Source organism: Apium graveolens, chromosome 6 (assembly GCF_009905375.1).
Source record: "Apium graveolens cultivar Ventura chromosome 6, ASM990537v1, whole genome shotgun sequence".
In the NCBI taxonomy this organism is placed as follows: Eukaryota; Viridiplantae; Streptophyta; class Magnoliopsida; order Apiales; family Apiaceae; genus Apium; species Apium graveolens.
Window position 1 is genome coordinate 78727767 of NC_133652.1, and position 72089 is coordinate 78799855.

General features: G+C 36.0%; 1 long non-coding RNA gene across 1 annotated transcript; it reads left to right on the top strand.

Annotated features, from left to right (window-relative positions):
• The first annotated feature begins 39601 nt into the window (after nt 1-39601).
• LOC141663838 (uncharacterized) lies at nt 39602-41174 on the top strand. Its single transcript, XR_012551682.1, has 4 exons — nt 39602-39978; nt 40058-40109; nt 40320-40542; nt 40968-41174. It is a non-coding gene; the product is annotated as an uncharacterized LOC141663838 (long non-coding RNA).
• Nucleotides 41175-72089: the final 30915 nt, after the last annotated feature.

Here is a 72089-nt window from a genome sequence, read left to right on the forward strand (position 1 = left end):
TTATTTTTGATATTAATATGTGTGCCCAGTATCTATTCTGTGAGTTAATTGTTAAGTGTTATCTGTACTTGAATATTCAAAAATAATATTAATTGAGTATTTTAATTTTTATATGCCCAAAATAAAATATAGATAATTGTTATATCTTCCTAATTATTTTTATATTGATTTATGGATTTATAAGAATCATATGAAATTTCTAAAATCTTTTTCCGGGTAATTAAAATCTATTTTATAAAAACGGGAACCAACCGACGTCAACCGTTGTTACGTTTTTGGAACCCGAAACTCTTCCGAGAACTCCTTCCTAACCCGAATTGTAATATTCCGAGCATTTTCCATGTTTCGACTTTTTCGATCCGGCGTACGGTTTGTCCTGCGCGGGTCCCGGCGCAACATTTTCGATACAATATTCGTTTTGGTAAATCAATAAAACCCGTATTCTCGATAAACGGGAGCTTTTTATTAAACTATCACAATTATCACTTCGTAATACGTAACCAGGCGCTGAGACCAAGACCGCAGTACAAATTGTACTGATTTGGATAATTATCCCGAAAACCGATACCGTTTGGATCAGTTTTTACAAATAAAGTACCGTTTTATATCCGGAATGATCCAACGGGATACTAATTTTCCATAATTATAAATAGCCTTTTACCGTATTTTATTTCGTATCAAAATCATTTGCAGACAGATAATTATATAATTTTCAGAGAAAAACTCTAATTTCCTAAAACTGTTCTAAGAATCAAACAAGCATTTGGAGGTGTTATTGAATTCGGTTTGGAAAGCTCGAGTAACCAATCTGAAGGTCTTGAAGAGCTCTACCAGATTCTGTAATCCATACACCTGCAGAAATCAAGGTTATTTTTCTAAAAAATTATTTATTTTCGAATTTATTTTATTAAAAATATGAATTTTTGTTCAGATGATTGTTTGTATGATTTGATGATTGCATGTTGTAGAGCTTGTTTTCCTGATGATTTTCATATGTCATACGTCTGATTTGGAGTTCAATAACATGTTCAAATTTGAGTTTGATTTTCGAATTTTAAAATTAGGGTTTATAACCCGTATGAATGTTCTTAATTGAAATTTGGGGGTTTCTTATCCTGTGATAGATTGATGTTGTGTTATAGTGGGTTGTGTTCTCTGTGAAATTTGCAATCTAGTCGTATAAGTCTCATGAACCAACGAGGTCTGTAGAGAAGAGAGTTGTGTTTTGAAGTTTTCCGATGTTCGCCGGAAACTGGAAAATTTCACGGTCAAATTCCGGCCAACTCAGGGATTGTTAGGTTGTTTTGATTGCATGGTTGTGTTCCTGGTAACCTGTAGATGTGATCTGGAGGTGTTGGTGGGGTGAGGACGCCGGGAACGTGTTCTCCGGCCACCCCCGACTTTTTCCGGCGACTAGACTGCAAAATTACAGTTTGGTCCCTGCAGTTTTGAAAACGATGCAGTTTGGTCCCTGTAGTTTCCAGACTTTGCAAAAATTGGATTTCTATTTTAAAAATGTTTAAAAATCATATTTCCTATTTATTTTTATTATAAAAATTCATTTTTAATTTCTGAAAATTCTAAAAATTATTATTTTAATTTCGAAAATTATTTTTTATTCACAAATAAATCTGAATTAATTAGTTAATTAATTTCAGTTAATTTTTAATTGATTAATTAGTCAATTAATTCGAAAATTAATTGATTAATTGATTTAATTAATTATTAATTGATTTTTAATTAATTATTTAATTAGATTTAATTATTTAAAAATGATTTAAAAATTCCGAAAAATAGTTTCGAGCTTTAAAATATTATTCTAAATTATTTCCAAGGCTCGATAATTATTCTAAAATTGTTTCGAAGCCAGAATTGGCCAACCGAATCCTGTTTATTATTCCGAAATTGATCCAACGACCCGTTTTAATTCCGAAAAATGTTTTAAAAATCATTTTAAATACCCGAAAGCATATTTATGACCCGAGACTTCTTTATAAATGATATGTCATTGATTACGTGATGTATTATGTGTTATACGTGACCTGTTGTTTGACTATCGGTCTATATATTCGGTGTTTACTTGGTTATTGCATAGATTTCAATCCGCTAATCGAATTTGGGTAAAACGAAGGGTAGATAGAAGTATGTGTTAAATAGAATCCTGTGAGTTGATGATTGATAGATGCTTATGATATGTGAGCAGAAGAGGCAAGGCGTAGGAAAGGGAAACAGGTAGTTGAGGAGTAAGACGATTGTGATTGAAAGCAAGTGCAGGATAGTAAGCTAATATCAGGCAAGTGTTCTGAACTTTCTCGAGATATTGTAACTCTTGATAGTCTTGTTGACATTGCAAGTGCTTTGAAGCACGGAAACCTAAATCCTGATTTCAGTTATTGTTCTTGAGCTATGAACCATATTCTTTCTAATCCATTGATTATTGTATACCCAAACAAGAACCACAAATCTACGATACTACTCCACAAATACATACAAACTAAACACCAGACACTGAACTGAATTATTATATACTCAATCCATGATATCTTATGCTTTGAAAGACCAAATCCTTGAAACCATGAAACGTTGTTTCCTTTGTTATCCAATTCTTTCAATACCCAGCATTCAAGCTTTGAAAGTACCTTGATTTCGGTTTTTGTTTATTATTGCATATTCTGTTATTATGTTAGAATTGGATTGTTTTTATAAAATTATGGGCCAGATACGTGGTCTGACCATATAATGGTCAAGTTAGGCCAATGTGCCTTGGATCCAGTAGTTAGAGCAATGCTGTGTGCCTTGCTCGGGGTTAGTGCGTGACTGATCAGCAGCCTAACCTTGGTTTTTAAATTAAAAGTATAATATCCAATTCTAAATCATAATCCATTGTTCACTTGATATCATATATATATTCACCTGATGATCATTATTCTCAGTTTTGTCATTGTGACTTGCTGAGCTAGTTAGCTCATTTGTGCGATGTTGTTTATATTCTTTCCAGTTAAAAAGGAACCAGTTGGTAAAGAGGATCCCCAGTCCAGCGCGAGAGCTAGGGGTTCAGGTTGAGAAAGCTGAGCTAGTAGGCTTCTTTTGGAATAATTTAAGTTTGTAAAAGTTTGTAATAATGTTTAATACTCAGTTTGAATTTGAAATAGTTGGGATTTGAACGGTTTGTAATATATTAGTGTGTTTGGCTTGTGTGCATACTTTAACCTGTTGCGGTCCGTGGTGATTGGTAAGTAGGGTCATTGCATATATTATTATTATCTTTATTATTGTTATAAGCAGGTTATAATTAAGGTGTTTGTGTGGACCCCAAACTTCTGACCCGGGTTTGGAGGGCGCCACAACGAGCGCCTATAATTGTCCTCTTACACTTAAAGTGTCGGCCACCTCCTTGGCCTTTTCTGATAGTAAAATTTCCTTACAGTCAATGTTTTTTAAATGATCTTCAACTAAATTCTCTACCTCATTTCCAATCACTGCTTGTATGAAAATGCTCTTCCTTACGCTTTGGTAAAAAGAAAAAAAATATCACCATTTTTCCATAAGTTATTGCCTCGGTCTTTTAGAGTTTAACATTGTCACGACTGACTCTCGATCATACTTAGGACGTCTCTTATCTTGGGTCCTACTTGTTTTCACCAATCTCGACCTTCATTGGGTCGATCTATACTTTCTTATGGTTCAACACGTGTCCACCTGGCATTATTATAACTATGTCATATTTCCTTTATCAAAATTTCTATTCTTGAGAACTTTGAATATTACCTTTCTCCTTGTAAGACCTCTAAGGTTATCCTTGAATCGTTCCTCCTGTATTCCCTAGATACAGGGCATATCAAAATACCATTTACTAATACTAGAACCATTGTCTATATACTTCTGAAAAATTTCCCCACTGATCCTTAAAGGTTGTTGTTACCTTAATCCTTTCCAATTCATACTGTCAAAACTCGTACTGTCTCTATTAAGGGTGAAATGCTAACCTTCATGCATTCCCTATGGTTCATCTCAAGTTATCGAAGTTATATCCTTAATTCCACCTTTAAAAAGGTACTTGCACCCTTCCATGGATAAATCAAGTCATATGTCCTTGATAGATTATCTTATTCAATCATTCCCACCCAGATAGTCTATACCAATTTCACAATAGCATCCTTATTCAAACTGAGGTCAACCCATATGGCCTTCAAAAGATAACAATGGTTACCCGCTTTTCTTTTCTAATTTGGTAATGACAACAGGGATGTTCTGGAAGATATTGGTCGTGTTCAACGTGAACTTCTTCTTAATAATTCCTCATTTACTTTTGTTGTTTATCGCAACAGTCATCTCAATATTGGGATATCTTTCATACCTGGCATCTCCCTTTCTGGGTATCATGCCCCCGGTCTTACACTTCACATTCTTGAAGGTCACTTCCTTCATTCAATTTTCCTAATTTCTTACTTTCTTGTCTCCTCAGTCTATCCGCGTCTCATTATTTATCCTTCAAACTATCTCAAGGTTTCCTCGAATCCTCCCAACTTACTGGGGATAAACTATATGTATCTCTTATGCCTTCAACCATCAACTTTAACTCATGGTGAATCACCCTCATCCTGACGATAACATACTTTTCTATTTCTATTACTACGAGTCTTTAGGGTTTCCTCATACCCAACTCCCTTATCATTCCTCAAACTCTATTGTCTTTATTTTCCTTTCTACTTCAGTTTCTTTTTATTTTCTTTTCTATTATAATCATTTCACGCACCCACTAATCATTGACTTTAAATATCACGTCGTTCTGGGATTCTTGTCATCAGAACGAATCTTGACAACTTTTACAACTTAGCTTCATAATTCATCATACTCGTCCACCTTTGTTCTAGCTCTAAAGCTTTTACACTATCTCCATAACCTTGGGATTTACTTTCCCGAAAACAATTGACTGAACTTTAATCAGTTTATTCTAACCTCTGGCTCCGTGCCTTTCTTGGTCTTTCACCAGCGGGTGGCCTCTCTCTTAGGAAGGTAAGTGACAAAAACAGTCTTTTGCGCTTCATCAATCATTTAGAATATAAAATCAGTCCTCTATTTCCTTTGGCCAGGCTTTTGCCTCGGCTAGGTCAGCTTGTTCCTTGGAACTCTGAGAGCTTAGTGATTTAAAGGTCCTAAAAGAATTTCCCACCGCATTGTTTCCTCAGGGTGGTGTTTGGGAATAAAAGTATAATTTTTGTTTAGGCAGGTCCATGAATTGTCCCATAGGAGTACCATCCCGGTTCTCCCTATCTTGCTCGACTTCTGTTTTCTCAGTATGAAATGTTTCATCCTTCTCCCCTAATCAGGGTTATCTTATACGTTAAAATCCTTGTTTTCCATTATGTTATGGGTTCTTTCTTTCTTGATGGAAACCTCCCTGACTATCACATTCAGGGTTTTCCCTAAATCTTATTCCTCGAACTATGGCTTTCATCTAAGATCTCATCCTTAAGCTCTTGAATGTTTGGAACCAAAATTCTGTATGGATACCTCATTATTCCCTCATCATCTTTCTAGGTATTAATCTCTTCTCCGGTCATGGGTTCTCTGCCTCTATTCATCACTTTTTCTTGGCACAATATGATCTTCTCCAATAATTCGGGTTGTATTGCAATCTCAAACAGCTTTTCGGTACCGGCTCCGGTTACCTTCACTTCTATTTCCATTTTCTCAAAATCTCTTATCAACTCTCCCAAAGACATTTTCATCTTGAGTCTCTCTTTTATACTAAGGGCATTAGCCACCATTTTGGCTTTCCCTGAAAGATAAAGAATCTCATAATCATAATCCTTGATTAGCTATAACCACCTCCTCTGGCACATGTTGAGCTCTTTCTGCGAGAAAATGCACTAGAGCACTTATGGCTTGTGTAAATCTCACACTTCTCTCCATACAAGTAGTGCCTCCAATCTTTAGGGCAAAACTATTGCCACGAGCCCAAGCTCATGGGTGGGGACATCGAATTTTATATTCCCTTAATTTTCTTGATGCGTACGCGATTACCTTGCTGTGCTGTATAAGAAGCACCCTAATTCCTTATGCGAAGCGTCACTACACATCACAAAATCTCCTTTTCCATCCGGCAACGCCAAAATAGGGGTCGTCACCAACCTTTGCTTTAGTTCTTAAAAGTTGATCTCGTATTTTTCTGTCCATTCGAACTTCTCAGTCTTACGAGTAAGCCGCGTTAAAGGGGCTACTATATTTACAAACTTGAACGAACCTCCGGTAGTGACCGGTCAATCCTACCTCTGGTAGTCGCCCTAACCATGGTTATCAATTCCTCAGTGGTCCTTTATTCATTCTTGTCAGGATCCTCCACGGGATCCTTCTCAGCAATAATCCCTTCTAGGACAACATCTTTAACCGCTACATCCTCAATATGAACATCATCCGGTCCCGTGTTAGGACGCACTATCGAATCCACAATCTGATCTCCAATAATTAATAAAACATCATCGCGTTGTTGCTCCTCAACCTCAGGGTTCGGAGTCCCGCTACCATATACGATAATGAACTACGCTCCTATCACGATATTTATAAGGGTTCCCATAAGGGTTTTAACTGTCAGTACTACATTACGTAGTCCGACTATGAACTTGGCAAGAGTTCTTATTATCTTAGTAAACTTATTATTTTAACGTCATATCATCTCTGAGGTTTATAACGCTTGGCTCTGATACCATTTCTGTAACACCCCCAAATCCGGGGTCGGGGATCCGGGTTGTCACAGGTTCCAATTCCCTTAACAACTCTTTATCTTAATAAACAACCAACCACTGCGTACCGTGACCCCACAATATACACACACACACCACAAGTTATAGTCTCAGAGATGAATACCAAAAATAACACAAGTCATTTTATTCCACAATTATAAGTCATTACACCTGAAAAGGGTTTCTGAATAAATTTACATATTCTTTGCCATTATTACAATTCATAAATATACATAAGTCTGGTACAACAAAAGTTGAAAGCCTAGCCTATTGGTAGTTCTTACCTCAGCTACAACGAAATCAACGCCTACAGGAAACTGCGGAATGTTTTCTAACCGCTCACGAATTGGGAGTTTGATCTTGTTCATCTTGTCTATCTGTTGTTGTGTGATGAAAGAAGAAAGCAAGGGTGAGCAACAAGCCCACCGAAATAATATGTATTATAATTAACATTATATGAGCATTCTCATAGTACTCATGAAAGTCTTGGTCAAGAAGAAATGAACCAAGTTTGTTATTTTAATGCGACGAAGTCGCAAAATATTCAGTATATATATACATATATACTTCTCAAATCTTTGAAATCCTCTGACATGTATTATATACACAGAGTTCCAGTTTATAACTGTATAAAATATCGTTGCAAGGTGATCTCATATATCTAACCTTGTCTCAACGTTTTTCTGAAAATCTTTGTCATGCATAAGATAATCATTTACTAGATATAAGTTGAAAAGATGAAGTTACAAGATACTCCAATATACTTATATCTTTTCCAAATACTACTTGAACTACCATCGTTCAAGTTATAATTAGTTTCAAAAGTTCATCACACAGATGAGACTACAAGATAAGACTTGAATAGATTCAATCTTTGAAATATTATTGAATGAAATGAAGTTACGAGATACTTCATTAAGTCTATATATATATATATCCATATATATCTCTCATACATTTCCTGAAAACCACTGTCATGTAAAGTATGAACAGAGTTGCAATATCCAATGAATTTGGAAAGGAAAGAATTTTGGAATAAACCCGATATCTTGCTGATCAGGTAAAGATACCAATAAGTAACCTTTTCTACTAGTAGATGGATGAATCCCCCACCGGGCATCACCCTGGCCGCATTAGGACCTTGTGCTGGACCGCCACCCGGCCTCTTACGCGTTGATGGACTGCCACCCAGCCACTTACACTTTGATAGACCGTACCCCTGACTGTCGCTTATGCCGACTCAATTAGATGGACTTACTTCCCGAATGTTGGGCAAGTAATCAAATTCTTTTATCAAAACAACAAACTCGTTGCGAACATAAAATACACCACAGAGCCGGATCACTCAGATTTTTAAGAGAGTATTTAAATCCCCTTCGAAAGGAAGATCTTAAATTTGAAAACGAGTTTTGGGATCCGCTCTAACTTTTAAAATTATTTTGAAGACTCGAAATTTTTTTAAGAATGTTTGGAGTAATGCTGATTTAATGAAAGAAATCAGTCCCGATATATTAGAAAATATTTGAATATTATTATTTAAATAATATTCCCTTAAGGATAATCCTTATAAAAATAATTGAAGTAGAAGTTTTAAGACTCATACTTGAAATGAACAATAAATAACCAAAGATATACTTATACGAAAGTACGATCTTTATTTGAATAATTGAAAAAAATAAGTTTGATTATCGAAATATTATTCTTTAATAAAATAAAGAATATTATTTAATAAAAGAAGCGGACTCATAATTCCTCGAATGAATATTCAAAATAATATTCATTAAATAAAATAAAGTTATCGAATAAACCTTATTCGATTAATAGTTTTGAAAACTATATCAATATATATATATATATATATTATACTCGGGAACATCGACTCCCGATTTAGAAAATGTTCACCTCTGAGTCCCTTATACTAAGGGTATACGCAACTACTGCTTATCTCTAGCATAGGTATTATGCAGTTTATAAGCAATTGAATCAACAATTAGATATCAAGATTACAAAACAGACATGCATATATACCATATCACATGCTCCAATATATCGCAATATTTGCTAATAACAATCATGCACTTATCACAAGATAATGCATATACATATATACATCACAACAACAGTATAACGGGTAGAAAACTTGCCTGAGTGTTCCCGGTTAGACTTAAGCTTAGAGTGGGTCCGATAACCTATGAAAAACAACATAAGTCGGAATTAAACCACGGTCGCTTAAGAAACTAGACTTTAACCAATTGAACCCTAACGTTTGCTTATGGTCACTTCTACGCTTAACGAATCACATAAGTCGTTCGAGTACCCTTGGCTCCACCATTTTTAATAAATTAACCATTAAGAATTTTAAGGCGATTCTTTCACGAGTACTCTACCAACTGCCTAATCCACTTTACATAATTGTTTCATACTCCAATTAGTCATTTAAGGGCCTTAACCAAGGTTTCAAAGTATGGCGAGGGGTAATGGTTCGTTCACGAAATGCCGTTACTTAAAACGGTCGTTTCTCCTAAACCGTACATCGGATTCAAGCGAACCACATATCAAAACGAAGATTACGACATAATCTAACTAAAAACGGCAAAGTCACAGATTCAATAGTTAGCTATCTGTCCCGAACACTAAGAACAAGCAGTTGTATGAAATTGGGCATTACGACGACTATGCTTACGCGATTACCAAAGTTTAACTACTCCAATCATCCACAAATCAACCACAAATAAACCCATAACCACCAATACAACCAAATTTCATCCAAACCTTAATAAATCAGTCCATATCCTCAAGATTTTCAATTTATTCAACCATAAACATGAACTACTAACTATACTTAAGTTTCATTAACTATAAATAAGATTCAATCATCCAAATCACTACAAATCCAATCCAAACTCTAAACACACAAGCATCATGCTTCTCATTTACTATAACCATCAAAACCATCGTAATACTCAAAGTAAAGTTAGGGTTTGGAGGTGTTATACCTTCCTTGGAGTGATTAGAGTAGCTAGGAAGTCTTAGGGAGCCTCCTACAAGCTTGATCTTTCCAAAGAAATCAAGAACACAAAGTTAGGTTTTGAAGTTTCTAAAAGTCAGATTGAAAGAACTGTCAAAACGAGGGTCTTATCATGCTTATTTGGACGAGACTTGTGAACAAGAGTTGTAGGCCATATCAATACCTTTCCAAAGAGCTATAGAACATACTATTTGAGTGAGTATTGAAGGAGATATGGTAGTTTGAAGTTGCTGCTCTGGTTTTGGCCGAAAACTTTTGTTCTTAGAAAGCAAAAGTCAACTTCTAATTTGTGTTTTGTGATTTGTTTTGCCTTGGCTTGGTTGCTACCTTTTGTTTGTTAATTAAATTGTTACCATGGTAAAAATTGTGTGGCTCACAATCAACCAACCAATCCCTCCATTTGTCATGCTTATGTCACCATGCCTATGTTATCTTTCTCATGTCATCCTCTTACACTTTTCTTCTTCTTGTTGGTGTGATGACATCATCATCCACTAACCTCTTTGATTAACCCCTAATTACTTGTCTAATGGCCGCTTATCTGTTATACGGTTCGCTTAACTTTCGTTCTCGTTTATCGTTTGAGGGATCATATCCGGGATCTTATTACTTGGGTTCCCCTAAACCTTTCTCAATATTTTATATTCCTTTTATGATCCTCTCTTATAATCCTTGAATTTAAATCCTTTTAATCATGTTATCTTATACTCATTTCTTTCGGTATCTGGTGGATTTTCAGGAAAAATCAAAGTGTTCGAATTCGAATTCTACCGACCTTTACGTACACTCATTTACTTTATGGAATACTAATACGATCTTAGAATTTCCATAACAGTACTCCTATATATCGTGGGCTGATAATTTTTCTTAATCAGCATCATCAGCAAAAGTTACTATTCATCAGGGTTTTAAAAAGTCCAAAATTTTTGGGGTTATTACAATTATAAACAGAAATACTTTGTGTTGCTCAAACAAAAAGAAAGGGCTTTCATTACACAAGAAAATGACTGGGCAGCAGATGGTCTGGATGAGGATGAGGATGTCAGCTATGTCAATCTAGCCCTAATGGCCAAGTCTGATGAAACAGAGACAAGTTCTTCAAGTAATCAGGTAATCACCACTAACCTTGCACATTTATCTAAAGATGAGTGTAATGATGCAATAAATGACATGTCTACAGAATTATATCATTTGCGTGTTACACTTAAGTCTCTTACTAAGGAAAATGCTAAAATCAAAGAAAACAATTTGTTTTTAAGTGAGGGAAATAATGTGCTAGAGTCTCAGTTCATTGAATTTGAAATATTGAGAATTGAGTGTAAAATTGCTAAGGATGAATTAACTGAGTCCTTGAAGAAAGAAGAGATCTTGAAGAAGCAGCTTGAACGAGAACAGGAGGTGATTAAGGCATGGAAAATATCTAGAGATGTTTATGCTCAAATCACCAAAGTTCAAGGTATTGAGTCCTTTTGTGATGCACCCTGGAAGAAGAATAAGGAGAAGCTGGAATCCAATTTGGTTGAAGGATTGCTAACAGATGTAGACTTGACGGATGATGAGGGTCATCCGTCGGATAATAAAAAGAGTTATCCATCGAGTGATATAAATCCTCATCCGTCGACTGTGAGCAAACCTATGAGTAAAGCCAAACTTGCCAAGTTAAATGAGAAATATGGATCAGTTTCCAAGAATTTTGTTCTAGGAGAATCCAGTCAAGTGAAGAAGGTTAAAAAGGCTAATGTTGGTCATATGACTGTCAAGCAATTGAGTGACAGACTGGAAAAGATTGAGGTTAAAATAGAGGCTAAAAAGAAAAATAATAGAATTGGTAAAGTAGGAATTAACAAGCATAACAACTACACACATGATAAATATGCTCCTAGAAAAATATGTGTCAAGTGTGGTAGTGTAAATCATTTGTCTGTTAATTTCAAAACTGCCATGCCTACTTCCATATCTGTGCCACCTCATTTTCCCAACATAAATACCACGCCTTCTATACCTATGAATGTTATGTCTACACAGAATATGAATGCACAGTTTGCTAATATGCCATTTTCACCTAATCTTTATTATGCTGCATTTAGTATGCCACAAATGTCATTTAGCATGCCTTACTGGAATAACATGTTTAATAGTAGCATGCCATTTCCTGTTAATCAAAATATGCATGATGATTCTACTGTAATGAATGATTTCAAAGGTCCAACTCAAATGACTAAGGATGAATCTGATATCCCCAAGTCAAATGAGATCAAACCTAAGAAACAGAAAAAGAAAGCTAACAAGGAAGGACCCAAGGAAACTTGGGCACCAAAATTAACTTGATTTGATTTTGATGTGTGTAGGGAAACTGAAAGAATCTATGGTACTTGGATAGTGGTTGTTCAAGACACATGACTGGTGATTCTACCCTGCTCACAGAGTTCAAGGAGAGAGCTGTCACAAGTATTACTTTTGGAGATGACAGCAAGGGTTATACTGTGGGATATCGCTTAATTTCAAAAGTCAATGTCATCATTGAGGAGGTTGCCTTAGTGGATGGTCTCAAGCACAATTTGTTGAGTATCAGCCAGCTATGTGATAAAGGCAATTCAGTAAACTTCAACTATGAAGCCTGTGTTGTGACAAATAAAAGGAGCAACAAAGTGGTTCTCACTGGAGTGAGAAAAGGAAATGTGTACCTAGCTGACTTCAACTCATCAAATGCAGAATCTGTTACTTGTCTTCTCAACAAAGCAAGTCAGGATGAAAGTTGGTTATGGCACAAGAAGCTATCCTAATTAAACTTCAAGACCATGAATGAACTTGTAAAGAAAGAACTGGTTAGAGGTATTCCTCAAGTGGAGTTTTCTAAGAATGGATTGTGTGATGCCTGCCAAAAAGGAAAGCAGATCAAAGCATCATTCAGAAAGAAGCTTGATTCAACAATTGAAGAATCTTTGCAACTGCTACACATGGATTTATTTGGACTAGTCAATGTGTTGTCCATCTCAAGGAAAAGATTTTTCCTAGTAATTGTAGATGATTTCTCAAAGTTCTCTTGGACATATTTCCAAAAGTCTAAAGATGAGGCTAGTAAAATCATCATCAATCACATAAGGCAAGTCAATAATCATCCTGATTTTAAAGTTAGAAGAATCCGGAGTGACAATGGAACTGAGTTCAAGAATTCTGTCATGAGAGCATTTTGTGAAGAAAATGGGATTTTGCATGAATTTTTAGCAACAAGAACTCCACAATAAAATGGAGTAGTAGAAAGAAAGAACAGATCACTTATTGAAGCTACAAGGACAATGCTTTAAGAGTCTAAATTACCAACATATTTCTGGGCTGAAGCTGTAAATACTGCATGCTACACTCAGAATATTTCTCTGGTTAATCAAGCAAAATGCATGACTCCGTATCAATTGTTCAAGAACAAGAAGCCAACTCTAAATTTTCTTCATGTCTTTGGCTACAAATGTTATATCTTGAGAAATCAAACTGATCATAATGGGAAGTTTGATGCTAAAGCAGATGAAAGAATTTTTGTTGGATATGTTGTTGGTAAAGCATATAGAGTCTACAATCTAAGAACCAACATTGTTGTGGAATCAATATATGTTGTGTTTGATGATAAAAAGAATGAAGAACTGCAAGATGGAGATTACCATGAGAGTCTCAAATTTGACAATGTGGAGATGGTTAGTGATGACAGTGATGATGAAAGTGATCAAGAAACAGTATCAAAGGATAATACAGAAAAATCCACTACCAATGAAGCACAAAATTCAACATCTATCGAGTTGCATAATGCTTCATCCGTCGGGAGCCAATCTGCTTTATCCTTCGGAAGACAACCAACTTCATCCATCGGTACTCAAAATTCACCATCCGCCGGGTCATCAAAAGAAGCTGGAGGTCAGAATAGATCACTTACAGAAAGTTCCCCTTTCTCAAATCAAAGATCCATTAACTCAGGGGGAGTTTCTAACAATCAAAACTCAATCACAGATCAAGATAACAATGAGGCCTCTTCATCTAGAGCTAATCTACCTCAACAAAGGAAATGGACAAAGGATCATCCCTTTGAGCTCATCATTGGTGATGTATCTTCTAGAGTTCAAACAAGGAGAACAACTCAAGAAGAATGTCTATATAACAACTTTCTTTCTAAGGAAGAACCAAAGAAGGTAGAAGAAGCTTTGTTGGATCCTGATTGGATTTTAGCTATGCAGGAGGAGCTAAACCAATTTGAGATGAATAAAGTATGGAAGCTGGTGCCCAAGCCTAAAGGAAAGAATCCAATAGACACCAAATGGGTATTCAGAAACAAGATGGATGAAAATGGCGTAGTAGTAAGGAACAAAGCTAGATTGGTTGCTAAGGGCTATTGTCAACAAGAAGGAATAGATTTTGATGGAACATTTGCTCTTGTTGCAAGACTTGAAGCCATCAGAATCTTCTTAGCCTATGCAGCCCATGCCAATTTCAAAGTCTATCAAATGGATGTCAAAAATGCCTTTCTGAATGGAGATTTGAAAGAGGAAGTCTATGTCAGTCAGCCTCCTGGTTTTGAAGATCCAAATTTTCCAGAATATGTTTACTATCTTTTGAAAGCACTTTATGGACTGAAGCAAGCACCTAGAGCCTGGTATGACACTTTGTCAAAGTTTCTTTTAGAGAATCACTTCACTGGAGGTACTGTAGACAAAACTCTTTTCTTTAGAAATATTAATGGCTCTAGTATACTTGTTCAAATTTATGTAGATGATATTATTTTTGGCTCTACAGATGAATAACTTTGCAAAAAGTTTGCCAAAATTGATGCAAAGTAAGTATGAAATGAGTATGATGGGAGAACTAACTTACTTTCTTGGTTTGCAAGTTAAGCAAGTTAATGATGGAATATTCAAACTAAATACATTTATGATCTTTTAAAGAAGTTTGATCTAATGGATTGCACATCTGCAAAAACTCCCATGGCCACTGCAACTAAGCTTGAATTAAACACTACTGAAAAGTCTGTGGATATTTCAAGTTATAGGGGCATGGTTGGCTCACTTCTGTACTTAACAGCTAGTAGGCCAGATATAATGTTTGCTACATGTTTGTGTGCTAGATTTCAGGCTGATCCTAGAGAATCTCACTTAGTAGCTATTAAGAGAATTTTTAGATATCTCAAGGGAACACCAAAATTGGCATTTGGTACCCTAGAGATTCTGGTTTTGATCTAACTGGTTATTCAGATGCAGATTATGTAGGTTGTAGAATTGATAGAAAAAGTACAACAAAAACCTGTCAATTTCTAGGAAACAAGCTTGTGTCCTGGTTCAGTAAAAAGAAAAATTCAGATTTTGTGGATGAAAAACCAATTGCTAGACTATGGTTTGCAAGTTGAAAGGATTCTCATTTTCTGTGATAACACAAGTGCAATTGCCATCACTGAAAATCCAGTACAACATTCAAGAACAAAGCACATAGACATCAAGTACCACTTCATAAGGGAACATGTAATGAATGGTACTGTGGAACTATATTTTGTTCCAAGTGAAAAGCAGCTTGCAGATATATTTACCAAGCCACTGGATGAATCCACCTTTTCAAGGTTGGTAAGTGAGTTAGGTATGCTTAATTATTCTTAAATCTTTTCAGATAATATGCAAGTTGTAATCCAGTCAAAAATTTAATTGATTTTTCAGTCATGGATAAAATTTTGGATAAGTCAAAATTTATATCTCGACGGATGATCACTATCCATCGAGTTTGATCATCCGTCGGTATACTATTTGTTAATAAAATCAATTACTATTCTGGAATATTTTATGCTCGACGGATAACTGATTTATCCTCATCCGTCGAATTGTCTTATTCTTAGCCGTTGATTCTCTGAACATTATCCATCGAGTATACTTATAGTTTGTAAGCATAACACGACCGATAATTGATGGAATTTTTACAGTTTATTTTTAAATAGCTATTTTGGGCCATTCTTATTGGTTACTTTACTTTATTATTTTTGACAGTTATTTTTAAAATAGTAGCTTAATTCATTTTCATTACTTTTCTTTTATCATTCTCAAATCATCTGCTCTAATTTCTTTCTTTCTCAAAAGCACTTACACTTTCTCTCTGCAAGTTTTTACTCTCTAACAATGCCACCTGTCGTCAAGATAATATCTCAAACTGGATTTATTTATGAGAAGAACAACTTCACTGCTCTTGTGAACAAGGGGATTCAACAGTCTGGTGACTACCACAAAATGATGGATTTTGTGAAGAACTGCAAACTTAACTATGCCATGCTGGAATCACTCACCATATACTGTGAAGTTGTTGAAGAAATATGGATGACTGCAACATACAACTCAACTGATAAGACTATCACATTCACTATTAAAGGTTAGGAATTTTGTGTTAATAGTGATACTGTTAAAGCATGTTTCAAAATTCCTGATAATACTATAACTTTACCACACACAGACACTGACATTATTAACATGCTTAACTCCATGAACTATGCACTCACTACTTCTAAATTAAGTGAAATTAGGAGGTTGGGTCTTAGGAAGGAATGGAGTTATCTATGTGATATAGTTACTAAGGTATTCTCTGGTAAAATCAGTAATTTTGATTCTGTCAATATCTCTATGCTTAACATGCTTTACATGCTAGTTACTGATAAGTTCTTTAACTTTAGTGATCTTGTTTTGTTTGAGTTGGGGTTTAAGTTAGGGGAGTTAAATAAAAGAGGTAAAAATGTTTATTATACTAGATTTTTAATGATGATTGCTAACCACCTCTCTGAGGATATTGTGCTTGAGAACCCAACCAACAAATTAGATTGTTGGGTTCAAGAGAGAAGGATTATTGCATATTTGAACAGGGCAAACCATCACAAAGAGGTGCCACTCTTCTATTTCCCTATAATGGAAGCACCTCAGGTAAGTGAGGTAATTTCATCTGTCTCTACTCTTTTAACCTCACAAATTTCTTTGCATTCTAGTGCAGCTATGGCAACTGTGTCGATGACCCAACAGTTGCCTACCCAAGCTACCAAATCCAAAATTTCTAAATCCAAGTCAAAGAAAGCCCCCTCTGGTATCTCTCAAAAGATGTCAGTTGCAAAATCCACCAAATCTAAAGAGGGGAGTGTGAAGGTGGGTAAGGTAGGTGAGGGACAGGGTGAACATAAAAGAAACCCTAAGGATAAGGTTGGAGAGGTGAGTGTTTCCCAGCCTATCCATATTGCAGTTTCCCAACAGACTGCAGTGCTTAATAAGGACATAAGCTTATTACTAGTTGCATCCTCTCAAAAGGATGTGACTATTGAACAAAGCTCTCAGCCAAGAGCATAGGCCAAAAGGGTAAGGGACACAAGCTCACCCCAAACCTATACTAGAAAGAAGAAACCAAAAACCCTTGGGGATACACAGGGTTCACACACTGTACAAACTGGTGCTAAAGACACAGTCACTGCACCTTTTCAAAGTCAGGTTAATGCGACTCCAATAAATGTGGAGTCACAGCCAAAATCTTTAGTTATAGAAGCACCTCAAATACCAAATTCTCCCACAAACTCTCTGGATGTGGATATGATCAACACATCAATTTTTGATTCCCCTTCTTTAACTCTGTTGGGGAAGCCAAAATCTAGTGCAAGTGAGCATCATCTTTTGGATGATTTGTTGGCTCACTTGCCAATTCTTTCAGGAACTGTTGAGACATCTGTGCCAAAGTTTTCATCAATCTACACAGAGTGCACAATAGTTTCCACTCCAAATCATTTATTCCTACTCTCTCGATGGATATTGTTCATCCGTCGAGTAGTGATTGTATCCCGACGGATAAACTTAACAGCAGTTATCCATCAGATAGTCAAACTGCTAACCCGGCGTATATCCCTTATATGTCGAGTGTCTCTACACAGCTTCAAATTTCATCAATTATCTCAAGTGCAGAAGACTTAGTGGTAGTACAATCACTCCTAGGATTGAGGGAAGAGAGTGTTATGAGTGAGAGTCTGGGTTTCTCCCAGGAAAAAGGAGAGGAAAAGAGTGAAAATATGCAATCCAGTTCTTCAGGATTGGCAAAAGAGAGTGTGAGGAGTCCCACCTTAGATGGTGAAGGTGAGGGTGTGAGGGTGGTGAGCCAAGGTGAGACCTTGATGCAACATAAGAGAGATAATGAGAGAAATGCAGGTACAGGAGACATAAGGGTAGATGTCATTGCAAGTGAGTTAATGAATATCCAGGATGCAGACAGGGAGGGACTATCTCAGCAACCTCAAGCTGTCATAGATTCTACCTCCCTTAATGCTGAGACATTTACTCACCCTGTTCCAGCATATCAACTTCTAGCTAAACAGGGCAATGACAATGCAGAAAGGATGCTCAACTTGGTGCACACCACACAGTCAATGCTAAGAGCTAAGGATGCCATCACAACTTTGCCCTCTACAGCTGGTGATGTTGATTATGAGACTGGTAGTTCAGAAGATTTCTTTAAGGGTGAGGATGTAGAAAGTGGAGAAGAACTATTGAACTTAATGGGAGAAGCTGATCCTAGTTCAAGGTCAAGCATGCCATCATGGGCCTTCTCCAAGAAATGTGATGAACATCCCTTCAAATCTACTCTCATTCAGCTAATCAGTCAAACACAGTCTGCACTTCAGTCATCCATAAATGCTAGCACCAATAAGCTTCTGCAAGCACGTCTTGCTTCTCTCCAACTACATCAAATTCAAGACTACCAACAAACTCTCAATGTCTCCTCTCTCAAACAGGAAATTGGTGAACTCAAGAAAGACTTTTCTGAGAGATTGGAAGCTAGACTTCCAGGGACTACAATTACAGACATCAAGAGACAGCTCAAGAAAAACTCAGATCTTTCCACCAAAGTTGATGCCATGGAAAAAAGAATGTTTGCTATGGAAGCATCTCTTATAGCAATTCATTTACACCAAGCTCAACAAACAGACTTGCTTCAGAAACTGGTAGTTGCACAAACCTCCTCCTCTACTCAGTTTGATGATAACAAAAAGGGGGAGAAAGAGAGTTCTAGGAGTGAGGGGGAGCAAAAAGTGCTCAACATTCAAGTTAGCAAAGTAATTGTGCCTACAATTACTATCTCAAAGCCACCAGCTAAGGACAATATTGATCTGATAAAGGAAGTAGCAGCTACTTTGAGAGCAGCTGAAAAAGTGCAGTTGAATCCAATCAACTGGGAGAAAATTGATCAGGATATTCAAAAGAAGTTTGGGCTAGCAAAGAAGCCATTCATCACTCTCAAGTCAGGAAAATCTCTGTGAATGAAATGAGCATGAACTATCTGGAAAGAGGACATCCATCCTGCATCAAATCTCCAAAGGCTGAAGTACTTTTGAAGCCAAGGTTGAACTATCCAAAATCATCACTAAAGAACCCTTTGGATACAGTGTATGAGACACCAAATCCTGATGAGAAAAAACTGTTGTCAAGATCCATTGCCTTCTACAAGGATCCAGCTGATTCAGCTTTGAAAAGGAGAATTGCTAAAGTTTTCAGGAATGGTAAAGAAATTTGTGTGGTGGCTGGACATCCTGAATTTGCTGAAGTAAAGAGAGAAGAAAAGGCAAGATTGAAGTAAGAAAAGAAGCAAGCTGCTCTAGATGCTAAAAAGGCTAAACAAAAAAAGAGCAAGTTGCTATCTTGGCCAAGCTACAAGTTGATCAACACAACAAATTCCTACTCAGCCATCTGAAATCACTGAATCTCAAGATCCAAAGAAGCAAGTTGAATCACAATAGAAGAAATCTCACAGATACAAAGAATTGGCCAAAAGAACTAAAAGGAAATTGAACTTTGTTGGTAAGGAATTGGAGGATCAGTTTCCCAAGGAATCCATTCCAACTACAACTCAAGCATTAAAACCCTCAGTGGTATTTGAAGACATTAAGGTGGTGGATCCTTACAGGAACATTCATGGCGAACCTATTGTGCCTAAGGATGAACCAATAGACTGGGAAAGTCTACCAATTCCTGACTTCAATTTGCCAATCCTTAACAAGCCAAAGAGAACAAAGTCATGAGCGGTCAAGAAAGTGAAGCTGACACCTCTCAAATCCAAATCTCTAACCAAAGTTTAATCTAAAGTCAACAAGGGAGATTACATGTACTTATGTGACATCAAGGAATTCTCTGATCTAAACCTCTATCTAGATGAACTGGAAGAAGTTAGAGGGATTGATGCCTACAGGAATCTACTTGAAAGGTTAGTTTTCATGTATAAGGGAGGAAAGGAGATTCAATGGCCACTTCACAGGATCCTTCAAGAAAGCCAATATGTGCTGATAAAGGTTTATTCATCATTCAAGAAGAACTTTGGATTCAATGTAACTGCAAGGAGACTTGTTCTAAAGAAGATTGAAGAACTGAGGAGTATTAGAGCTAAAGATGCACTCCCAAAGACTCTAACTATTCCTTACACAGGGAGTAGAGTGCATCTAAGGCCCTACTGGCTGATGGAGTTCATGGATGACAAAGGAGTTAGAAGATTTTTCAAATTAGAAGACCAATTGAGTATCTCTAGCAATGAGACTCTTTTGGAAATGTAAGAAAAGCTAAATCTCTCAGAATCTGATGAACTGGAATTCCACAGACAGCTTCAAAATTAGATAGAAGAAAATAACAGAAAGCTTGGAAAGAGATCCAGACCTTCAAGGAATTAGATTAATCTGCTCAGGCTAGAGGAGCATCTTGAAAATGACTGTGAGCTAATCTTTGTGCATTTTGTTATTTGAAGCACTTTACAGTTTTATCTACTTACTTTTAAAGTTGTATTTTTAGGGTGTTTTGTTATCATCAAGTTTCTCTTAATTTATGGCTACAATTCCAGTAGACATAAATTGGGGGAGATTGTTGTGGATATGTTGTGAACTTGATGATTTTATTAACAAAACACCTTAGTAGATTTTCCTTAGTGAAAAATGTAGCACTCGACGGATAAGGAATATAGTCCCGACAGATGACTCAATATAATCCCAACGGATGATGATTTATTATCCATCGAGTGAGTAGCTTGTGTAATAATGAGTCTGTAGCACATTTCTGCATACACCTTGTTTAGATTCTGTAGTAGCACTCAAGTCATGTTGACTTTAATTACATATGCATAATAGGTTGATTAATTGTACATAGATGATGTCTTGTAATTCTGCATAAATGAAATAAAGTCAAGTGCCAGATAGGTACCCGACGGATAAACAACAATGCCACTCGACGGATGATCAACAAGGCAACCCAACGGATGTTCATGTACCCGATGGATAATCAATTCAAACATCTGTTGACAGTGACAACACAGTCACATGCGTCGAGTGTATGCAAAAGGAATGTGGAAGCCTATTCAACTGGGTTTTAGAGAACAAAGAAGCATTGCCATTTCCATGCTATTATGAAGATATTCAAAGATGCTGGAATAGAGTAATGAAGCAGCATAGTATTAGACTTGATAGGTTTTGTTTTATTATCTTGTCTTATTACTTTGTAATCTTGGTGATATATAAACCAAGAAGTAGCAAATAGAACAACAAGAACAAGACTAAGAACATTATCTCAGATAAACAATTGTAAGCTGCATCCTTAGCATTTCTCTGTAAACTTAGTTGTTCATATTTATAAGCAGCTGTGAGCTAATCTTGCTACACAGAGTTCTCTTGATATAATATATATCTCTGGTGGATACATTCAAATCCACCATAAAGTTTTCAAAAACTTGTGTTTTTAATTACTTGTGTTTTGATTTTACTAACTTCTTATTCTGCACTTTGCAAATCAAACACACACATATATATATATATATATATTTTAAGTTAGAATATTTTTAAACCAAGAAAAAGGTTCAAGAATTCCATTCAACCCCCCTTCTGTAATTCTTGTTGCATTGTTAGGGACTAACATAAACCTCTTTTTGTCAAGCTTGGTCTCCATATCTAGCTTTTCAGCTTTTTCAAGAAGCTTATCAACCTTTTCTTGAGTTTGTGAGTGTAGACCTTGAAGGTTCTTGGTAGATAGAGCAGTGATCTTGAGCTGTATCTTGATATCATAATATCACAAGCTCATCAGGTTTAGCAATATGCTCTGTCAGAACTTTAGAGCTTGGAATGAAACAGGTGCAGCTTGCTCAACAAACTTCTTGACCAATGCTTCCTTTCCAAGTGCAGGAGCTGGAGTATGTACTGAGACACTGTCTCCAGAGCTTGATGAAGACTCATTATCCTCTGATAACACAACAGTGTGTGAGGCTATAGGAGATTCTGATTCAATTTCATCTAAATTCTGATCTTCAGGTTCTTGATCCAGAATTGGTGTAGATGGTATCTCAGCATCAGCATTTAAGATTGGAGAATTAGTTGGAGATATCTGAGCTGCTGTTGGAGCTTCCAAATATAGAATAGTAGGAGTGTGCATCCAGTTGATGTCAATTTCAGGGCTTATGCCTGAATCTTTAACTATAATATCTTCATGAGGAGGAGAAACAGGAGGTGTAACCACTGTATCCTGTACAGTGTCTTTGTCTTTAGCTGGAGGTGGCAGAGATTCAATAATAATTGGCTCTTTTGAGATTAGAGATTCCTGATCTCCTTCCTCAGCTTCAGTTGTATCCTCAGATGTAGGCTTAGCATTATACCTCTGTGCCCTCATTTTCTTCAATCTCCTTTCCAATGAAGGAGTTTCTTTAGCAGCATCAGAACTTATAGTTCTCTTTCTTTTCAAGGAATCAGAATCTTGAGCTGCAGTTTCTTTCTGAGAAGTGACATTCTCAGCTTCAACTATCACAGGTTCTGATGAATGAACCTGTCCATCCTCTTGACTATCAGATTCATCCCTGAGAATCATTTTCCTTCTCTTTTGTGGAGGCTGAGGAACAGACTTTTTCCTTTTTGGCCTGGAAGGTGAAGGTCTGATGGTATGTGCTGATGGTTGAGGTTGTGATGATTGTGTTGGTTTGAAGTATGCCCTAATGGTAGGTTGTGGTTGTGGTTGAGAAGTGGTTGGTTGTGTAGTGGTTGGAGGTTCTGATGGACGTTGGGATGGTTGGACATCAGGATATAGAGCAGTGTATGTGGATGGGTCAGAGTTTACCAAAAATTGTTTAACAGATTGTGAGATTTGGAGGTGTCTCAAAAAAGTTTTCTTATTATCAGCAGATAATAAGTCAGTAAATGCTCTCTTTTCTAGCTTAAATGGTTCAATTTACTCACTAGCTAATTAGGGTGCATCAGAACAACAAGAACTATAAATAAGCTGACAGAATCTAGGAAAATATACAGTATTTCTATCTTCTGTCATCCTATCCCCAATAAAGCCTAAAACAGCATTAGCATAATCAAAATGAGTTTGATTTATGAAAGCATACCCGATTTGTTGGCTGAGAATTGGGATTGCATCAAAATGTGAACACTTATTTGCAAAAGTCCTCGTGATGCAGTCGAAGAGGAAACTCCATTCCCTCCTTATGTGGCGTCTCTTCAACAGTCCCAGCTTCGCCAGAGTCTTTTCATAGCCCAGATTGGCCATTAGCTGTTGAAGAATTGGATCTTCAACTGTTGAATATGTGCAGTTCTCTGGCAGATGGAGTGCTTGTCGAACGGTGGCCAAGGTCACCACATGGGAATCCTCCCTTGTTGTAAATACAATACTTGGGGACCCTTTGGCACCACCATCATCATACACGCCTGACCTCCAGAACTCCAGCACTTGAGTTCCTAAGAATGTGTCTGGTTGGGTCAGTGCATAACCTATCTCGGAGTTAGCGAGAAATTCCTGAATGAAATGAAGATCTGATGGGGCTTCACTCATGCGAAGAATAGCCAAGTAATTGTCGGGGACAAACTTCGCTCCATTGAAAATAATGTCTTTTGGTGCCATTTATGTAAGAAATAAGTGAAAAAAATATATTGTGCACAAGGTGTTTGATAAAAGTCCTGTATGAAAAATAGCTTCAGAGAATATTAGTGGGTGAGAGAAAATAAGAGAGATAAGAGAATTAGAAAAGTAGAAAAGTAGGTAAAAGATTAGAAAATCTTTTAACTCCCATATTTATACAACCCACGTGATAACAATTATTTTTGAAGCATGGCAGACAATTTACACCTGGAAACATATGAACAGTCAGTAAAAAATTTAAGCAGGATTTAGTGGGCACGGGAAATAAGTAATAATTATTGTGCATATGCAGTTATTCAAGACAAACACGTTTACCACTAAACCAAATGATTATGACTGTTTTATCTCACCTAATTATATTCTGATTAAATATGATCGTTACAGTATTTACCTCAAATAAGTCAAGTAAAGAATAATGCCACATAAGCATCAGAGTTTCCATCAGAATTTAATATCAGAACTTGACTATTATCAGATTTTAACAGTCATCAGAATATGGCTTATCAACTCAAAAAGTGAATGTTTGTATCTGTGATTCTTCATACAAATACTGACTTGTTTCTTCAGAGTTTAATCATCAGAACTTCCATCAGAACTTGTCCTCAGAATTTATGCAAATGACACTTAACTATTTATCTGAAATAATTTGATCACCACAGTAATTTTCATCATTCATATGGAGTGATAGTGTGTGCATTAGCAAAATATCAGATAAAGATTAAAGTCTGATATACGTCAGTACATCTTAGAAATAAGGCATAACTAAGAAAAGTGCTTAAAAGCTGTCATTAATAATGAAGTCTACTATAGGATAAATTTGTTCATGAGTCCACCTCAACTGTTTGTGCTCATTTTATGCATCTTTTAGAATTCTTTTTCACAGTGGCTTCTCAGTGTAAATGAGTCACAACTGCTATCAGAATTTATGCTTTTATCAGAGTATTTCTCCAATAATCAGAGAATGTGAAAAAGTCACCAAGAAAAATTTATTTGCTTTTCTAATGCATATAACTTAATACCAGCAATGTACTTGGGTCTTCCCTTCCACATTCTTACTCTAGATCTCAAAGGAGTTCCTGACTTTAATTTTCTTTTCTTTTGATAAGTGAGGCTTATCAGCATTTAGTTCATCCTTAAGATTTACTGACATCAGAATTTGACAGATAAGAAGCAAGAATCTAGTTTGTGACTTACTAATAAGATACACAAAGTAAATTTGACTAAGCTCAAAATTAGAATTTGCTTGTGTTAATGAATTTCCACATAAACAACTAATTCAACCATGGGATTTCTAGTATGTTAAAAACTACTAGGTCGGCATCTAGCACAGTAATCCTCATTGGATTGAATAGTCACAGAACATTCAAATCACTATAAGAGTATATAGATCCACATCAGATAACAATCAGCATTTAATATATTTCAATTTAAGTACAGATTACATGAAGATAATACAATCTATAAACACTGATCATAAAGTCTAATGCATGAGAACAAAAACTAAGCAGATTTAGAGAAAGAACCTGAAACCATTCCAAGTTCATTTACCAGTCTTGTAAAAGTAGCTTCACATAGTGGTTTTGTAAAGATATCTGCTAGTTGTTGATCTGTTGGAACAAAATGCAATTCCACTGTACCTTCCATCACATGTTCCCTTATGAAATGGTACCTTATGCTGATGTGCTTTGTCATTGAGTGTTGAACTGGATTACCTGTCATAGCAATATCACTTTGATTATCACAGTAAATAGGTATTTTAGAAAATTCTAACTCATAATCCAGTAACTGATTCTTCATCCAAAGAATCTGTGCACAACAGCTTCCTGCAGCAATATATTCTACTTCTGCAGTTGATGTGGAAATTGATTTATGTTTCTTGCTAAACCAAGAAACCAATCTGCCTCCAAGAAATTGGCAGCTTCCACTTGTGCTTTTCCTGTCTATTTTGCAACCTGCAAAATCTGCATCTGAGTAACCTATTAGCTTAAAATCTGATTCTCTAGGATACCACAATGCTAGTTCAGCTGTACCCTTGAGGTACTTGAAAATTCTTTTCACAGCTATTAGATGAGGTTCTCTTGGATCAGCCTGAAATCTTGCACAAAGACAAGTAGCATACATGATATCAGGTCTACTTGCAGTTAAATAGAGTAAAGAGCCAATCATACCTCTGTAGTTAGTAATATCTACTGATGAACCAGTATCTTTATCTAACTTGGTTGCAGTGGCTATGGGAGTGGATGTAGTTGAACTGTCTTGCATTCCAAATTTCTTGAGTAAATTTCTGGTGTACTTGGATTGACAGATAAAAGTACCTTCTTCATTTTGCTTGACTTGAAGTCCCAGAAAATAACTAAGTTCTCCCATCATACTCATTTGATATCTTGACTGCATTAGCTCTGCAAACCTTTCACAGAGTTTGACATTTTAGAATCAAATATGATATCATCAACATATATCTGTACCAAAAGTAAGTCTTTTCCATGGTTGAGGTAGAACAGTGTTTTATCAATTGTACCTCTGTGAAATCCACTTTCCAAAAGAAATTGAGCTAAAGTCTCATACCATGCTCTTGGAGCTTGCTTAAGGCCATAAAGTGCTTTATCAAGCCTATAGACATTATTTGGAAATTTTGAATCTACAAAGCCTAGAGGTTGTTCAACATATACCTCTTCTTCCTATCCTCCATTAAGAAAAGCACTTGTCACATCAATTTGAAAGACTTTGAACTTTTTGTGAGCAGCATAAGACAAAAAGATTCGTATGGCTTCCAATCTAGCAACTGGTGCAAATGTTTCATCATAATTAATACCCTCCTGTTGAGAGTAGCCTTTAGCAACCAGCCTTTCTTTGTTTCTTGTAATTATGCCATGACTGTTAGTTTTATTTCTGAACACTGTTAGGGCGAAAACACGCGCTAATATTCACGCAAGTATACGCGTTCGCAAGTAATATAGAATACTTTCTAGTTCGTTCCCACAGAGACTCAGACTAAATTATTGTCTAATTAAACTCACTCACCAATGTATGATTACTTCTCAATATTAAGACACTAACACTTAAGATTGTTGATTAAATATTAACTACAATTAACTGCTTAATTAATCACTTACTTAACACTTCAAATTATCAATAATAAAACACTCATGAGATCACAACTTCATTACTACTTCCTTCAATAGTCATTGTTATTACCTTTAGCATGTAACAGTGATGATATTAATCGAATAACATGAAACTGATAAAAGCCAACTTTCATTGTACTAATACCATTCTACCAAGCATCCACAATTAAGATAGAAGTTGAATAGTCATCAATTATGTTGAGTTCCTATATGCCTACAGAAATTGACAACATAAAGATTTAAGCACAAGTTATTCCTTTTGATTACATAGGGCAAATAAAACTGTTAGAGTTACCCACTAATCATGCACAATGTACATGAACATATGCTAGCATGGCAAGTTCTAAATCTCAAGATCCACCGTCGCTTCACAAGAGATTAACACCCTATCTTATATGTTCGCGACGCACATAAGACGAATACGCACAACCAATACTAGATATCATACAATCATCACACACTAAAGTATTAAACAATTGACTAAAGAATTCCATAGTAAATCCGTTGCAACCCCATGATCACGATTAGCCCATAATAGCACTTATCGTCATCATGGGTTCATATGAAATCATGATAAACAAACACAAGAAAATAATAACTAAACTAATTATATTAAAACAGAGTACGTCACAAGAGTAAATAAGTTCAAAGTAAGAAAACTAGCATCCAACGTTACAACGAAACAAGAATCACAAGAAAATATGCTTCCTCTTCGTTGCGGTGTGCTAAATCGGTCTTCTTCCTTATCTCCTTCCCTCCTTGCGTAAAACACGATCTTCTTCAATCCACACTTGTGAAAACGTCTCAAATCTACTTATATAATAGTCTAATAAAACTCAGATTACATAGAAGTGGAAACCAAACAGAAGTAGAAGTCCTGAACTAATATATTTTTTCCCCGACCCTGCGCGGCCGCTCAGCATAGCTGAGCGGGCGCTCAGCTTGCTGCGCGGCCACTCAGCAATGCTGAGCGGGCGCTCAGACCTCTACTGGAAAAAATCTGATTTTGCTCCATTTCTTCGCCGTAATCTGCCCGTTTCTTTCCTCTCACAATGGTGAACACATGCCAAGGCTTATTCTTGATGATTCCTCCCCCGAAATGCAACTATTACCCTGAAATGCATAAACACTAGAAAAACGCATCAAATACACAAAATACTTGATTTCAAGACACCAATTTAAGCCATTTTAAGAAGTTCTAAGTGGTATAAAATGCCACTACGCGGCCGCTCAGCAATGCTGAGCGGGCGCTCAGACCTCTACTGGAAAAAATCTGATTTTGCTCCGTTTCTTCGCCGTAATCTGCCCGTTTCTTTCCTCTCGCAATGGTGAACACATGCCAAGGCTTATTCTTGATGATTCCTCCCCCGAAATGCAACTATTACCCTGAAATGCATAAACACTAGAAAAACGCATCAAATACACAAAATACTTGATTTCAAGACACCAATTTAAGCCATTTTAAGACGTTCTAAGTGGTATAAAATGCCACTTATCAAACACCCACTTTGTACCAAAAATTGATATGTTCTTTGGTCTTGGCACTAGGGTCCAGACTTTATTTCTTTCAAATTTATTTAACTCTTCCTGCATTGCTTGCACCCAATCAACATCTTGAAGAGCTTCTTCCACTTTCTTTGATTCAGTCTGAGATAGAAAAGAATGATAGAGACATTTATTTGATGTTGTAGTTCTAGTTGTAACACCTGCTTCAGGATCTCCAATTATTAAGTCAGGTGTATATGATTTTGTCCACTTCCTTGCAGATGGAAGTTGTTCTCTAGAACTGGATCCTCCTCCATGCTCCATGCCGTCTCCATCAACATTTTCTGATGCTCCCCCTGTAATTATGCTCTCTGAGACTTCAGAATTTGAGTTAGATTCTTCAGGATTGGAAGAATCAGAGTTTCCAGAATTATCAGAATTTGGCTCATCAGAACTTGATGAATCAGAACTTGAAGAGCCAGTGACAGGTTTTGATGCTTCTTGAGAGTCTTGAGTTGTGGTAGGATCTTTAGCCTACTCCCCCTGGATAGTGCATTTTCCTTTGGAGTTGTTACCACAGTTTCAATGACATCAGAACTTAACCCGTCAGTACTTACATGATCAGAGTTTAAGTCATCAGAATTTACAGTATCAGAGTTTAAATCTTCATTTTCAAATCTCAGCTGATCATGATCATTGAAATCTTCAAGTCCAGTAATCTTCTTATCATCAAAAGATACATTGATAGATTCCATGACAACCCTTGTTCTTAAATTGTGGACTCTGAAGGCTTTTGTGGAAAGTGGATATCCAACAAAAATTCCTTCATCAGCTTTTAGATCAAATTTTGACAGCTGTTCAGGATGAGTCTTAAGAACAAAACACTTACAACCAAATACATGAAAGTATTTCAGATTTGGCTTCTATTTCTTCACCATCTCATATGGTGTCTTTCCATGCTTGTTTATGAGTGTAGCATTCTGTGTAAAACAAGCATTCTGCATAGCTTCAACCCAAAAGTAGGTTGGTAGCTTTGCTTCATCAAGTATAGTTCGTGCAGCTTCAATAAGAGTCATGTTCTTTCTTTCTACAACTCAATTTTGCTGTGGAGTTCCAGGTGCAGAAAATTCCTCTTTGATTCCATGATCTTTGCAAGACTCTTCCATAATTAAATTCTTGAACTCAGTGCCATTATCACTTCTTATAATTTTAACAGAATCTTTGACCAACTTATCCAGCTGTCTGACATGATCAGTTAGAGTAGATGCAGTTTCATTCTTCTTGTGCAAGAAATACACCCAAGTGTACCTTGTGAACTCATCCACTATAACCATAGCATATTTCTTCTTTGCAATAGACATGACATTGACTGGACCAAATAGATTAACATGCAGTAGGTGATGAGGCTCAAGAATTAAAGATTCAGATTTGCTCTTGAAAGAAGATTTTCTTTGTTTTGCCTTTTGACATGAATCACAAAGGCCATCAGGAGCACATACTGATTTTGGAAGTCCTCTCACAAGATCTTTCTTTACAAGCTCATTTATGTTGTTAAAATTTAAATGAGAGAGTCTTTTGTGCCAATTCCAGCTTTCTTCAATTGATGCTCTACTCAACAGACAGATTGCAGAACCATCAGAACTTGTTGAAAGTCTGGCTTCATAAATGTTACCATGTCTGTAACCTTTTAGAACCACTTTACCTGTAGAATTGCTTGCAACTTCACAGTGTTCTTCAAAGAAATCCACATGATAACCTCTGTCACAGATTTGACTCACACTTAACAAATTATGTTTAAGTCCTGAGACAAGAGCTACTATTTCAATGATGACATTCCCAAGATTGATATTGCCATATCCCAGAGTTTTTCCCATGTTGCCATCTCCATAAGAAACTCCTGGGTCAGCTTTCTCCACAAAGTCTGATAGCAGGGCTTTATTTCCAGTCATATGTCCTGAACATCCACTGTCTAGCACTAGGATGTTTTTCCTGTTGCCCTGCATTCACAAAGACCAATAATGGTTAGTTTTAAGGACCCAGACTTGCTTGGATCCTTTGTCCTTTTAAAGTTTGTTAGCATTTATAGTGGATTTAATTTCAGAGTTTATGCTAACATTCTGTTTATCAGAGTTTATATCAGACTTTGCATCAGACTTTACACTAGAAGGAATTAAAGTAACTTTCTTCAAAGAAGGTTTTATTTAATAATAATCATAGTAAAGACTATGATATTCCTTACAAGTATAAATGGAATGCCATAAACTACCACAATGAAAACAAGGATTTTGTGGTTTAAACCTAACAGACTGATTCTTAACTCCTGATCTAGGAGGTAAAGAGTTTATATCTTTATTCGACCTGCAAAAAGAAGCAAGATGGTTAGAGTTTCCACAATTATAGCATTTCTTTCTAGGAGCATTAGGAACAGGCATATAATTATTGCTTTTGTTCACACCTTCCTTTCCATTCCTATTTTTCTTAGCTTCCTTTACCTTGTTGACATTCCTAATCTCTTTCAGCTTATGCTTAAGATGCTTCTTTATCATTAAGCCTATGTTTACTTCAGCTGGTTTATCTTGTTCTAATTTGTCAGAAGTTGACTTTTCCTTAACTTCTGTCACAGACTCTTTCATCTTTTCAGAATTAGGCTTTACAGTTTTTGCTACAAGCTTAACATGATTAACCTTTGGCTTAACAGTCTGTTTAACAACAATTGGCTCAATTTGTTCAGTTCCTTTTTCACTTTAATCATCTCCATAACCTAAGCCCTCTTTCCAGTTTCCACTACTTAATAAATTCTGAGTTGTTCTGCCAGAGTTAGTCCAAGTTCTGATAATCTCTCTTTCCTTTTCTAAATCAGCTTTTAGAGATTCATTCAATTTTAACACTTCATCTCTAACATATAAGGCATCATCTTTTTCTTTCTTGGTTTGATGAAGTAAAACTAACTCCTTTTCTAAATAATCATTTCTCTTTTTATAAGCAAGATTTTCATATATTAATCTTTCACATGTTAAAGTCTGATCTCTATAACTAATAAACATGGTTTTAAGATATAATCTCAACTCAGTAAAATCATCAGTATGAAAGGCATAAGTTGTTTCAGGTACCATCAATTCAGCAGTTTCAGGACTGCTGTCAGCATTTGCCATCATGACATAGTTGACCTCATGTTCAGAATCTGAAGTGTATGTCCAGCTTTTCTTCTTTATGACAAGTGTCTTGCCTTTGTCACTTTTTCCTTTCTTGCAGTCAGGAGATATGTGGCCTCTTTCACCATAATTGTAGCATTTGACATTTGAGTTGTCTCCTCTGTCAGACTTTCCTTTACCTTCAGACTTTCTGAACCCCTTCTTATCAGTACTTCCACTTTTCCTGGAAAACTACTTGCCTTTTCTGAATTTCCTGTAGGCTATCTTTGTGATACCCTTTACCATAAGAGCACACAATTTCATCATCTCTTCATCAGTATCTATTTCAGGTAAACTTTTAGTTTCTGAATCATCATCAGTATATGATGACTCTGAATCAGACTTTATGATGAGAGCCTTTCCTTTGCCCCTTTTTGAGGCAGGCAATTTAGGAGATTCCTCTTCAACCTTAAGAGCAACTGTCCTTGACTTTCTTCCATGCCTCTTGCTCATTTGATCCATCTCAAGTTCATATGTCTTGAGCATTCCATAAATTTCATCAAGAGTAGTTTCAGTAAGGTCATAGTTGTCTCTTATCGTTGTAGACTTCAAATCCTAACTTTCAGGAAGAGCTAAAAGGAATTTTAGATTTGAATCTTCAAGATCATATTCCTTGTCCACCACTGAAAGATCATTCAAGAGTTTGACAAACCTGTCATATAAGTCAGTTAAAGACTCATCAGCTTCTGAGTCAAAGTGCTCATACTCTTGAGTGAGTATAGTCCTCATGTTCTTCTTGATTGCATCAGTTCCCTGGCATCTTGTCTCCAAAGCATCCCATATCTCCTTTGCAGTCTTGCAATAAATTACCCTGGTTGACATGACATTATCAATGACACTATACAGCAAATGCCTTACCCTTGCATTCTTGGCAATAAATGAGATGTCTTCAGTTGTATACTCACTTTTCTCCTCTGGTATGGTCTTTACTGGTTAATCAGCAACTACAATAGAGAGCTTGGTAGGCTTATGTGGTCCTTCATTAATTCTGTCAAGGTATTATGGATCTGTAGCTTCCAGAAACATAACCATATTCACTTTCTATATGGGATACTCAGAAGGTCTCAGTATGTGAACCCTAATAGTCTCATATCGACTGTGGGTTTGAGTCTTTTGAGTTTCTTCAGTTTTGGTGGGCTTGGTTGGAGTTTGTGCTTCTTCAGACATGATTGTTTGGATCTTTACTATATATGTGTTAACTGATAAGCTCTGATACCAATTGTTAGGTCACACAACAATGTAGAAGGGGGTCGAATACAATGTTAATACAATCAAATCGATTTAACACAAGTATGTAACAAAGATCAAGTATATTGAATAAACTTTGTTACAATAAGAACTGTTGTTCTCTCTCAGTGATGAACAATTATCACTAAGAGCTGCTAGGTTATAATGTATAATCTTCTCGATAATGATAACACATATAGTGTAAACCCTAAGTCTGTGTTTATATAGTACACAGTTACAAGATAACTTCTAATTGATATGGAATATAATTCTGTCTCCTAAAATATATCAATCAGATATCTTCTACAAGTCTTCCAGTCTTCTAACTCTTTCTATGCATATCTTCTTTTGTCTAAGTCTCGATCTTCTACTGTAAATCAGCTTTCTTTCTTATATAAAAGTCTTCCCGCACTTAAGTTCTAATATGACCTAAAGTTCTGATATTAAGTTCTGACTTCCAGTAAGTCCTGATATGTCCTGTTTGTTAAGATCTTAAAACTAAACATGAATTATATTAGACATGACATCTGAAATATATCTAACAGCCTATTCCTGTCATGTCTGTTCCTATGTCTGGGTTTCGATGAGGTCCTACTATCAAAGTTTATCACGTCATGTCATAGTAAAAATTGGAACACAACACAGATCATCGGGAAGAAGCCAAGCATTAGAATTAGAAAGAATTACTCTAGCAACAACCGCAATCCCAATCGACATTAACATTAAAGCAAGAACAGAAGATACCTAATGACTAAAATTACATTCCTAATTATTTCTGTTTTCTTCACATTAGCACAAGTAATTACTTTTTTCTCCAATCCCCTTACTGAACTTCGTATAAATTTTTTTGTCAAAACATTTCTCAGTTGCATCAGCATTCATCTCATTACAAAAAAGATTACCATGAACATAGAAGTTGATGCTGCTACAGATCTCGCTTCTTCATGGTCACTTCCTTTATTTGAAATCCAATCTAGACACTCATTGCACACTTCTAATAATGACAATTCATTCTCCTCCTTGGACAAAGCTAACAATGTTGCATGTTCTGTTCGTAAACAACGCATCAATTTCCTTGGTGATATGCTAATCTATTCAAATGTTGGTGATGATATGTTATATGTGCAGTCCCGAAATTTATGTTGTTCAAGCTCCTTGTATTTCTTGTTCAATTCTCCATTTTTTTCTTCTTTCCATGTTCTTATCATAAACTTTCTCATTCTTTTTCCCATAACAACTACTATATATTTCGACAATGTTTTAATTATTATGATTTAGAATGACGGTTCATATATGATGTTCAGATAAAATGTTAGTTATGATACGTGAGACTAAATCGGAAATTTTTATAATATTAACATATACATGAACACACTATTTGAAGTATAAGATAGAACCTTCTGGAGCTTTGACTTATTTTCTCAAAGATACATGTACTATTAAAATTATTCATGTAGCTGGTATGTAGGTAGTTACAAGACTTTCAAGTTCCAAGGATATTTAAAGCCATAATAATTTAAAGTATATGCTATTTTATAATCCTATAAATAAAAATTAAATTTGCAGAGATAATGCAATCATTTATTTAGAGAATAAGTTTCTTCTCTGCACTTTTATCTCATCAAATTGGTATCAGAGCCCATAACCCACGGGTCCCAGGTTATTAATCACCACAATATTCATACACAGTTCCTGATTGTTTCATACAAGAATGGCCACCAACAATAACTCAATACAACCCCAGCTTCCCCGTTTGAATGGAAAAAACTTATAGCCAGTGGAGTATTATGATGAAGACCTTCTTTGGTTATCAAGATCTCTGGGAAATTGTTGAGAATGGTTATAATGATCCAGCGGATCAAACAACGCTCAATCAACAACAACTGACAGCTTTAAAGGAAAGTCGCAAGAAGGACAAAAAGGCTTATATTTTATTTATCAATCAGTAGATGAAGTAATTTTTGAACAAAATTCTGTAGCAACTACATCAAAACAGGCCTGGGATATTTTCAGTACAACATACTAGGGAGAAGAAATGGTAAAATTGGTAAGGCTACAAGCTTTACGAGGAGAATTTGATTTGCTTCGAATGAAGAAGGGAGAATCTGTTAAAGACTATTTTAATCGAGTTAATTCAATCTCAAATCAACTGAAAGTTAATGGAAAATTTTTTACAGATCGGAGAATCGTGAAAAATTCTTCGAAGCATGACAAAGAACTATGAACATGTCTTCGTTGCGATTGAAGAGTCCAAGAATTTAGGCGAACTCTCTCAAGAATCATTACCAGGTTCCTTGCAATATCATGAATTGAGAATCAAACAATTTGATACACCTACTGAATAAGCATTTCAAATACAAGAATTTCATCATGGAGGTTTCTGAGGACGGGGACGCGGAGTTAATATTCGTGGACGAGGTATAAGTCAGTCAAATTTTTACTTAAGAGAAAAAACACAAACAGGACATCATCTGTCCCAATCAAATCAAAAAACAAATCCAGGCTATCATAATGAAAGAGGAAGAGGTCGTGGATGATATGGAGGCAGAGGACGAGGGAACCATCACTCTCAAATTCAATGCAATTATTGTCATAAATTTGGTCATCTAAGAAAGGATTGTTACTCAAGATTGAAAAATTAAAGAGAAGAGTCAAGTTTTTTACATGAGAATTCTGACACTAAAAATGAAGAATCTGTTCTTGTTATGTTCAGCGAGCAAGAGACCTCTGTCGATAACATATATTATGTAGACAGTGGATGTAGCCACCGCATGACTGGGAACAAAAACAATCTTATTAATCTCGATAAATCTGTCCAGCGTGAGATGAAAATAGGCGATGATAAGCGACACTTGGTAGGAGGATGTGGTGATGTCCTAATTCAAACCAAACAAGGCCTGAAGTATGTTCGTGATGTTTACTATGTTCCAGGTTTAAAACATAACTTTTTAAGTGTGGGACAGCTCCTGAAGAAGGGACATAATGTGTTTTTCAGAGGCGATCAGTGTGAAATAAGGGATAGTATAATAATCTTGTTGCAAGAATCAAAATGATGTCAAACAAGATGTTCCCTTTAAGCTAAAATATAGCGACACTCAACTGTTTTTCAAGTATTGTTAGTGATAAATCATGGTTGTGGTATCTTTGTTATAATCATCTAAGCTTCAGCGCATTGTCAAAAATCTGTGAGGAGCATATGGTACAAGGCATTCCATACATTAATTGACAAGATCAAGTTTGTGAAAGACGAACATTTGGTAAACACTATCGAGAATCTTTTTCTATAGGAATGGCTACAAGAGCGTCTCTACCATTGGAACTACTGCACTATGATCTATGTGGTCCTATGCGTATAAATTCTCTTGGAGGCAACAAATATTTTCTCACTTTTATTGTTCACTATAGTAGGAAGATATGGATTTATTTCCTTAAACAAAAGTCTGAAGTTTTTGGTGTCTTTAAGAATTTTAAAATATTTGTTGAAAAATAAAGTGGTTATCAATTGAAGGCTTTACATTCAGACCAAGGTAGCGAATATATGAATAGTGAATTAAAAAATTTCTTAAAAGAGAATGGCATTAAACATCAGTTGACTGTGAGGTTTACCCCTCAACAAAATGGGGTGGCCGAACGGAAAAATCGTATTATTACGGAACTTGTGCGCAGCATGCTTAAAACACAATGATTACCCCAATTTTTTTGGGCAGTAGCAGCAGCAGCGTGTTATGTTCTAAATCATGCTGCCACTAATGGAGTACAAGGAATGACCCTAGATGAGGCTTGGAGTCACCGTAAACCATGTGTCTCTCATATGAGAATGTTCGGTAGTATATGTTATTCTCATATACCATATAAAAAGCGAGGAAAACTTGACGACAAATCTGAAAAGTCTATTTTGATCGGCTATAGTGAGAATCCAAAATCATACAAGTTGTATAATCCTATCACTAAGAGGATTATCATTAGCCGAGATGTAATATTTGATGAGAAAGCGGCATGAGATTGGAATAACGATAAAGGAATTAACACCATAATTTTTGACAACACTCTCTTGGAGCCAATAGAAGAAGAAGCATTTCCTGGATAAAATGACGAGTTGCCACAATCATCACCAACTTCGTCAACAACACCAAGTTCCGACTCACCTCCTCCCAAAATAAGAAGCTTACAAGATATATATAGTCAAACAAGAAGGATTCTCGAGGAAGATTTTTCAAACTTTGCTTTACTTATGGACACTAATACAATTATTTTGAAGAAGCAGAACAAGAAGATAAATGGATAATGTCATTGAGACAAGAAATTGATGTTATTAACAAAAACCAAATATGGGATTTGGTGGAACTTCCTCCAGGAAGAAAAGCATCGGAGTGAAATGGATCTATAAAACCAATTGTAATGCTCAGGTAGAAATTAAAAAGCACAAAGCACGTTTGGTTGTGAAAGGCTACAAACAGAAGCAAGGTATAGATTATCAAGATATTTCTGCTCCTGTAGCTCGACTTGAAACTACTAGATTAATTCTTGCACTTGCTGCCCAGAAAAATTGGAATATTTTTCAAATGGACGTAAAATCAGCATTTTTAAATGGTCTTCTCCAAGAAGAGGTCTACATAAATCAACCACCTGGTTTTGTCTAAAAGGGAAAAGAAAATAAAGTGTGTCATCTAAAGAAAACACTCTACGGACTAAAATAGGCACCACGAGCGTGGTATAGCCGCATTGATAATTATTTTAAAAAGAATGGATTTAAAAAATGTCTATTTGAACACACTCTTTACATCAAAGAAAGTAAGAAATGTGATTTCTTGATTGTTTCCTTATATATTGGTAATTTAATCATCATAGGGAGCAGCATAACGGACATTGAAGGCTTCAAGAAAAGTATGATGCAGGAATTTGGAATGACAGATATGGGGTTTTTACATTTCTTTCTTGGGATAAAGCAAAATGACAAAGGTATATTTCTTTCTCAATAAAAATATGCCAGATATCTCATGAAAAAAATTAGAATGGAGAATGCCAAGCCATTCGTTACACCTGTTGCACTTGGAACAAAGTTGAGTAAAATGACAAATCTGAGAATGTTGATCCAAAGATATTTAGGAGCATGGTGGGGAATTTGATGTATTTAACAGCAACGAGACCTGACATAGCATATGGAGTAAGCTTAATCAGTAGGTTCATAGAGCGCCCGAAAAAATCTTAGTAGGATGCAGGTAAAATGATTCCGAGATATATACGTGGAACTCTAGGAGATGGGATTTACTATTAACGAGAAAGCAAAACTCAGATTGTGGGATTCTGCGATAGCTACTGGAGATTATGATGACAGTAAGAGCACTTTTGGGAGTGTGTTATTCATTGGATCATCTGTTGTATCATGGATGTCGAAGAAACAAGCCGATGTCTCTCTTTCAACCACTGACACAGAATATATTTCTTTGGCTTTAGCAGGATTCAAGCTCTTTGGATGGAATGGGTGCTACAAGAACTTAAACAATTCACTAAAGATTGCCCACAAATTTATTGTGACAATAATTATGTAATTGCCCTTAATAAAGATCCCACATTTCATGGCAAAATCAAACATATACGAATCAAATATCACTTCATTAGAGACTTGGTCAAGAATAAAGAAATCAATGTGAACTATTGTAAGACTGGAGAACAGGTTGCTGATATCTTTACTAAACCCCTGAAAAACAACATATTCAATGAATTCAAGACAAAACTTGGCGTTACAATGGTCTAGCTTAAGGGGGATTGTTGGAAGTATATGTTAGAACCTTTTGGAGCTTTAACTTATTTTCTCAGACATACACGTACTATTAATATTATTCATGTATCTGATATGTAAGTAGCAGGTCTTTCAAGTTCCCAGGATATTAAAAGCCACAATAATTCAATGTATTTGCTATTTTGTAATCCTATAAATAGGAACTAAATTTGCTGAGACAATGTAATCAATTATTCTGAGAATAAGTTTCTTCTCTGCACTTTTATCCCATCATATATAACTGCCCCTTAATTTTATTATAAATCAATAGATAAATCATAATCACTTTACCTTCCTCTTCAAATTTGATTTTTTATGGCGGTTACATTCTGCTCATGATCTCCTGTCATTACTATTATCTTTGGGTTAAAGGGCCATTCGCTCATCACTAATGTCACTCGAAGCCCCAACCCAATAATGGATCCATTTAGTCCCCTAGCCAATTCACACATTTGTCAATTTTTTGGTGTTGTGAAAGTAAGTCTTCAATTAAATTTAAACTAGTACTCTAATTTAGAAAAAATAACAAATTTTTTGTTTGAATATTTTTTCAGTGCTTAATATTTGACTTTAATATGAACTAAAACTATTTTGTGTATATAAACAAGTTAACAACATTTACATCAATCCATTCATCTATTATATCTTAATGAGCACTAGTGAAGATCCCCTCAAATTAGTACTAAGAATGACATTTTTATAAATATTTTGACCCATATTTTGACCCATATTCATAAATCAACTAATCCCTATATAAATACGCAAAGATCCATGGACTATCCACATCTTAAATGATATTTAAAATTATTAAAAAAATCAAATATCAATATTAAAAAGATCAAACATGTTATTAAAATAGATTTGTTTTTATACCCAATCAATTAGAGATCCACAATTCATGCCTTCAGTAAATCAAATTCAAAAATCATTACTACTTTCTTTGATAATCATTACTGTCAAATTTTAAATCTTTATTATCCATAATCTTACCAATCAAAGATCCATTCTCCACGCTAACAAGATTTCGAAATAACCTACTTTCTTCTCCGTTACTCTCCATTACTATCAAATTCAAAATCTTTATTATCTCCTCCGACTAACCCTAATTTTTAAATCATTCTCCATTCATACAATCATCTCTTTTTTTCTTTTTGTGTTTTCTTATGTTCTTCAATCTTAATGATTTTTTGTTATTTATATGTTCTTATATTTGTATGTTTATAATATACTTGTATTTGATTAATGTATGTTTGTTTGAAATTACATGATACAAAACAAGGATGATCCTAATATATCCATATATCATTCTCGGTTGTTTCATTCTTTTTTCCCATTCTTCCAATTTTTTCTTTGGGTTTTTATTTATGTGTTCATATATGTTTACGTGATTAATGTTTGATTGTTTGATTTATACAGGAGGATGATTTTACAAAGATATTGGGTGTATTGCGTTGACAATTTCCAATTGCCGATACATCAATGATAAAAAGGTTTAAGATATATATGTTTTATATTTATGTTATGGAAAAGTTGTGAAAAATTGGTTTGTTTATAGTTTGGTTTGAACAGGTCGGTAAAAATGGATAAATAATCACAAAAACTCTGCATCATGCACATCCAGGTATTTCTTCTGGTTATGTGTGTAATTCTGTTTGATTGTTATATAGGAGCTACTGATACATGTTTGATATATTGCCTTTGAGAAAATTCTTGCCATGTGTTATAAATTTTTTATGTGAAATGCTTCTATTATTTTTGTTGATAGCCCAGATAGATCAAAAGTACCATGTGTTATAATGTTTGTGATATATGTTCTTTTATATTTTTGCAGCAATTTCTTATGAACAAAGTAAAAAGTGTATTCCTTACAAGCAGGAAGCATTTTTTGAAATAAAACCAATTACTATCACATGCATTTTCCAAGGATGCAAATTGACTACATTTTAAGGTATTGTGGTTCTGTGACCGCATCGAGATTTTACAGGGATACACACAGACACTCCAGAACAACGACCACGATCATTTCTTATTGAACTTGACACTACTAATCTCAGGTTCATTTTAATTCTTTTTATTTTCAATATGCCATCCACTTTTCATGTAATGTTGCTTTAAAGAAAACAAGGTGTTCTTACTTGGGACTACTAATTAAATAGATTAGTAGTCAATTAAACTGATAATCTCTTACTTGGGCTTCACATTATTTTATATACTTAGATACTTATTAGCCTAATTTTTGTGAGTATAATATTTTATGGGTGTAGAATAACTTTATTTGTCAAAAGAGAACGCATACTTCTAAATCTAATCGATCTTGCACTTATCATATATTTTTCATTTACCCTGAATCAAAAATATCATGAATTTCCTACTTAGAGGTTTGATGTAACAACTACATATTTTTTGTAATTAAGTTATTTTTCATATACGACTAACAGATTTTACTAAATGATTAATAGTTGTGTGTTTATATACTCAGATATGTACGAGACTAGCAATCATATTTGTATGTATTTGGAGAATCTGATTCAGATGTTAAATAGGCTGAAAGGTTGTTGGATATATCATTTATCCTTCAATTTTTCATAAACATCGAAGAAGATGAAATGCCATTTAGCGGAGGATCCGTGCTACCTTTATTCCCACATTGCACTTTATGGTAGATACTGGTCAGATATGCAAATTGTGCAAGTTACTGAACTTCTGCCTTTTTCACTGTATAGTAATCCTACAAAATAGTGCAACCTGAACTTTCTTTAAAGAAAAATGATTTAAAAACTCCAATATTTTAATAACAACTCAAACCCTTTGATTCAAACAATGTTACCTCGGCCTTGCCTAGGAAAAAAATTTCAACACTCTACTTATTTTGGTGTGTAATTTACAGGCCTGGAGATTCGAATAAAGTCAAAAAATGAACTCCACGGATATGAAAGATCAAATCCAAAGCCTCATAAGAAGTTGATTAATTGTATTACTGTGGCAAAACCTAATACAGTATCTACTTTAACTATCAAGAAAAGTGAAAGTTAAAGAAATGTTCAGAATTCCTACAAGGCGACAAAGAATTCTGCAAGTTCTTCATTAACTCCAATTACGACATCAATTAGAAAAAGCCAAATCAGTTTTTGCAAGTGCTTAGATATGTTTTCATGTATTTAGGTATCTGAAAAAAGGCCTTGCTACACTTTGCATTTTGTATTAATTTAATCGAGATTATAATTTCGTAGCTCTGGCAATTTTATAGTCAAAATATGGTGTAGTATATGAATTAGTTATTGTTTGATATATGTTATAGATTGAGACCGGATTAATGTATTAGCTTTTTTTCTAATTACTTATAAGGAGGAATGAATTATTCTGGAATTAAGTTGTGAGGTGATAATTGATCTATTTTTCTTCTCAGTGTGTTCGGTTTTTTGTAATTGGCAGCTTAATTATTTATTTTCGAAGGGTGGTTATAATCATGTTGTACTTACGTTGCAGAAGTGATGAATGAGAACCCGATATGCAACTCAACGTATCACAGTTTTGAGCTTTTATATATCTATGTGGCAGCTACTGGCCTACTGCTATTGCTTTTGTATCACTGAGAGACTGTGCTACTTCTTCTTGGTAGAATTGATATATTCTTATTTGACTTTGTTTGTTATTGTTTGTTTAGTTTGTTACCAAAGATACTTGGTATCTAAAGTTAAAGATTGTGTAGATACCAAAAGTTTGTATACTTTAGTTCAGTTTGTTACCGAAGATAGTTAGTTTGTTACTAAGAGACTGAGAGATGTTTTATATACTTTGTATTAATTTTAAGATTGTGAAGATACTTTAGCAGGGGAAGCTAAAGATTGTGTAGATACCGAAAGTTCTTTAGTAAATGAATAAATTGCGAGTTCTGAATCTACCTATTTGGAAGAGTTTTCAGCCCTAGATACGTCAGAATCCAAGTTGAATATTTTTAGGATCTCTGGATTAATAAAAGATGGTTATCGATGATTCAGATTCGAAAAATCATTATTTTATTATGGTTTTATATTTACCCTATTACCCAGAGGTATCATTGCTACTAACAACAAATATATTTTGTTTAACCTTCATTTGTGGTTAAAGATGAGCTGAAATATGTTATATCTCTTAGATCTCTTGCAATGCTTCTAATAATATTAAGGATGGATATACAAAAATAGGCTTTGGAGGCCAACTACTGTGCAACTATCAATTACCGTGCATGTCTCCTTTGTTTAACTAGTATTGAGGGCATAGGTGGTTAACTTTTAGTATAATATATGAATTGTTGCAGTTATATCTAAGTAATAACGTTTGGTAGCTAAGTGCTTAGCCGATATGTATGCATAACATACATTTAGATATATTTATAAACACCGGACATTGTTTGTGCTAAAATCAAGATTTAATGAATTATTTTTATTCGTGAATCTTTAAAAAACCATTGATATTGTTTTTCTTTATAAAAGAATAACATGATATCCTTAGCAAAAAAAATGAATGACATGATATAATTTCGCGATGTAATATGTGATTTGCTATTGTAGTTTCACAAATAGTGTGTTCATTTCTACTATCTTACACTTGGATATTTTGAATTTTGAAAATAGAAATTATACCTCTATTCTAAATTTAGAACACAATTTCACAAAAAATTTAGCACTCTCAGTTTAACTCGCAAAAACATAGACATAATTTAACAAAAAAAACTGAAGTTTTAAATTATTTAATAAAAGATGTTGCATATACACTAAATTTCACTAATTCTATACTTATTTTAAAATTAAGGTTCCCGTGTGTGAATCACGTGCTATATTACTATACTTAAAAATTTTAATTAAGAACCGGTAAAATAATTAAAGGTAAGATATTTTTAAAATTAATTGTATGGTTATTTTATAATTTACACCGTATATGTAGTCTTTTCATTCTTTTAAATGGGATGAGTTTGCGTACATTATACCCACTCCTAAAATATAAACCAAATCAAATATATCCAATATATCCCGCTTAGAGAAGGGTCTGTGGAGGTAATATGTACGCAGATCATGCCTCCAATCCGAAGAGTAAGGATGGTGTTTTCGTGAATACTCCGGCTTAGTGCACCATAAAAATTGTGTGTGATTAAAATAAATAATAGTAACGAGGTTAAATATTAATATAAAAATAATATAATAAAAAAAGAATAGACGAGCGTGAACACATGATTGTATTCACATGGGACGTACCTAATAAGCATGATATAAAATTTTTTACCAAAAAGACGTGACTCAAACTTTCATGTTATGAATATGATGCGCTAGATAGTAATTTTGTACACATTTCTCTTCCGTAAGCAGAGCCGGTGATGGTTAGGATGGTCATTGTTCAAGAACTTTTGTTCTTTTTTTTCCGAAAAATTCTAAGTCGGTGATCAGCTTCAAAAATCTCTACATTTTTATAAACTTCATATGTGGGCTTTTTTTCCTCTGCAATCAGTTTTTTTCTTGATATATGTTTTCTAAATTAGTAGACTTGGTTAATTATAGGAATCATATTGCAGTGAATCTATAACCAGGAACATCCAAATTAGGTCCAGGAATTTAGAAACGAGGATGGACCAATTTACACTGTACTAGCAAAAGAGACAGAGACCAATGCTGGAGCTGGACGCCAATCCAGAAATTTTGGAATTGACTTGAACTAGGAAATGATGTACAACAATGAAAAAATATTACAGTATTGTTTCAATATGATTTGTTATGTACTTTCTACGTACGTGCAGAATTATTCAAAATATTTATAATTAATGTTAATAATCATTAGTCCTGATTACTTTTTTCAGTTTGGAAGGATGTTTTAAGCTAGTTTGTTCTTTCAATTTTTATATATTGGCCGAGTACAGCTGACATATTTGTTAGCTAAGTGAATCTAAGATAAAAGTAGAATAATAAAATGTAGGCAAATATAAAAAGAAAACAGAGTTGGTCTCCATACCATCTTATATACAAACTTAATGATTTCATGCCCCTCCTATCATTTTACTTTTATGGCCTTGGTTTTAGTTATCAAAGTTTTTAAGGATGTGTGGCTAATTCTACCTAATTTTTACTTTGCAGAAGTTCAGAAATGTAAGGAAATTGGAAAAGATTATATGTGCATTATTGGTGATATGGTCGAAGACGGTAGTCTATGTTCACTGAAGAGTGACATATCTAACTTAGAGCAGAATGTTAATAAGTTAGAAAGCAAGCTTGAGACGACAAGGTGAAGGCAACAAGGTTATTGAACTTGAAGTCTATCTAACTTCTAATATGTCAATACAAAAAGAAAACACAGAAAATCTCAGATTTGGAGCAAAGAAATTTGAGAGTATGGAGAAGGAACTTGAGGGCCTCTTTGAGCAGACGATTGAAGCTATGGTCGAGAACCATTAAAGACTTGAAATCAAAAGCACTGAATCAAATCATATTTTTGGAGGAACAAAAAACTGTAGCTACAGAGCAAGCACATATAATTAGCTTCTCTAAAAGTGTGAGAAACAAAGCGAGCATGCTTAAAAGATGAGCGGAAAAGTTAGAAACCGAACTAAAAACATGTTAATACGTGAAGCTGAAACATGTAAATTAGCTTCACTTTTCTTTAAACAGTTTGTGCTACTATTTGGAGCACTTTGTTTTTTTGTTTTGCAGTTGGTTCTTCAATACACTGAGGATATGCTTAATTAATTTTTTTAATAGTATGTCTTTATTATACTTGGCATCCTCCCTCGAGGATCTAATTTTAATTAATCTGTACATCATGTTGTATAATAGTAGATGATCGGAATGATTAAAAATCCAAGTTTGAAATAAAAATTAACATGTTCGTTCATAGGTGATTAATATGTTACGTAAATTATGTTATTGAGCATCTTTAGCAAATATTATGTTAGTCATTAAATTCATTTTAACTTTTGTTTGTATTGTATAGGTTTATAAATTCATTTTATTCGCTGCTGGATGGATCCTATAATATTACAAAATTTGAGGATGATTGGGGAGTTATGATCAGAGCCTAGTATTATATCCTTTTCACATTAGACAAACTGATCTATAAATGTTACACTGTCAGCGCATCAGCTGAATAATGTTGATGAAAGTATGGTTATTGACAATGAGGCACTACATGACATCTTCAAGACCTTGATTTGTCGGTACCTATTAATTTGTAAAATTATGTTATTTGTGTCATCAATTGTGTTATTTATGAAATTACGGTACTCTACATAGTAATTAGATTGTGACTATTTTTATAAGCAGTCTGGTATGGAAGAGCTGAGTAGGTGTGGATAAAAATAAAATTTGATGAAAAATAATGCAATCCCGGGACTTTTAAAAAATTTGTGGATTTTGAAAGTTAGTCGGGCTTCTAGAGTGATCGACATCAACAGACCTTTTCTACCAAATGTAAATCCACGAATACAGATTTCGTATAATGGGATATATGCAAATTTACAAATTATTATGACATGAGTTTAGGATTATGTACACAGCTCACTATACAAATCTTTGGAGATACAAACTTATATTAATTTCGAAAATGTAGGTTATTAAAGAAAGAATGGATATTGTGAATTTTTTCAGAGGCCGGAATGTTTCCAAGCATTCTTCATGGGTGTCAAAATCACAGAGCTCATCCACCTTACCCACCTGGTAGGATGATATGATAACCTCTTTCAGATAGTTTTTATGTAGAGCCATTTTGATATGGTCAAAATAATATTTAAATAATTTTCATCAGATCTTGATCTATATATTTGGTCGAGAAGAGTTTAAATTTGAAAGCAATTCAGACCAAGCCAAGAAGCCGAAACCTCTGGAAACTCGAGATGGCTTGGAATGAGGTTGAACGTGCCAGATACTTGGAAAGGTACATTCTTGGAACTTTCTGTATACTAATAGTTGGAAACAATCTAAGTTACTACCTAATAGATTTTTATAGCTTTCATTTCTGTTGTAAAATCATTTCTTAAAATTTAAGTGCTTACGCATGTGTTGCCCCCTTGAAATTGGTATGTATATGTAATAGTGTAATACATGTTAACATGATTATGCATGTAACAACCCAAATCCGGGGTCAAGATTTGGTGTCACGAAATAATCTTTACATAAAATAAAAGAATATTCGATTAACCCATGGAATCCGGATCGTTTACAGGTTATGGTATGAAACAAGAATCTAATCTTCTACAACTTACAACAACTATAATACAAATAAGAATACATTTGCCCTAATGCTCTTGTCATATTCTTCTAACTTCTTCAACCTCTCACAGCGAAGATTTCTCTAACTTCTGCTGTCTATCAAAGCTATTCACTTTTATCCTTATCTGTTTCTGGCAGAAATAAGAATTTACAAAGAAAGAGTGAGCCAAAAATGCCCAGCAAGTATATAAATTGAGTCTTAAACATTAATACCAAAGGAAAACTTCCGGACAAAATCTTAAAACAATTTTTTTTAAAAATTCTATTTATTTGAGTGAGTTGAGCGAATGAACGTTGGCTGTCACCAGCCTTTAACTATAAATCAAAAAGCAACAAGCAATTCCCAAAATTCTTCTCCAGAATCAGGGTTTTGTCCGGTTTTGGAATCATAAAACCTTTCTAGAGAGAATGCTGTTAAGGGCGATCAATAATAAATTAGACTGGACACTAGTTCGCATCTATATCCTGCTGATCAGTCAGGATACAGTGCAGATCTATACCTACCTGTATAGATCCAGTCGGGTCCCCAGGCACTACGGCCCATCTCAAGGCACCGATCATGTCCCGGTCCTTAGGATTAAGTAAAACTTAATCCCCAAAATATCATCATTATCCAGTCTATGGAGTATTTTGATGTCAAATCATTTTGAATTCAAAACATCCCAATTCAGGGTTCGCAAATAACCCGAAAGAATGGGTATTTGCTCAAGAGAGCAATCGAATTACAGGAACAATAATGAAAGGACATGCATAATCAGAGTAATTGCAGCGAAATGTAAAACATTTAACTATTTTGAACTTAGAATAGGAACGAAGAAATATTTGCAGTATTTTAAAAGAAAAATCAGGAATACTTGCCTCGAGAAGCTTTAACCACTATTACTAGTTGACTTTGGTTTGGCTTGAATGTTCAGCTTTATCATCAAAGTACTATCCCATTTTGGATACGATCCCAACACTCTGGCCCTTCGATTGGAACTTCGTTAAACTCGACGTCTAATCACTAGATTATTCCTAGTCCAATGTCAAATCTTGGGTCTTCCGACTAGGACCTACAGGGTTAAAATACCCTAATTCAGATAATCGCTTAAGCTCAACTTAAAACCACTATCACTTTTACCCACGCGATTTCATAATCCAACTTATATTTATATGTATTATTAAAATACACATAGCAATTAGGGTTCACATCTTCAAACTCGGTTCGGTATTTATTTTCGGAAAATACGTATACTCGTCGTTTTGAAAAAAAACAGGGCAATCAATTATTTATAAATTATTTTGTCTCAATCGCACTTAAGTTCATATAATATAATTATATATGGTTGTTCGACGTCTCCGATAATTGCGGGTTACACTCCCATATTTTCGGAATCAGTTTCCCGAAAATCGGGTAGCGTCTCCTTTGTTTATCGGCCTACCCGTCGAAATCAAATCGACGTCAATCACAATTAACCACAATCACCATCACAACAACCAACCGCAAATTTGTAATCCCAGTTACTGATAGAACTTCAATCATTAATTATTCTTATTCGTCTTTTAATTTTCGTTTCATTTTGAAATTAATTTCACAAACTAATTTTATTTATTTATAATTTAGGACTCAGATTAAAATCATCATTGTCCACCGTCGGCTCGCCGAAGCTCATCGCCGACGGCGGTAAAATTCCCAGGTACTGGATTAAATTCGGGTTTCCAACGCGAATCCCACTGATTTACTCGTAACCTTCAAAAATAAAAATCCGAATAATTAGGGGAATTTATTCGAAATATTTTACCAAATAATTCGAGTAAATATTTTAAATATTCACTTCGAATTTTTAAGTAGCTAATCGAATAACCCGCAACAATTACCCGGACTTCATCGTTTATTTTCATCAGAATTTCAGAAAATAACAAAATAAACCACCAATTTCAGGCAACACATGCACGCGCGTGTAACACATAAAAAGACAGCCGGAAAAAGGCAACCGGAAAGCGTCACACCTGGCCGGAAAATCGACCAGAGGAGAAATAAAGGGAAACGCACACAGACCATCATACATACACACAAGGACATGTATATACATGTATATATATACATAGGGACTGAAGCTACCATTCATGGAGGCAACTTACCGGATAAAACAGGGACGGCAACACAGGAAAACGGGAAGAAACGAAGGGGAGAAGCAAAACCGGGAGGAGTGATGGAAGAGAGATTAGAAGGGGAGATGAACCGAGAAAGAGAGGAATCGAGAGAGGGTGAGATCGAGAGAGACGAGAGGCGGCAGGAGAGAGGAGAGGTGAGGCGCGTGAGGAGGGAGGAGGGGGTTTCAGGGGGTAGTGAACGTGTGTGTTGTTTTGTACTTGTTTTTTTTCTTCTACTTTTATTATTTTCTTTCTGTTCTGCAACTACCGCGTACCGATTAATTTGCATTTTAACGAACAATTCGTGGGGGACAACAATCCGAAAAATACTAAATTAATTTTAAACGCTCTCAAAATAAATAAAAACAAATAAAATAAAACTTTCATAATTTTTAAATTATTTTTAAGTCGCACACTATACCCGCATTCTACGATTTAACGAACAAACATGTAGTTAAATACAAGCCAGAAAATTACAGAAATAATTTTAAAATTCTCGAGATATTCAAGAGTTAATAAAATTAATTTTTTATGATTTTTGAAGCATTCTGGAATTAAATAATGATTTTAAATTTAAATACAATCAAAAAATCATTTAAAGATAAATAATTAATAAAATATTGATTTCCAAATTTTATAAACCCCTAAAAATAATAAATAAAAATACAAAACAATAAAAATAATTTTAGAAATAATTTAACATTTTTAAGAATAACTATTCAATAAAATCACTTTAAAATGAATTAAATGCATAGAACTCAATAATTAATTATTAAAGTAATCTTCGCGTCCAACCAATCAAACACAATTAACAATACAGCAACACATCGCTAATAGAACCATTGCATATTTTATTTATTTAATATTTTGATAATTACATTTACAGACCGGATCCGAAAATAAGTTACTTAGCCGCTAAGTAACTAAAATAACGATACGATTTTAATACCAGAATTGGATAATTATCAAAATAGAGACTCTTATAAAATACTTTATACGAAAATGAGGTGATAATATCTCGCATTTTGGGAATACGGATTGTTATCGATCTATAAAATGATTTGCGTATCAGAAATTTCACGCTGGGACCCGTCAGGTCAACCGTACCCCAGATCGAAAAAGTCAAAACACGAAAAGTGTTCAGAATTTTCAGATTAGGTTAGGAAGGAGTTTTCAGAAGAGTTTCGGGTTGTTAAAACGCAAAAACAATTGAAGTGGGACGATTTCTGGTTCTAAAAAGTAATTTTATAATTATGTAAAAATAATCATTATTAATTCTATAAATCCTTATAAAATTATATAATATTCCAAAAATTACCAGAAAAATACCAAAATTATCTAGATTTAATTCTGGATAATTAAAAATTAAAATATTTAACTTTTTATCAGAAATACACATCCAAATATTAATATCAATCATCAAATAATTTACCAAAATTCATATAAAATCACATAATAATTATTTATTGATAAAAATAATTACATAATATTTCTCAGGCGTTACATCCTTCCCCCTTAAAAGGATTTTGTCCTCAGAATCATGCTAAGGAACAAATCATGATGTTTTCCAAGTGTCTTACTTAAAATTTCTCGGAACTCATCACTTTAATCACCATTCAACGGTCCCCAACCGTCATCAAATTTATCAGTTGCTCATGCAACCCCTAACTCAATCTTTACTTCATATATTTTGAGCTAAATTACTCTTCATAGTCATACACACATGAATGTCTTATAAACTCGTTATACCTGTGACAACAAGACCAACTCATTCACAATTGTTCTATCTATCTCATTGTCTCAAAGGACTAACTTAATTTATACTAATCTTCTTTTCTATCTAATTTCAATAATTCGTGTTCATGAACTTTCTATTTTCACTGACTGTTCTACTCTACTTTTCATGTCTCCTTTTGCTCGGTTAGCCTAACCTATGATCGTTTCCAGTCGCACTTAAGAATCTCTAATCGGTCTTTTACACTTTCTATCCGTCTGCACCCGATACGCTGAGCTCATGGCGTCTTATATTTAGAAACGTTCTAAATCTATTTCAAAAACTAAAAAGTAAAGGAAAATTTCGACAATTGCATTTAACTCACCACTTTGTGGTATACTTCAATTTCTTTTCATCACTATCAAGTATATTCATTGAGCGAGAATCTGTTACTATCTGAAAGGAAATATTAATTTGGAATGGAATGAATCATAACTTTATTCAAAATCCCGGTCTCTTGGTACTAATACTTATTTTGTTGTCATAACAAATTAGATATCAATACGAACTTTGATGCTCACAACGTTCCATACTGAAGTCAACATCAATCATCTGTGTTAATACCACCTTAAGTATCAGCATAACCCAGAAGACGGATCAAAACCTATTCTTCAATTTCTAACTTTTTCAATTCTTTTAACCATTTCCCCACAATCTTAATGGTATTTACTCTTTTCTTTCTATTTGAAACATATGTTCCTAAATGGACCTTTCCTCGTTGATAGTTAACCAAGCAATCATAGCTCATAATCAATTATAACCAGAATTCATACCTTTGAAGCTGAGAATGCAGTTGCTATATATATATATATATATATTTTTTAACTCTTCGCAGGCATATCTTTAGGCGTTCATCTTGGTCTTTCTTAGTCCTTGAATTAGCAAGGATGTTATCAATAAATACAATTACACTATCCAAATACTCCTGGTATATTATGTTCATTTAATCTTCAGACTTACAATTTCTGATAATCGATGTGTAACTTCATACCTCCATTCTTCTTTTTCTCATGATCACTTTTGTGCACAGCGTAAAACACTCTTTATTTCATTAGTCTTTCATTCCACATTTCTGAAGTTTTTCTTCACTGATTATTTCAACCCTATTGAGTTATACGATACGGGGCTTTTGACACCAGCTTGACTCTGTGCAGAATCCAACGAGAAATTCTTACCTCATTCCCTGAGGTAATCTTGGTAAAGCATCCGTTCAAACCTCCGGGACTTCACTTTAATTTTAGAGAATTTCGACATGAGATTCATTGTAACGTTCTTCTCTAGCAGTTCGTCATTAATACCTTTGTTTAATCACTCCTGTTTACACGCATTTTTGGAACAAATTCCTATCTCCAACTATCGGCGTTTCACCTCATTCTTCAACAGTTCTGGCACAACCGACGTTCCCAACTTGCATATTTCCTGGAATATTTTATAAAATTTCCTTATCATCCTTTGATTCCACTTTTTTTCTTAATTATTTCTCCATTTTCATTATTCATTATCTCTTTTAAACATAACGAAATTCTTTTTCTAAATAATATTAATCTGCTTATCATTGGATAGGTCATTTCTGGAGTTAATGCCAGAATGCAGGCTTTTATTTATAATATTCAAATTTTTATTAACAAAATTATTACAATTCATCGATAGCGATTTTCTTAACCTCGTTTAAATCATCACTGATCGCATATTTGGCTTTCTCCAACTGATCAACATTTCTTTTTCTCGAGTTCACATGTAGAATTCGTTAGTCTCGGTCTTATATCGGATACTTGTATTTGGGAGTTTCCCAGTACTTCACAGCAACTTCTATTCAATCGTAATTCGATAAAGATGTACATTTACGTCCTTCATGGAGTATTATTATAGAAGGTAATATTTATTTGCCCTATTTTGGATCTTCAGTTCTTGCAAATATTCTCTCCACTAATTTACAGTAACTTCCATTAACTCATCATTCAATATGGGTATACATCCAAGTCCTTCTTGGAACGCTATTACAGATAATATAATCTTTTTGCTCTATCTCGTACCTTCAGTTCTTGAAAATATTCTTCTCACTAGCATGAACCAATAACTTTCTGTTCCTTTTGTCTATTGAAAAGGCGTATTCATCTAGATAAAATCTCACACAGGCTTGCATCAACATCACACTACTTTTACTAAATTTCCACTTCTGCTGATGCCATTACTTTTTCCAAATTGCTAATTGCTTTAATTTCAGATCTGAAAATTATGTTCGAGCTTGACTCAATCTAATTGGAATCGATCTCCATTTAACTAACCATTACTTGGTATAGTTGATCAATTAACTCCTTTAACTGATCACTTAAACCAAGTACTGACTAGCTAACTAGAATCAAAGACCAATTATATGAAGTCGGTTTGGTCATAATAACTTTCTCAAGAACTGATATCGCAATCATTTGGAGTACTGATGAGAAAGACAATATACTTCTTTTTCCTTAAATGTAGGGTAATTTCTGAAAATTTGGGCAGCATTTCCCCTATATTATTGACTACCAGTCGGACCCAAGCCGACACCATCAATTAACCAGATCATCCACAATCATATCCACCCACTTTTATCAACCATATTCTTCAATTCAACATAATTCAAAATGCGTCACACTGATAATCATATGTACTACTGTCTTGACATAACATGCATTACTTTTAATCAGGCTAAAAATATACCTTTCCTTAGTTCTTTTAGAATATTACAGAATATTATTAATGAACTTAAGATTATCCTATTATTTTTCAAAAACTTTATTTCATTATTTCTTGAACTTATTTTTTTGTTATTACTAATTGTGTACAGTTGCTTTTAAAAATTATGCCGCATCCTTCAACAAACCACACCTATCCTCCTTCTTTGACGATACACACTAAATTTCATTAGTGAGCCTATTTATCTTTTAATAACCATGCAGGGTCTTGATTGTCACCATCATTTGGTGGAAACTCAATTGCCGGATCATTATTTCTTAAAAGATTTTACAGTCGAATAGCCATTCCTTCATCTCCACTTATGTATTGAATTTTCGTCATTAGTCCGGTTATGGGTATTAAATTCACCATAACTTATTTACTCAAGTTAGGGAACTTCACAATTCCTTAAAGAAGACGTCTGAAATACGGTTGCAATTAAAATTTCTCCTATCCTGAATCTTCACGATAGATATCTTCCCGCGACGAAGGGATGCTTCACGTCTTAATCGCCTGTCTGAGGCATCACTCAGAATTTCCTTGATCTTCAATTGTCGTCCCGATACGCACTTGCTTTATCTAACGCACACAACTTTACTTCCTTATTTTGTAATTAATCTATTTATTACGGTTCACTAAAGATTCATTTTTCATCGAAATTTTCCGATTTAAAGTGCACCACCGTATTGATGAGATCCCCGTAGCAAGAACAACTGTCTGTCTTGATGTCTTCTCCATGTCCACATTGTCAGTGTATCCATTCTTTCTTGCTCACAGGTGTCCACCATTTATTAGTTTGCAATCATATCCTCCTTCGACACGTAATTCTACCTGTCACACGGGACTATCCATTTCTTCTGTAATCGTCAAAGAACAGACTCTACGCAAGAGGAGAGTTTGTGAATATGATTTTGATTGAAAAGCTGGATAAGGAATAACAATGTAACAAGCACTTGGAAGAATTTGTAAATCAATAAAATTGAAGAAAAAGAATGAGTGAAGATTTAGATATAAATGAGACAACCATACTCGTACTCAAGATGGCCAGCCTTTCATACTATATGGCATACAGTACATGATTAGGTGGTGTCCCACCTAACTCTTCGTCATTTTGACAAAGCGTCATACCATAACACTGTTTGTCTCAATCAGGAATCAATAATTTGAGAAAGGAAACAATTCAGAAGGAATACAGGAATTTTTCTTTCATTTTTGCCTCATATAATTTATCAACAGAAGAAGCTCATACGTATTCAAGAATCAAGAAGAATATATGCTATCATATTCGAGGAAGGAATATCAATGTTGATTGCCATCCACGCTTTACTTACATATGCCTTCAGGAATCATTGGAACTAAAGATTCACCATTAATTCATATTACAACCTCGGAATATTGTCTGGAAATGCCTCTATGCTAAATGCTTTAACAATTCGATCATAATTATGCTCCCATGAAATTTATAATAATTTCTTTTGTGTTTATCTATGCCGCGTAAAATAACCATCGATTACACAATGCCTCAATTTCGTTGATAAGAATATAATTCTTCTCCAATCATCTGGAAGATTCTTTCATTTCCTTCAATCATCCTCCGTCCGTTTGAATCACGAATCTCGTTAAATTTTAATAATTTTATAAATTGGGTAATTAATATGTTGCTTCAATTATTGATTGTATTAAACAAGTTTACTTTCGTTTTTCACGGAAAACTTTAAACTTTCTTCCTGCCAATGGGTCTACTTGGTCCTCCGAAATAACAACACTGAGTCTAAATCCATTATCTTTTTAGGTCATTTTATGCTCATATAACAAGAACATAAATAGTAATTCGACAACCAATTTGTAAAACTCATTTTATGCCAAAAATCTTCTGAAAGTTGATTAAGGAAATCTTTTCCCGAAATCTCATTTTAAAGTTTTGGGAATCAAATATTTGGTCGTCATTACTATATAAGTTACTTGCTATTTTCCTGATTTACCAATGAAATGTCTAATTAAAAGAATGCCCATATAAGGGTCTTTCCACTTCGGTACCTCTTCCACTATTCCTTGGATTCTGCTCACACTTATTAGTTAACGAGACTTCATTGACCGTCGTATATCATTTTATTCACAATTCCACCGTATCGCTGACATTTAGTACTGTCTTTAACATTCTTATCGTCATCCTTGATGTTATGCTTGCAACCACGTATGCGATTCGACGTTCGGTCTATCAATAGGGTCACATTTTCTTGCTAGTCTTACCTATACCTAGTAAGGTAGATATCATTCCTCGCGCAACTCCCGATAAGTGATAAGAATCTTCTCGCAACGGGGGTGCCTTCGAAACATGCAACGTTGGTTCTTCATTAGCTTCCATCAAATGGTTGCCTCCGACATGGAACTCGTCCTAATACCTAAGTTGACTCGTACTAAAGCTCACCTAGCATCTCTTTCACAAGTGCTCACAAAATCAATCGCATTTTCTTCAAAACCACATGAAAAGTAGGGTAACATACCCAGTCTCCGTCAATCCATCGATTCCTCATTATTGTATGATCTGAGAAATCAATTTACCTATAATGTTGTGATATTCGCCTTACACTTTCTCAACGATCCTATCTTAGCAACTCCATCTCGGATCTACTAACCCTAATTCACACTCAACTCAATTTATCCTGAGTATGCCTAGGGTCTTTCCTATCTTGTACGACCTATCATTCCTATCTTACTCTCACCTATTCTTATTTCAGTGACCAATAACCTGCAGCTCCGATGCGAACTTGTAACAACCCAAATCCGGGGTCAAGATTTGGTGTCACGAAATAATCTTTACATAAAATAAAATAATATTCGATTAACCCCTGGAATCCGGATCGTTTACAGGTTATGGTATGAAACAAGAATCTAATCTTCTACAACTTACAACAACTAAAATACAAATAAGAATACCTTTGCCCTAATGCTCTTGTCATATTCTTCTAACTTCTTCAACCTCTCGCAGCGGAGATTTCTCTAACTTCTAATGTCTATCAAAGCTATTCACTTTTATCCTTATCTGTTTCTGGCAGAAATAAGAATTTACAAAGCAAGAGTGAGCTAAAAATGCCCAGCAAGTATATAAATTGAGTCTCAAAAATTAATACCAAACGAAAACTTCCGGACAAAATCTTAAAACAATGTTTTTTAAACAATTCTATTTATTTGAGTGATTTGAGCGAATGAACATTGGTTGTCACCAGCCTTTAACTATAAATCCAAAAGTAACAAGCAATTCCCAAAATTCTTCTCCAGAATCAGGGTTTTGTCCGGTTTTGGAATCATAAAACCTTTCTAGAGAGAATGCCGTTAAGGGTGATCAACAATAAATTAGACTGGACACTATTTTGCATCTATATCCTGCTGATCTGTCAGGATACAGTGCAGATCTATACCTACCTGTATAGATCCAGTCGGGTCCCCAGACACTACGGCCCATCTCAAGGCACCGGCCATGTCCCGGTCTTTAGGATTAAGTAAAACTTAATCCCCAAAATATCATCATTATCCAGCCCATGGAGTATTTTGATGTCAAATCATTTTGAATTCAAAACATCCCAATTCAGGGTTCGCAAATAACCCGAAAGAATGGGTATTTGCTCAAGAGAGCAATCGAATTACAGGAACAATAATGAAAGGACATGCATAATCAGAGTAATTGTAGGGAAATGTAAAACATTTAACTATTCTGAACTTAGAATATGAACGAATAAATATTTGCAGTATTTTAAAAGAAAAATCAAGAATACTTGCCTCGAGAAGCTTTAACCACTATTACTAGTTGACTTTGGTTTGGATTGAACGTTCAGCTTTATCGTCAAACTACTATCCCATTTTGGATACGATCCCAACACTCAGGCCCTTCGATTGGAACTTCGTTAATCTCGACGTCTAATCACTAGATTATTCCCAGTCCAATGTCAAATCTCGGGTCTTCCGACTAGGACCTACAGGGTTAAAATACCCTAATTCAGATAATCGCTTAAGCTCAACTTAAAACCACTATCACTTTTACCCACGTGATTTCATAATCCAACTTATATTTATATGTATTATTAAAATACACATAGCAATTAGGGTTCACATCTTCAAACTCGGTTCGGTATTTATTTTCGGAAAATACGTATAGTCGTCGTTTTGAAAAAAAAACAGGGCAATCGATTATTTATAAATTATTTTGTCTCAATCGCACTTAACTTCATATAATATAATTATATATGATTGTTCGATGTCTCCGATAATTGCGGGTTACACTCCCGTATTTTCGGAATAAGTTTCCCGAAAATCGGGCAGTGTCTCCTTTGTTTATCGGCCTCCCGTCGAAATCAAATCGACGTCAATCACAATTAACCACAATCACCATCACAACAACCAACCGCAAATTTGTAATCCCAATTACCGATAGAACTTCAATCATTAATTATTGTTATTCGTCTTTTAATTTTCGTTTCGTTTTGAAATTAATTTAACAAACTAATTTTATTTATTTATAATTTAGGACTCAGATTAAAATCATCATTGTCCACCGTCGGCTCGCCGAAGCTCATCGCCGACGGTGGTAAAATTCGCAGGTACCCGATTAAATTCGGGTTTCCAACGTGAATCCCACCGATTTACTCGTAACCTTCAAAAATAAAAATCCGAATAATTAGGGGAATTTATTCAAAATATTTTACCAAATAATTCGAGTAAATATTTTAAATATTCACTTCGAATTTTTAAGTATCTAATCGAATAACCCGCAACAATTACTCGAAATTCATCTTTTATTTTCATCAGAATTTCAGAAAATAACAAAATAAACCACCAATTTCAGGCAACACACGCACGCGCGTGTAATACATAAAAAGGCAACCGGAAAAAGGCAACCGAAAAGCGTCACACCTGGCCGGAAAATCGAGCAGAGGAGAAATAAAGGGAAACGCACACAGACCATCATACATCCACACAAGGACGTGTATATACATGTATATATATACATAGGGACTGAAGCTACCATCCATGGAGGCAACTTACCGGATAAAACAGGGACGGCAACACAGGGAAACGGGAAGAAACGAAGGGGAGAAGCAAAACAGGGAGGAGTGATGGAAGAGAGATTAGAAGGGGAGATGAACCGAGAAAGAGAGGAATCGAGAGAGGGTGAGATCGAGAGAGACGAGAGGCGGCGGGAGAGAGGAGAGGTGAGGCGCGTGAGGAGGGAGGATAATTATCCAAAATTGGATAATTATCAAAACAGAGACTCTTATAAAATACTTTATACAAAAATGAGGTAATAATATCTCGCCTTTTGGGAATACGGATTGTTATCGATCTATAAAATGATTTGCGTATCGGAAATTTCAGGCCGGGACCCGAACAGGTCAAACCGTACTCCGGATCGAAAAAGTCAAAACACGGAAAGTGTTTAGAATTATCAGATTAGGTTAGGAAGGAGTTTTCGAAAGAGTTTCGGGTTGTAAAAACGCAAAAACAATTGAAGTGGGACGATTTCTGGTTCTAAAAAGTAATTTTATAATTATGTAAAAATAATCATTATTAATTCTATAAATCCTTTTAAAATCATATAATATTCCAAAAATTACCAGAAAAATACCAAAATTATCTAGATTTAATTCTGGATAATTAAAAATTAAAATATTTAACTTTTTGTCAAAAATACACATCCAAATATTAATATCAATCATCAAATAATTTACCAAAATTCACATAAAATCACATAATAATTATTTATTGATAAAAATAATTACATAATATTTCTCAGGCGTTACAATGAAGGTACAAATGAGAAGAGGTTATGAAACAAGCTTGGAAAAATCATGAGAATGGGAAAGTTGAAATGGAAATGAAAATGATGGAGGTATTACAGTTTATAATATTGATAGGAATAAATAAATTATGATTAAATACTGCAAGGTGTGGGCTGCTAGGCCCAATAAAAAGATATATGATACTCAGACCGGAAAAGTTAAGCCTGATAGACCAGATCAGGTCTGATGGAATAAAGAAGGCCCAAAAGCCCTGATTATTAATTAATTTCGTAATTAATTAATAAGGTAAAAATCAGCTATTGAGAAGAGTCCCGATAAGGATATAAATCCTTATAGATTATCCTCAAGGGGATCTAAAAGGATAAGGAATCAGTTTCCTACTATTTAGGACTCCTAAGTCCATTCTAATTATGAGACTTGCCCACCAAGTCTCCTATACCAAGTCCAATTCAAGGACTCCCAACATCTATATAAGGGGCCTCACCCCACATATCAGAACTACGTTTTTTGGCTTGATTCTCTAATTCACAGAGATACGTAGGCATCTCGTAAAGGCAGATCGAGCCACGAAACACAAGAGCAGCCATTAAAGGCCTTGAGCTCCCGAATCTTAGTAATAAATACAGCAAATAATAACCTTAGTTTTTTATCCATAACATTTGGCGCCCACCGTGGGGCAAGGAACAACAACCATGGCGAGAACACGGAGGACAACCAGCACTCTGGAGGAGGGAACACCATCAGGGACAACTCAGGTGATTTCGTCAACCGTGGAGATTCCTCCCCACTCAACTTATGCATCTACTCAAGCGGAGACCCAGATAAGGGCAACTCAATCTCAGCCACAAGGAACGACTCCCCCGACTATTTAAGGTACGAATCCTCGAGTTCAACAAGTACATATACCTGTGAATTCTCGACCCGTCGGGTATGAATATTCAACTGTTGTTACCACTAACCCCCCTTATGGGATGCCCCTTCACCCTGAGGTTGGAGGAAGCGGATATGCTGGGCGAAGCGAAGCACGAGGGCAGTCGCCCCCCTATATACGAGGTCTGGGTCCTATCCCTGAGGATCGGGAATTTTCTGGTCCTTACACTGAGAGAGACTCTGAATCTTCGGATGATGAAGTGGCCCCAAGAAGGAGGCGTCCTGGAAAAGAGCCAATGGCCGATGGAGGGCAACGCCCCCAAAGCACCCCAGGGGCGAATCCCCAAGAAGTGCAAGAAAGGATCAGGGCTCATGAGGCTGAAATCTAAAGGCTGAGGCGTGATTTGGAGGCTCACCAGACCCCAGATACCTCCTAGGGGGAGAAATCCTCCTCCTATCATAGACCTGGATGGTCCGGTAAGAAGAAGGGCTGCTGTCCCAAGAACTGATCCAAGCAATCTCCTTCCCCTTGGAGATCCTGATGATCCAACTCCACCCTTCATAGAAGAGATAATGAATGCCCATATCTCAAGGAAATTCAAGATGCCCACTATCAAAGCCTATGATGGCACGGGAGACCCCGCTAATCATGTTAGGACATTCTCTAATGCACTGCTGCTGCAACCCGTGAATGATGCTATAAAGTGTCAGGCCTTCCCTCAAACTCTGTCGGGTATGGCTCAAAGATGGTACAGTCGCCTGCCCCCAAATTCTATTGGATCGTTCAGAGAATTAAGCCAGGCTTTTATTAAGCAATTCATCAGTGGAAGAGTCCATGAGAAAAGTTCAGCATCTCTTATGAGTCTTGTGCAGGGAGCTAAGGAATCCTTAAGAGATTACCTGAATCGTTTTACAAAGGAGGCTTTAAAAGTCCCAGACCTTGATGATAAGGTAGCCATGATAGCACTGCAACAAGGAACCAGGGATGAGTTTTTCAAGATGTCCTTGGCCAAACGTCCCCCTGAAAACATGTTGCAACTCCAAGAGAGGGCAGGGAAGTATATCAAGGTTGAAGAAAGCATGAGGAAGACCGTAGTAAGTAATGAGCCCACTGGAGGCAAGAAGCGAAAAACTGATCTGGAGTATATCGCTAAGGACAAATATCCTAGAACCGAACAAAACCCTGATTCAACCCCCAAGAAGGGAGGACCTGGGCAAAAGTTCACTGAATACGCTAAGCTGAGTGCTCCTAGAAGTCAGATTTTGATGGAGATTGAGAAAGATAGAGATATTCGCTGGCCTAAGCCCTTGAAGGCTGATCCCGCCAAGCTAGATAAGAGCAAATATTGCAGGTTTCACAAGGATGTTGGCCATGACACCGATGAGTGTAGGCAATTGAAGGATGAAATTGAGTTTTTGATTCGAAAAGGAAGATTGAACAAGTATACTGGAGATGGAGGGGACAGAAACAATAATGGAAGGAAGAACTTTGAAGATCGTAGGAGGGACCAAGACGATCAGGGGCGGAATCCCCAACCTAGAGGGCCGGTTATAAATGCAATTTTTGGAGGACCGCGACGCCCTCGAGAGCCTGTGATAAACACAATCTTTGGAGGTCCAACTGCTGCTGGATTGTTCAAAAATTCCAGAAAGGCATATACGAGGGAGGTTATGCATATTGTTGGAGAAGCCCCGAAGAGGGCCAGGACAGAAGTAACATTGGCTTTTGATGATTCTGACCTAGAGGGCGTGAAGTTTCCCCATGACGACCCGCTGGTCATAACACCGATAATAGGAAATAGCCCGGTTAAGAGGGTCCTTGTGGATAATGGTGCTTCTGTGGATATCTTGCTCCATGACACCTTTCTAAGGATGGGGTATAACGACTCCCAGTTGACACCCACCGACATGCCGATATATGGATTTGCTGGAGTAGAATGTCCTGTGGAAGGGATAATCAAATTGCCAACCACCATAGGTACGGAGCCAAGGCAAGCAACGCAGATGCTGGATTTCATGGTGGTAAAGGCTAGTTCAACTTATAATGCTATCATGGGGAGAACAGGGATACATGCCTTCAAGGCAGTCCCCTCTTCCTACCATTCAGTCATGAAGTTTCCCACCCGAAATGGGATTGGAGAAGAAAGAGGAGATCAAAAAATGGCTAGAAGCTGTTATGTGGCCTCTTTGAGGGCAGATGGAGTCGGGGGGCAGGTTCTTCCTATTGAAGATATGGATGTTCGAGAAAATGATGAGAATAGAGGAAGGCCAGCAGAAGAATTGGTTTCGGTTCCTTTAGACCCCAAGAATCCTGAGAGGATGACTTTCATTGGAGCCATATTAGAGGAGCCCCTTAAAGGGAAGTTAGTGAAATTTTTGCAAGAAAATAGTGATGTGTTTGAATAATCAGCAGCTGATATGCCAGGCATAGACCCGGAGTTAATTACTCACAAGCTAAACGTGGATCCAAGCCGGAAGACAGTGAAACAAAAGAAAAGAAATTTTGCCCCGGAAAGACAAGAGGCTATAAAATAGGAAGTAGAAAAGCTCTTAGAGGCTGGTTTTATTGAGGAGATTCAATTTCCGGAGTGGTTAGCAAACCCTGTAATGGTGAAGAAGGCTAATGGAAAGTGGAGGATGTGTATAGATTTCACTGATCTGAATGATGCATGCCCCAAAGACTGTTTCCCGCTGCCTAGAATTGATACTTTGATTGACGCCACTGCTGGACATGAGATGCTGAGTTTCATGGATGGATTTAGCGGATACAATTAGATCAAAATGCATAAGGATGACATTCCAAAGGTATCATTTATCACTGACTTTGGTGTTTATTGTTATCTTGTTATGGCGTTTGGTCTCAAGAATGCAGGAGCCACCTATCAGAGGTTGGTGAATAAAATTTTTAAGGATCTTATTGGGAAGACTATGGAAGTCTATGTTGATGACATGCTAGTCAAGAGTCTAGTAAAGACTGATCATATAACCCATTTGAGGGAAGCTTTTGAGGTCCTAAGGTACCACAAGATGATGTTGAATCCAACGAAGTGTGCTTTCGGAGTAGGATCTGGAAAATTCTTGGGGTTGATGGTCTCAAAGAGGGGAATTGAGGCCAACCCCGATAAAATAAAGGCAATCCTGGATATGGAACCACCAAAAACTGTCAAGGATGTACAGAAGCTCACAGGAAGGGTTGCGGCGCTAGGACGATTCAGCTCCAAGTCAGGAGATAAGTGCTTGTCATTCTTCAAATCATTAAAGAACATTAAAGACTTTGTATGGAGTGAGGAAAATCAGAAGGCATTTGAAGAGTTAAAGAAGTATATGGGCCAGGCCCCGTTGTTGGCCAAGCCAGTTCTGAGTGAAGTTTTATCCTTGTACTTGGCTGTTTCAGAGAGCGCCTTGAGCGCGGTGTTGGTTAAGGAGGAACTGAAAGTCCAGAAACCCGTATACTATGTCAGCAAAATCTTGCATGGTGCAGAGTTGAATTATTCAACTATTGAGAAATTCGCTTTAGCCTTGGTAATGGCTTCAAGAAAACTGCGTCCTTATTTTCAAGTTCACCAGATTGAAGTGCTAACAAATCAGCCACTGAGAAACATCATTCACAGTCCCAAGGCAAGTGGGAGACTGATTAAGTGGGCAATAGAGTTGGGAGAGTTCGATCTCAAGTATAAGCCACGTACGGCCATAAAAGCCCAGGCACTAGCTGACTTCGTGGTGGAATGTACCATACCCAACCAAGAAGTCGGGGGGCAGGAAGATACCATACCTCAAGACAAGGGAGTCGACAATGGGGACAAGGAGAAAGAATATTGGGTTCTCTATTTTGATGGAGCATCAAAAACAAATTCCAGTGGAGCAGGGTTGGTTTTGCAAAGCCCTGATGGATTCTTAATTGAGTATGCTATGAAGATAGACTTCCCAACCACAAACAATGAGGCAGAGTATGAAGCCCTGATTGCTGGCCTTGGTCTAGCTGGGACACTTAGGGTCAAAAACTTAAAGGTCTGTGGAGACTCGAAGCTGATTATATCCCAGGTAAAGGGAAAATTTGAGGCAAGAGATGATACGATGGCTAAGTATGTTCGCCTAGTAAGGGCTGTGATGACCCAATTTAATGAATGCCATGTTGAACACATTCCAAGGGAAGAAAATGCTAAAGCAGATGCGCTATCAAAGTGTGTTTCATCTGAGATTAAAGAAAGTTCAGGAAGTGTGTACTTCCGTATTTTGAAGACACGAAGCATAGATGTTAAGCTTGTGGCTCCCATAGGCTTGGGGACGTCATGGATTGATTCCATCAAGGCTCACATTCAGACCGGTTGGTTGCCAAGTGATGCAACTGAGGCACGGAAGTTAACTATTCGAGCACTAAGGTACTCCTTGATAGATGGAATTCTATATAAGAGATCTTTCGTGGTTCCTTACTTGAGGTGTCTCAGGCCCGACGAGGCACGCTTGGCTCTTGAGGAAGTGCATGAAGGTATTTGTGGGCAACACTTGGGGGGCAGGGCCTTGGCTCATAAGATAACCCGTTTAGGCTTCTATTGGCCAGAAATGATGGCTGATGCCAAAGAATATGTGAAGAAGTGTGATCGCTGTCAGAAGCATGCACCAGTTGTTAGACAACCCCCCGAGATGCTAACCTCTATCAACTCACCTATTCCCTTTGCCATGTGGGGGATGGATATTCTAGGGCCTTTTCCTATGGCCACGGCACAAAGGAAATTTTTGATTGTAGCCATTGATTATTTCACCAAGTGGATCGAAGCCAAACCCTTAGCCAAAATCACAACTAAGCAGGTTGCACAATTCCTGTGGGAAAACATTATGTGCCGATATGGAATTTCCCGTATCCTCGTCACTGACAATGGAGCACAATTCAACAATGAGGAATTCAAGAAGTATTGTGAAGAAAATGAAATTGAGTTACGATTCACCTCTGTGGCTCACCCGCAAGCCAATGGGCAAGCAGAGGTAGCAAATCGAATAATCCTGGATGGACTAAAGAAGAGGATCGAGAAGTCAAGAAATAATTGGGTGGATGAAATACTTCCAATATTATGGGCCTACAGGACTACCTGTAGAGTCACGACAGGAGCAACCCCCTTCATGTTGGCATATGGGGCAGAAGCAGTAGTTCCAGTAGAGATATCACATTCCTCTCCAAGGATTCAAGCTTTCAATTCAGAAGAAAATGAGGAAGGGCAGAGGTTAGCCCTGGATTTAATCGATGAAGTGCGAGATAAAGCACATGCAAAGATAGTAGAATATCAGAAAAAAGGCTTCATTCTACTACAACCTAAGGGTTAAAGAGAGGTTTTTCAAACAAGGTGACCTAGTCTTGAGAAAAATAGAGGCTTCTGGTGTCGGACAGAAAGGAAAGCTTGCCCCAAATTGGGAAGGGTCGTATAGAGTCAAGAGCGTTCAGGGTAGAGGAACCTACAAGCTGGAGACTATGGATGGTTTTGAAGTCCCGAGAACCTGGCACGCACAAAACCTGAAGGTTTACTACGTGTAAGATGGTCGAAGTACGATTCTCACTTGTCATTATGACAAGTAGGTTTAAAAGCACCTTGAAGCTTTGTTTGTATAGGATTTTAATTTTTTAGCTATTATAGATCAGGGTCGAACCCACATTATGTAAGGTTTTGGAAAACCAGACTTGAAATTGAAGAGTTCGAAATTATTTCAACCTATGGATGTTTGAGTTGTGATAATACTTGTGTGGCCCATTAAGCCAAGTTTGAATATTAAAGTATCGGAAAAATGAAGGAGAGAATGCAAATAAGGAAAGTAGCATATAAAATAGCCCCGGAGGGTAATAAGTTTTAATACAAACAAAATTCCAGACATAAGTTAAGGATAAAATTACAGAATAGAAAAACTTTTCCTCCATGCGGGAGCCTTCATTCTCTTTCTCCTTATCAGCGCCTTTAGCGTCCTTCGCAGGAGAAGCGGGAGGAGAAGCAATGTTAGGATCCAAGATGCGATCATCTGGCTGAGAGGAGTTGAAGAGGGCGTCTATGCTGTCCTCTGACTCAGCCTGCTCAGGACTTATAAAGTCCTTAGGGTCGACTAAGCCCGAATACTTCTCAGAAACCGCCTTCACGGCCGCATCCCATCCCTGAGTGAACTGTGGGGAATAAAGACCCTCATCATGAATCTCCATGAGGTTCTTAAACTTGTCAGAACCCATGTAGTCATCAATGAGCGTTTCCTTATCGCTCCTAAGTTTCACCAGCTCGGAATGAGCCTTATCCAGCTCCTCCTTCTTCGTGTCCAACTTCTTCTCCAGGACCTTGGCTCTCTCCTCCCACTTCTTCATCTCCTTCTCAAAATCATCAGAGTTACCCTTCCAGGATCTAGCCTGATGTAGGGCCGCCTGGAAATAGGTATTACTCTGCAAAGAAATATGTATGAGTTAGCACAAATTCATTGGGATACAAGAAAAGTTGAAATTCACAAAAGGAAGAGAAGAAAAAAGAAAATTACCGCAGCTTGGGCTTGAGAACCCAGAAGCTAAATAGTCTCGATATCACTCCCCGTAACAATGTCAGTGAAATCGTGGGCAGTGATGGAATGGTATGACCAATCCTTGGCATGTTTGGTGGATCTAACCACCGTATCGCTCCTCCTGAAGCCCCAGTTAGGCCTGAAGGAATGTGCCTTAAGTGGAGGATCCACATCGTCCCCCAGCTCGACCACCGGGACGTGGGGCTTAAGGAAAGAAGGACCGTCAGGTTTGCTCCTGGGGTCCCTGTTTAACTTGGCCCTCTTCTGGCGGCCAGATTCCCCCTCCTTGGGCCTATTGACATTATTAATAGCCTCACAAGCTGAAAGGAAAAGTAGAAGGAATATTAAAATCCAGAAAAAAAAAAGTGCGATTAAAGAGAAGGAAAAATAATTACGCATGTATAAATTTACCCTTATCACTGGCCTGGGAGAGACCAACTTTCTTCAAGGAAAACTCCTCTAAAAGGGTCCAGGTGTCTGTTTTCCCATCATCTGAAATTAAGGCTTGATAGGCCACCTCCTCCTCATCAGTTAATCTGATGCTACCAAGACTACCATCTGATACTTTGCAAAATGGCCTACGGACGAGTGTGGCCCAATCACCCCCAGCCCAGGTCAGCCTGACAAACTCATCCCTCCATTTAGGGTTGTTCTCGACTATAGAGTTACTATCAAAGATATGGGGAATTTTGGGCCGTTGGCGAATTAAAACCCAGTCCGGCTGACTCATGGAACTATTATAGAATTGGAAAACTTTCCTAAAGACAGCTACGGAAAGAGGGAAGCTATTCCTGAGACAAAGGACCATAAAACAGATAATGTTCCTCCAGGCGTTAGGAGGGAGTTGACAAGGGTTGATTTGTACATCGGCTAGTAAACGAGGAATAAATTCGTGGAATGGGAACCTAAGACCTGCGGTCAGGGCTCCTCGATAAATGAACAGGGTATCCTCCTCCCAATTACAAGTCCTATTCCCAGGGGCGGCTGGAGTGATCCTAAGGTGGGGTGGAAGTCTGTACAGGGTGTTCATAGACTCTATCCTACCATCTAACTCATGAAAAGTGTTACCATGATTATACGAATCTAACTCAGATAGAGAAGGATATTCATCACCTCTCGAGTTAATCATATCAATGAGGGAAGTATATGGAGATTGAATTTGAATGTTTGTACCTCTCTTAGAGACATTCATCTTCTGCAAACGAGCCAGGTCACGGTCCGCCATTGATATGCTTCGGCTGAAGGCTTGAAACCCAGAAATACTTGAGAATGGTGGAGCTGAGGTGGCTTTGGTCGCCGAAAATTGCCTTCTCAAAGGGAGAACTCTAGAGAAAATTGTGAGAGAAAATGAGAAGTGGGAAGTGAAGTGAGGATTCTCACTCCACACTGCACTTATATAGGCGAAAAGCTCGGAATACGAGGCGTTTTTAGGCCCATTTAGCCAGGCCCAACCTAGAGGCCCATCTACAAGAAGTATCAGGAACAATCTAGAAGCTCCTGTGGAATTTAAAAGGTCAAAAATTGACCAGAATCTTAAAATGGTTCGATCAGAGTCCTGATCGATGCAAAAGAGGATCCTGATCAATATCTTATTCGATCAGGAGGGAAGAAATCCCCTAGGATCGATCAGAGTCCTGATCGACGCAGAAGAGAGTCCCGATCGATATTCCATTCGATCAGAATGGTCGAGAGCCACTTAATTCGATCAGACTCCTGATCGACACAGAAGAGAGTCCTGATTGATATCTTATTCGAACAGAAGGGAAGAAATCCCCTAAGATCGATCAGAGTCCTGATCGACACAGAAGAGAGTCCTGATCGATATTCCATTCGATCAAAATGGTCGAGAGCCACTTAATTCGATCAGAGTCCTGATCGAAATCGATCAGGAATCCTGGTCGATTAAGCCCGTGTAACAATCGACTAGGGTGTCACTTTGAAGGCCAATTCGGTCAGAATCCTGATCGAAATCGATCAGGAATCCTGTCGACCAGAGTGTAAGATCCTGAGCTAATTCGATCAGGATCCTCATCGATTTTGGCTGCATCCTGATCGATTTTGTCTGCATCCTGATCGATTTTGAATGCATTCTGATCGATTTTAAGCCAGAAAATTAAGGATAAGTCCCAGAAAATTAGGGAAAAATCCAGAAATTAAAGGAAAAATCCCAGAAAATTAGGGAAAAATCCAGAAATTAAAGGAAAAATCCCAGAAAATTAGGGAAAAATCCAGAAATTAAAGGAAAAATCCCAGAAAATTAGGGAAAATCCCGGAAATTAGGGAAAAATTCCTGGAATTAAGATAATTCCTGAATAAAAGGAAGATTCATTGTAAATGTGTAGGTCGCTCCACACTTTACGCAAAAACGAAACCCTGTAAGGGAATAAACAGACTTAACTTCTGCGAAACCTAATCAATGTTTCCCAAAAGTTGGGGGGCAAATGATAGGAATAAATAAATTATGATTAAATACTGCAAGGTGTGGGCTGCTAGGCCCAATAAAAAGATATATGATACTCAGACCGGAAAAGTTAAGCCTGATAGACCAGATCAGGTCTGATGGAATAAAGAAGGCCCAAAAGCCCTGATTATTAATTAATTTCGTAATTAATTAATAAGGTAAAAATCAGCTATTGAGAAGAGTCCCGATAAGGATATAAATCCTTATAGATTATCCTCAAGGGGATCTAAAAGGATAAGGAATCAGTTTCCTACTATTTAGGACTCCTAAGTCCATTCTAATTATGAGACTTGCCCACCAAGTCTCCTATACCAAGTCCAATTCAAGGACTCCCAACATCTATATAAGGGGCCTCACCCCACATATCAGAACTACGTTTTTTGGCTTGATTCTCTAATTCACAGAGATACGTAGGCATCTCGTAAAGGCAGATCGAGCCATGAAACACGAGAGCAGCCATTAAAGGCCTTGAGCTCCCGAATCTTAGTAATAAATACAGCAAATAATAACCTTAGTTTTTTATCCATAACAAATATGGTACATTCATTTATGTGTGATAGAGTGACTTTGATACTTTTCTATCTAATCTCTATTCAAATTTAATCAGGATTTTTAGATTTGATGATGGAGAGCAAGATAGGTTTGTGATGTTTGAATTGAGGCCATAATGTTCAGTACAAGTGCATGTTTGGACTCCAGAATCGCTTAATCCTCTATATGCCTCTTCTCGACTCATATATAAGGGCAAAGAAAAAACTCTATGATTTTTTTTTAATATTGGTGGTGTTATATGGTCGCCACCTTAATATTTGTAATGAGGAATTTATACCTCATAGGAGTGTTAAAACCTTTTGCCACGGGGTCTTTGTTTTTGTTCATTTTGTTCATTAGTTTTTTTCCCTTTCAATTGTCTTATTTAAATTAGGATTGCAGAATTGCCTATATTATAAACTCCGTTCATTTTATCTCTAATAGTATTCTGCTTATAAAAAGGGTAAGAAATGGTAGGTACAAATTTTTAAGTTTATCTCATTGGGTAATTCGAGGTAGTCCAAAAAAATTAAAAGAATCTAAAATACTTATTATAATTGTTGAAATTTGTGTGTACAAACCTAATAATATATTTTTCTTATAGCAAATAATATCAACTTTAACTTTATAATATATGATGTAATTTTAAAAAACACTACTGTAATCTAAAGGAAAAGAGATGGGAATTTTTTTGTTAGGTCACACAACACTGTAGAAGGGGGTTGAATACAGTGGGGTTGAATACAGTGTTTATACAATCAAATCGATTTAACACAAGTATGTAACAAAGATCAAGTATATTGAATAAGCTCTGTTACAATAAGAACTGTTGTTCTCTCTCAGTGATGAACAAATATCACTAAGAGTTGCTAGGTTACAATGTATAATCTTCTCGATAATGATAACACATCTAGTGTAAACTCTAAGTCTGTGTTTATATAGTACATAGTTACAAGATATATTCTTATTGATATGGAATACAATTCTGTCTCCTAAAATATATCTATCAGATATCTTCTACAAGTCTTCCAGTCTAACTCTTTCCATGCATGTCTTCTTTTGTTTTAGTCTCGATCTTCTCCTGTAAATCAGCTTCATTCCTTAACTGAAAGTCTTCCCGCACTTAAGTTCTGATATGACCTTAAGTTCTGATATTAAGTTCTGACTTCGAGTAAGTCCCGATTTCAGTAAGTCCTGATATGTCCTATTTGTTAAGATATGAAAACTAAACATGAATCATATTAGACATGACATCTCAAATATATCTAACAATCTCCCCCAACTTGAAAATTATGCAAAATATACAAGTTAATAGATTTGATGATGTCAAAAACAATTAAGTACAAATGCAATAAGAGTTTAACTAGATAACTAACTACAACTTACATTCCTTGTAGCTTTTACCAATCTCACCGAGCCAATCTGAATCCAAAATGATTCTTGACAAAGCTTGATATCAGCTTTTCTTCTTTAATCCTCAGGACTTGAGATAGTGTAGTCTTGACTTGCTTCAACTCTTCATTCTAACTTCCAATCTGGTAGATTGCAGTCCTTAGAGCAGAAATATGGTTTCTTTCTAAACCATCATCCAATCTTATTACCCTTGGATGAGAAGAATCTTCATTATAGCATAGAGATTTCTCTTTCAGTCTTACTTCAAGCTTAGCAAAATCTTTCTTCATTGGAATTTCACTTTCATCATCTTCAACAATATTAGGAATGAATTATGTAACCCTTGAACTAGAAATTCTAGCTTTATCTCTTATGGTCTTTAATATGAAATTTGACCATCTCCTGGTAATATTAGACTTTACCTCTAAAAGGTAATGAAAGAATTGAAGTTCTTTCAGTGATTTGTTTAGCACATCTGATTCTGACATCTGATATGTCCTTTCATCTTCAAGAAATAGAATCAGATTTTCCTTAACATTGTGCTTGTCATGAGCATCCCGTACCACTTGAACAAAGATAACCTTATCAAGGTCTTTCTGTGTAACATCTTCAAGAGGTTTGTCAGTTAGCAAAAATGGATCTCTAGTCGCAACTTCAACTCATGTCTTGATCTTAGCTTCATCAGAACCTAGTCAAGCCCTGTCTCTTGGTTCTCTAGTATTTAACCCAATAGTCATGAAAGTAGACAACAATTGGCTTTTCTTTGGATCTGATGGTTTGACATTTTTCTACAGAAGTTTCTTTTTATCAGCTACTTCCATCTTGTCTAAATCAACTTGAGCACTGTCAGAGGTTGATGTCTTCATAACTCTATCAGAACTTGCTGTTTCTATTATAGCTTACAGTTCTTCACTCTGAACAACTTGAGCCCTGTTAAAGGTTGTCTTTGATTCTTCAGAAATCTTCCTTTTTCAGAGTTTGAACATCTTTATCTTCAGCAAGAGTATCATCAGTAACTTGAACCATTTTGCACACTGATTTCATCAGAATTGAGGAATTTTCATCTCCAGTGGCTTGGTTGGTTCATCAACTTTTCCCTTCCCTTTGTCTTTGGGATCAATCTCAGATTGTGATCTTGTTTTGGGCTTTGATGCCTCGGTATGTGAATTCTCCTTGATCACAATGC